Here is a 72,089-nt window from a genome sequence, read left to right on the forward strand (position 1 = left end):
TGACGGCTGAGAGTGGAGAACACCATTGGAGGATCCATTCTTGAGTTTTCATCATCTATCTTTAATTTCTTCATGTTTGTAATTGAATTCTATGATTGCTAGAATGAATATTATGGGCTAATTTCTCCTTTAGGGCTATTATGTGAATCTTTTGGAAACCCTTTTTTTGGATTAATGCAGAATTCATGTTCTTCTTCACCTCTTTCAATTCCGTACAATCTGTGTTACTTGTGCAATTATTGATTAATCACCTCTAATTGTTATTTCATGAATCAAATTGAAATCTGAAAAGTGAAATTTGATATGCTCTGATTGTTTGGATGCAAACTCAATTTAGAACGAAAGTATCTAAATTGTTTGCTTATTTTTTTGAGTTGTGTGTTTAATGCCTTCTTTGTGATTCAAATTTTCCATAGAAATATAGGAAGTTGTCATTTAGATTGAATTTGTAAATCTTAACCAGATTATGAATTGTTTTTGCAACTTGTTCTTGAATAGGGAGAAGGGGATATAATTCTTGCATTAGGAAGTAAAAGGGTGGAAAATAGAGGATCATAATTGTCCTAATTTCTTTCTCTTTGTTATTTTGTTAAAATTTTCATTGTGCTTCGTTAGTTTTCTTCTTTGTTTGAAATCTCTGAAATTGTTTAATCAAATAAAAAAAAAAATTGATTGATTGGTAATTGATAAATCAGTCCTTGAGGACGATACTTGGTTTTTACCATATTATTACAAATTGCGACTGTGTGCACTTGCATAGCTTAAAATTTTGCAACACCAAGAAAGTGCTTGACTTCATAGTCAAGAACATTGTTTGTCGATATGGATTGCCAAGGAAGATCGTCTCGGATAACGACACCCAATTTAACAGTGATCTATTCACAGACTTCTACAAATGGCATGGTATTATCAAAAGCTTTTCTTCAGTCGCTCATCCCCAAGCGATCGGCAGGTCGAAGCAGTTAAAAAAACCTTAAAGGATACCCTGAAGAAAAGACTTGAAGAAGCTAAGGGAGCATGGCCAGAGCAGTTGCTTGAAGTTATTTGGTCGTATAGGACTTCCCACCGAACAGCAACAGGTCATACCCCATTTTCCTTGGCATACGGGTATGAAGCTATGTTGCCTGTCGAGTTGGATACACCTTCGCATCGCAGATTAACATACGACCAAGACTCTAATAGCCAACTATTGATGGAGTCCCTAGACCTAGTTGAAGAAAAGCGTGAACAAGCCCAACTTCAAGTAGCTGCGTACCAGCAGAAGGTTGCCCAGTATTTCAACTCTAAAATGCAAGAAAGAAAATTCAATGTTGGAGATCTTGTACTCCGAAGAGTTTTTCTAAACACCCGCGACCAAGCTGCTGGAGTACTCGGACCTAATTGGGAAGGGCCATACCAGATTGATGAGGTCCTTCACCCAGGCACTTATAAACTTTCACGCTTAAATGGAGATCTCGTTCCTCACTATTGGAATGGAGAACACCTGCGCAAGTATTACCAATAAAAAATTCTTCTTAAAAAATTGGCTTGTATTAATTTTACTTTTTACAAGTTTTGAAAAAGGGTTGGTCATTTTGTGTGACTGATCGCTTATAAGTATAAGATCTTATTGATCACTTGTACAGACATGTTTAGTCCATTTATTACGAGAAATAAAAGGGACTGTGCGCAGCCAGTCATTTCTTGCCAATTATTGTATTTATTACAAGTATTTGCTCATTACGTGTGTTGTTTTGTTGTATTATAATTCTAATCATATTGATACGAGTAGTAATGTTCGAACAGGTTCTGGTCAAGGCAAGTGACCAAGGACCTAAAGCTCCTCAATCACTTGGGGGGCATATAAGGTGCAAGTAAGCAAAGCATATCGTTAAAAGGTATGTAAACATATGAGCAAAATAAATGAAAGCATGCTAGGGTACTTAGAGTATTTTTCAAAATTTTCTTATTTTGTTCAATCAAACCAAAGTGTTATGCTAAGTTCGGTCATGCGAACAGATGTTATAATAAGATGCAAATATATTATAATATCAAAATGTATCCTTTTACATCGCAAGCAGTCGCTACTCGGATGTAATTGTTCAAATAAAAGTAAAGGCTGCCCATGCAGCAATAAAAAATCGATGTCTTTACACTACGACCCGTAGATCGAATACTTGAAATAATAAAAGAAAAAGACTAAGAGACTGGAGGATCTTGGGGAGCATCCTGGTTGACCACTTCTTCAGCATCAGCTTCTCCTTCGTCCATCCCAGTGGCCAGCGAGATCTCAGGGGAAGCAGGAATCCTCGCTCTTTCTACCTCTGCCAGTCGAGCAGCACAGCGAGCGAGCTCAGTGTTTCTTGCATTCTCAGGAAGGTAATTAAAGTTGGCACCCTGGTTATGCTTCCAGAAATCATAGAAGCATCGGAGTATGGCATTCTTGTACCTCTTTCTCAAGCCCCTCGATCCAGCCCTCCAAGGTTGTAGTCTCTTGTCTACTCGCAGCCAAGTCCTCTTCCAGCTTTTTATCTGCGCGGTAATTGACGCGGTTAGACTCCTTGAATTGGTCCCTTTGCTCGATGGCTTTGTCCAGAGAATTTTGCTTCTCCCTCAACTCCTCAGCCAGTTTATTCTTCTCCTCGAGCAGCGCTGCAAGCTGTTCGGCATATTACGCTTCGGCAGCTTTGAGTTCATCAGCGTGCCGTTGCTCCAAAGATTTGGCCTGCTCGGTAACAGCACCCGAGCGAAGACGGCCGGCAGTAAGGGTCAACATTTCCTATGGTCAGAGCAAAGGTTAGACTAACTGTAGAATATTAAAGGGCTGTCTCCACAGAAAAAGATGACTTACACTGGCAAACTCATTCAAGGCGCAGTTTAAGGCCTGGTCAACGTCCATCGCCTCTCGGCAGCGGTCGTGCTTTACAATTTTCGTGACCCTGTCCTTGACTGATCTGAAGGCGCGACTAGTTATGTCACCCCCAGTCGAAGCAGGACCGGCCTGCTGAGTCTGGTCGGTTGGGGCCACTGGAGATGGAGTCGACCCGGCTGGAGCAGGGGGAGTCTGCTGCTCGTGAGGAGAAGGTGGAGTTGCATTGGCTGAGGGCCCGTCCTCTGGGAGGCCTGCATTGCAAGGCTTCTTAGCCTGAGGTGCTTTACTGCTTTCCCCAAGATGCCTCTTCCTTTTTTTCTTTCTGCTCGAGGGAGCCGCATGAGCCTCAGGGGCGCTATAAATGTCGAACATGTTCTCGGAGTCCATATCTAAAATGGAAGCAAACATTCGAGCAGTGAGACAGTATAAACAATTAAATATGTCATGTCAAGAAAAGAAACAGAAAAAATTGTAAGTGAAATACCCGAGCTATTATTACTGGTCGCTATACTATAGACTCTACTAGTCTTATACTCACTCTCTGGCATGAAGAAGGATGAATCTAAATTTGGAGCGTACTTAAAATTTTCGTCCCCGTAAAATAAGTGACAGGGAATTGGCAAGCTATCTAAGAGCGAGAGATCAGTACCGTTCTCGTCTGAAGATTCGTTGAGGGGCTCGAGGGGTTCAGTAGCTTTCTGTTTCCCTTTTCCCTTTGGGACAGGGGGAGCAGCAGCCCGCGGGGTGTTGGAAGGTTCCCTGATTGTCACTCCAGTGGCCCTCCTCGAAGGAGGTTGTTCCACTTCTGGGTGCTGCTCGGGAACTTCTCCGCCAGTAGCACTCGTCGCTGTCGACTCCCTCATATCCTGATGAGGGGCCAAAAGGCCAACCAGCCTAAGGTTAGCCTCTGTGACCAAATGTTTGACGCTTTTTTCTACGTCAGTCATGCTGGCCAAGAGGGCTGATCTCAACTCCATGTCTGGAGTTGGGTTTGGTCGCAGCCATGGGCCTGAAAGGCATTAAAAGTCTAAGAAAAAGTGAAGGAAACACTAAATTAATATTAACAGCCAGGGGTATGAAGGTTTTACCTCCTTGCGTGAATGTCAGATTGTGCACAACCATGTCGATCGTGAGGAAGTACTCTTGGTATTACCTCCCCACATTCGATATATGGGTGGTGTCAGTCAGGAAGGTGCGCCCAGTTTCCTGATGACAAAAATGAAAAGACCCCGTACCTTCTTGGTTGGGATTAGACTTGAGGTCAAATAAGTAGTTAACCTCATGAGGAGTTGGAACGGGCCATTTTTTGTGGTTGTACAGGATATAGAGTGCTGCAAGCATTCTATATCCATTTGGAGTTATTTGAAAAGGGGAAACTCTGAAAAAGTTGGCCACCCCTTGAAAGAATGAATAAAGAGGTAAGGTAGCCCCTGCCTCAATGTGGTACCTCGACCAGGCGCTGAAGGCGCCTCCGGGTAGGTTCGCCCGTTGATCTTGGTTGGGTCAGACTAAGGTCACCCTCGTGAGACCATACTTCCTGATGTAGTTGGCGATCATCATGATCGTCACTCGGCTCTCAGGTACTAAATACCACTCAACATCTGGTTGAATGGCATGTCAGGGATGAGCGTGTGTTTGGATATTAGGGTCAGGAATATTTTCAGCTTGACCACTAGTCGAGGGAGTTTCAGCCCGAGGAGCAAGCCGATGTGAAGGATTGGGGGTTTTCTTTTTCTGGGCTTTGGTTTTAGCTCGGGCCATATTTTGAGTAAGGATAGGTGGAGTGTTTGAAGTGACATGAGAAAATGGAATGTCATGTATTAGTGACGATGGTTGCTCCTCATCCTCAAGCAGTTGAGCCAATAAGTCGTCGTCGATATGTCTTTCTCCTCCCCACAGATCTTGCATGAAAGCTGCGAACAGAGAAAGGATGAGATAAGACGCACAGCTTGAGAGCTTATGTTGAAAGTTGGAATAACGTTGCTCGCGTGTACGACCAGCAACATTCTAACAGAAAAACTAGGTTCTATGCGAGCAGTTTGAAAAACAGATTGAAAAGCGGAAATAAAAATTTTTTTGGAAAAAAAGCTTTTTCGACTCCAAAGGGGCGGGAAAAACCCAGTTTTTCAACTAGCTTAAAAATCGAATTTTTACTTCGATTTTACGCCCTAAACTTACGATCTTGACTATCAAACGGGCTCCTAACTTCTATAGAGCAAAACTACGCTACTCTATCAAGCATCAATCGGTATACACACAATCCTCATGCATTTCTACCCAAGAACGCGAAATTTTTTTGTAATGACCCACTACTCTAGACTTTTGGACCATTAACGAAACTATTCATACAAATTCTTAATAAAGCTTACATTGCGAAAATACCATAATTTTATTAGGTATCTTGTAAAAATAAGAGTTTCTTACAAAAATATCAAGAAGGATATGGGATCCCATTGTCTTAAAAACAAAACATAATTTAAAATAAAGGAGTTACATAGAAGTGCGGAAAAATTACACATAAACCCATAAATAAAAGACTACATCCTCGAAATCGAACTCTCGACTCCTTGAATCCATTCACCATCGATACACAATTTCCAAGCATCCATGAACCTTACCGCCACTAATAGCTATTTTCCTGCACATTTAAACAAAAAGGAATGAGCCTAATGCCCAGCAAGGAAAATCTAACACATACTTCATGTACGTAAATTTCATAATAATCATAAAGACATAACATAACACTTAATACATACACATACTATAATGGCCATTATTACTTGGGGTCCCATAGACTAAACAAGTCATATGCCCATGAGATTAGTGGGGTCCTACTAGCTAAGTAGGTCATATGCCCATAATCTATTTGGGGTCTTGTTAGTCATATGGGTCATATGCCCAAGCCTACAACATACATATCATAACACATATCATAACATAAGAAACATAAGATAACATATAAGACATATAACATATGCATTTCTATCCTATTTTCCTTACCAAAGTTACCGGGATATGTGGATAGCGTTGGGACTTTGGAACACTCCTAATAATCATTATGAAAAAGAGTGAGTCTAATGAAGAAAAAGAGATGAAAAGGAATGGGAAGACTAAACCATTGAGAAACATACTTACCGAAACTTATGTGCTCAAGAACTTAGAGTTCTTAACCAAAATAAGAATGAGGTTAGAAGACTGAGTAGAAGGCTATGAGAAAGAAAATAACATAAAACCAATGAACTAGAGTTTTGGGTTACCTTAAAGACTTGTAAGACCAATCTACACCACAAACCGAAATACTATAGAACCTTACTTCCCAAAGTGTTTGATAAGCTTATGAGGATCAAGCTTATGATTTCCCCAAACCAGGTGTTTACACTCTCACACTCACTTAGCACTTGCAGCCTCTGAACTTAGAGCAAAAGATGAATAATGGCTGGGTACTAGGTCCTATTTATAGAGTTTAGGAATGAAAGGATCTTGATTTTACTTGAATAAAAATAATAGCTTTTTAGGTGAAAATAATTTGAATAATCGTTCAGCAGAGGCTGAAGACTCGTTCAAAAAGATGCTGGACTTATCAAGAGGTTGAATGGCTGAAAGGAAAAAGAATTCAAAAACTTTTGAAATATGCTGAAGGAGGCGATATATCGCCCCCTGTAGGCGATATATCGCCTGGGCCAGTATGCCCGAGGCTGTCGTGCATCATCTCGTGTTTTCCGTATCTACGTGCTGCGATATATCGCCCCCTATAGCTGCGATATATCGGCACACGCTGATTATTTAAACACGAAATTACACATTTTTAGCTAAGTTTGAATGGAGTAAACAGCCTTGACTAAGCCCTCAACGTATTCAAAGCTGCTGACTGACCTTATAGCATTCAAACTTTACTCCTTATTAAATTTAATCCTCAAAATACTTAATCCTTAATCACCCATTCATAACATGTGCTTAAAATCCTATTGGTCCTTATCTAAACCTTATAGTATAATAAATATTATCCTTAATATCAGTCATATAATCAAACCTTAGGTTAACATTAATATTCTTAAACTATAGGTTAAACTTAGAAAATCTACAAGTACTACTATGAGTGTCCAAATAATTCCCGGTCTGAACCAAAAATCCACAGTCATAAAGATAATACTATTACTACTATAATACTACTATCTAACTTAGCTAAGTAAAGTTCTTGGACTCTACAATTTTAGAACTCAAAACAGGCATATAACAACATGCATGGCATGTCAGAGAGCATGAAAGTTGAAGAAATTTACCTAGATGAAGATTGGAGATTTTGAAATGAAGCAACTTTGAGCGTGCGAACAGAGGATCTTTAGAACAAGCGATGGATGATCTTCAAAGTTTCTGAGCTCTGGGTTGAAGTTCTTGAGGGTTCTTGGCAAGAAAATGGCAAGTAAAAAGTGAAAAGGTAAATTTGGGGATTATTTATAATGGCTGAAATATGATAAAAATGGGTAATCATGAGTTACCTTTTTCAAGGCATGGGGGAGTGTAATAGCCGTCAGAAGGGTTACTTGGAAATCGAAAAGGCATGATTGGACGTGATTAGGTCACCTTTTTTGAGGAAGCACGAGTAGTTTCCTAAGTTTACTTATTGCTGGTCACAATAAATAAAATTGGGAGGCAAATGTTTATCCAAAAAACAGTTGTGGATGACGTGGCAAGAATTTTCAACACGTGGTCGACACGTGGCAGAGATGCTGCTCGCCTATCGACCAGAGATACTTCCATATGCGAGGTTCAAGTTTTATATACGACCAGCCTAGTCGTATACTCCGTTTATTTATGTATAAATTTGTATAGTTGTAATGATAGCCGAGAATATCTCTTCATTATAACCTGAATATCCGTTTATTAAGGAAAGATATGATTAATTGACTCATGTAACCCTCCTTGAGCCTATAAATATACAAGAAATATCTCAAGGGGGGATATTCTTTTTGAATCCTCTTTTGTGATCTGAGAAAAAGAGAATTGTATTGCTATTATCCATCGTCTGTATTGTTTCTTCTTCTAAGGTTTGTGAAACTCAAGAACCCTAGTTCTTTGATCACACCTTTGAAGCTCAACATTAATAATAACATCAAGTGGACGTAGGTCATTACCAATCTTTGGGGCCGAACCACTATAATTCTTGGCGTTCTTTACTTTCCATTAGATTGTCTTTTCAAGCGTCGTGTTATTTTCCTGTCGTATATTTGACTATGCGTCGTTGGCTAATTTGAGGGTCAACAAGCTTTAATCAAAACTTCCTTACCAGCAGACGAAAATAATGGAGCTCTCCACTCTTGCATCTTCTTCCAACCCTAGATTTAATATATTCAAATAAGTCTTTCTTTCTCCTCCCAACATTAGAAGGAAGCCCTAAATATTTACCATAGTTTGCCACCAACTTCACCCCTAACAAATCAGCCAGTTTCTCTTTAATATCTCTCGGAACCAACTTCCCAAAACACACCTCTGACTTATGGAAGTTAACTACCTGCCCGGAAGCACTCCCATACTTAGCTAATACATCCTTAAAATGAGTACATTCATTCTCTGTAGCCTCCAAAAATACCAAACTGTCTTCAGTAAAGAACTAGTGGGAAACATATACTTGGTTTCGTCCAAAATGAAGCCCTCTCCCCATTCTCCTCTGCCCTCGGTATAAGACAATATAGAGCCTCTCCACAAAAAAGAAACAAAAAAGGTGATAAGGGATCACCCTGTCGAAGGCCCCGCTGAGGAATGACCTACCCTCTCACATCGCCATTGAGGAGGAAAGAAAATCGTACTAAAGTAATACAATTCATAATTTTTTTCCACCCATTGGCTACAATACCCAAGCTTTAGCATAATCAATTTAATATAAAACCATTCCACTCGATCATATGCTTTAGCCATATCCAGCTTCAGTGCCAACTTTGACCCATTGCGGAACTCATTCTTCTTCATACAATGGAGTCCTTGAAAACCCACCACAACTTATCATGAATTAATATGCCACGTACAAAAGCACTCTAAGATTCTGATATGGTATCGTCTAAAAATAATCTAAGTCTATTGGCCAGGTACTTAGAAATTATCTTATAGGCAACACTACATAAACTGATAGGGCAAAATTTCTCAATCTTTGAAGGTTTATCAACCTTAGGGATAAGAGTGATTAAAGTGTCATTCATTCACGCAACAGATACCCCAACATTTAGAACCTGTAAGCAAGCATTGATCACCTCATCACTCATAATAGCCCAAAATTTTCGATAAAAAATGGCAAGCAAACCGTCCATCCCCGATGCCTTAGACAGATTCATTTCTTTGACTGCCTTACACACATCATTAGCAGTAATGGTGCCATTAAAATCACATTCATTTCCTCTATAACCTTGGGGACTATAGCAGTAGTCACAACAGTGATAGTAGCAGTAGACTGTTGGGAAAACTTATACAGGATCTTTATTTATTTTCATGTATATCTAATATTAAACAAATTAATACGAGATAGCCTAAAACATGTTTCTAAAATTGAATTCAAAGAGAAACAATGAATAGAATACTTACAGTATACACAGCGGAATTAAAGAGTCATTCCTTCAGTTTCTCTAACTCTTGTATCCTCTCTGTCGCAGAGTATTATCAAGAAACTGAACCGATCTTCTATTTTCTTCACAGCCTTCCAATGTATCCTTAGAATCACCTAGACTAGTGTGGGCAATTCTCAACACATGAGATAGATACAGAAAAGAAGAAGAGAAAATAATCAAAGAGGCTTAGAAAAAGACTTGTGTTTAGAGAGAATATAAAACTATCAGAAAACCAGGGATCAAACTTATGTTTTGACTTCTCTCTAAGCACTCCTTTTATAGACTCAATTAGGCCATTTAATTTAATTAAAAAATCAATAAAATAATAGCCATTTTAAATCCCAGGTCGAAATATTATGGGCTTTAGGCCCGTGAAATTTCTCATTTGATTATAAGCCCATTGGACTTAAAAACAAGGCCTGTATTATTTTCTATTGATTTAATTAATTAAATAATTATTTAAATCCTTTATCAAATTAATTATTTATAATTTGATCTTTGATTTAAACCTATTTATTAATTTAGATACCAATTTATCTTAATTAATAAACCTGCTATAATTTCTCTTTTCTTCTCAAAATTACATAACTCTATGAAACTATCCAAAATTGACCTGGTCAACTTTGATCATTCTAATTGATAATTAAATTAATTAATTGAGACTATCTAGATGATTTTATCCAAGGTACAATAGGGACCATGGGCCTATGAAATCAAGATCCAATAAGTTATCATAAATCTAACAAATAAATTTACTAACTTATTAATTCCTTGTGACTCCACTATAGACTCGGAATTGCACTCTTGAATTCATAGAACGCTCTATAAAAAATATAGATACGCTATTAATTATCCATTGTTACAACCATAATTGTCACTCAATCCTCTATAGACGGTCTACAATGAGATAGGACTAAAATACCGTTTTACCCATCATTGTATTTTATCCTTAAAACACTTAGTTCCTTGTAAATGATATTTCATTAAACTAATTTAATTACAGAAATGAGATCTATATCATTTAACACCTTGAACCAAACTAAAAGGAAACCATCGTTTCACTTCTTCATCAGAAGCTATAGATGTTCATATCTATGATTAACACCCCCACTCAATTATACTACCGAGTTCCCAAGATGTAAGTATGGGCTAGTCCGTAGAGTAAGCTGGTAACGAACAAGTCAAAGAACTCAAATAATACAATCAGTTAGAATACTAACCACTCAGAATTGAGATTGAATTGACCTATGGTCAACTATATGATATGACTAGAATAGATAATAATGGTATGTTTACTTATCTTATCAACTGTCAATATCGGTCATATTCGATGTAACAAATACATCCGATCTTATCTACTTTGCTAATGTTCTGGAAATAACATAACACTGTAATGTGTAAGTAGATCATATCGTGATTGGCAAGTCAGTGTAAATCTGGTGCACTGACTAATCTTAGGACTAACTTATTTTGAACATATAATCATATTTATATTCCACTGTGATTACGTCACTATAAATAAGATTAGCTATATGATCGGGATTTAATAGAAGTTTATATTAAACAAATAATCATGAAAATAAAACATGTGAGCAAAGTGATTAACCAAGTCAAAAAATGATTTCTATTATTTTAATGATAATAAAATGAGATTACAAAGAATTTGGGTTTTAATTAGAGCATAAAACCCCCAACAAACTCCCACTTGCACTAATTGAAACTAATGCCTTAATTCTACTAATCTCATTTCCTTGATATGCTTATCAAATGTAGCTTCTGGTAGTGTCTTTGTAAACGGATCCGCAAGATTGTCTTCAGTTGCAATCTTCATAACCTTCACATCTCCCCTGGCCACATATTCTCGATTAATGTGATACTTCATTTCTATATGCTTACTCCTCTTGTGACTTCGAGGTTCTTTCAAGTTGGCTATCGCTCCTGTATTGTCACAAAACAACACAAGTGGTTTAACCATTTCTGGAACAACACCAAGATCCGAATAGAACTTATTTAGCCAGACTATTTCCTTAGCTGCTTCTGATGCGGCTATGTACTCAGCCTCCATGGTGGAATCTGAGATTGCAGACTGCTTTATGCTTCTCCAAATCACAACTTCACCCCCAAGAGTAAACACCATTCTAGAAGTAGACTTCCTGTCATTGACATCAGTCTGAAAATATGAATCGGTGTAGCCTACAGGGTTCAGAACACCACCCTTGTAGACTAACATATAATTCCTAGTCCGTCTCAAATACTTCAGGATATGCTTAACTCCTATCCAATGTTCCAGTCCTGGGTTTGACCGATACATGCTCACTACTCCCACTGCATAGCAGATGTCTGGTCTAGTACACAACATGGCATACATCATACTTCCAACTACAGATGCGTAAGGAATTTTTCTCATTGCATCTTCCTCTTCAGGAGTCTGGGGAGACTGCTTCTTTGAAAGATGAATTCCATGGCAAGACGGTAGACGTCCTTTCTTGGAATTTTTCATTGAGACACGTTCAAACATTTTATCTATGTAAGCTGCTTGAGATAGAGCTAAGAGTCTGTTCTTTCTATCCTTGATGATCTGGATACCTAGAACATAACTTGCTTCACCCAAATCCTTCATCTGGAATTGAGTGCTCAGCCAATTCTTCACATCTGATAATTTCTTAACATTGTTTCCAATGAGTAAGATATCATCTACATAAAGAACCAGGAATACCACTATTTGATTTGCCTTCAGTTGGTAAACATAGGGCTCATCAATATTTTGTTCAAACCATAGGTTTTGATTATTTCATCAAACCTAAGATTCCAGGAACGAGAAGCTTGCTTAAGTCCATAGATGGACCTATTCAACTTGCAAACTTTTCCTTCTTGTCCAGATACTTTAAATCCTTCTGGCTGATCCATATAAATGACTTCGTCAAGCTTTCCATTAAGAAAAGTTGTCTTGACGTCCATTTGCCATATCTCATAGTCGAGAGCGGCTGCTATGGATAGGAGGATGCGAATGGATTTGAGCTTGGCTACCGGACTAAAAGTTTCCTCATAGTTCACACATTCTCTTTGGGTATAACCCTTTGCCACTAATCGAGCTTTATAAGTCTCGATATTTCCATCAACACCTCGTTTCTTCCTGTAGATCCACTTGCACCCAATGGCCCTAAATTCACTAGGTGCTTCCATAAGATCCCAGTCGGAATTTGAGTGCATGGACTCCATTTCCTGTTTCATGGCTTCGAGCCATAGTTCCTTTTCAAGGCTAGCCATTTCCTGTTTGAAAGACAATGGATCATCATCACTAGTGTCACCAACAACCATATTGGTTTCACCATCCAAACCATAGCGAATTAGGTTCCTAAAAACCCTCCCACTACGACGAGGCTCCATGACTGTTTGCTCAGGAATAGTAGTACTTTCTTTATTTAAATTGACTTGCGTCGATTGGACGTGAAGAGAGGGAATTTCATCATCAACTCGCATTGATGATGATGGAACATTGGTTGGAGTCAATTCTTTAACCATCTCCTCTAAAACTACTTTGCTGCGAGGTTTGAAGTTCTGGACATAGTCATTTTCCAGAAAAGTAGCATTTGTAGAAGTAAACACTTTCTTTTCTGAATGACTATAGAAAATTCCACCCAATGTACCTTTAGGATAGCCAACAAACATGCAAACTTCAGTTCGCGGTTCTAGCTTTCCCTCCTTTTTCCACAAGACGTGAGCGGGACACCCCCAGATTCTATAATGGCGCAAACTAGGTTCACAACCATTCCAGCGTTCTAAAGGTGTTTTGGGGATTGATTTTGACAGCACGACATTGAGAATGTCGTTCGCGGTTTCAATTGCATGTCTCCAGAACGAAGTTGGTAGAGTTGAGTAACTAATCATGCATCTAACCATTTCCAATAAAGTTCTGTTCCGGCGTTCCGCTACACCATTTTGTTGTGGAGTACCTGGGGTAGTAAGTTGTGATAAAATCCCAAGTTCAGTTAAATGATCTTGGAACTACATAACCAAATATTCTCCACCCCTATCAGATCGCAAGATCTTTAACATTTTACCTAATTGGTTTTGAGCCATTGCTAGGAATTCCTGAAACTTTGAAAATGTTTTTTATTTCCTATGCATTAGGTAAAGACATGAGTATCTAGAGTCATCGTCAATGAAAGTGACAAAATACTCAAAACCACCCCTGGCTTGTACATTCAAAGGTCCACAAACATCTGAATGCACAAGACCAAGTGGTTCTTTGGCCCTATCACCCTTTGCAGAGAATGGACGCTTGGTCAGTTTGCCTTCTAGACAAGATTCACAGACAGGTAATTCACCTAAGGTGAGTTCCCTCAAAGGTCCGTCCTTTGTAAGTCTTTGAATCTTATCATAGTCAATGTGACCTAGTCTCAAGTGCCATAAATACGTCATATTATTGTTATTGGTCTTTTGACTTTTATTGGTCCTAGGTTTAGCTACTTTGAATAAATCATTATTAAGAGCGAGGGGTTTGTTAGGTCGCAGAAGATAAAGCTCGTTTTCCAAACATGCAATACACAATTGTGATCCATTGAAAGAAATTAATATATTAAAACTTCTGAAAGTCATAACAAATCGTTCTAATTGCAACATGGAAACTGAAATTAAATTTCTACTAAAATTCGGAATAAAAAATACATCTTTGAAAATTAAAAATTTTATTTCCGAACTTCAAACGAGCTCTTCCTCTAGCTTAGACCGCAACGAACGCTCTGTTCCCAACTCTAAGCTTTAAGCCACCTTCGTTCACTTCCTCTCACGATTCAAGAAGCTGTAAAGAGTTACAAACATGGTTAGTAGATCTAGAATGAATAATCCAAACAGAGTTATCATTCTCTAAAACACATGTTTCCAAGATAAATGAACTATAACCATTACCTTTGTTTTTATCTGCTAGAAACTTGGGGCAATCCTCTTTCCAATGCCCCTTTTTTATTGTTGTGAAAACATTTACCTTTACCTTTCTTGTTTTTCTTGTTTGTCCCCTTAGGCGTCTGTGCACTTGGTTGTGCACTCGCCTTTGCAGGCTTGGGGTTGTTGTTTTGCCACCTTTCCTCTTGTTTCCAGCTTTTGAAGATAAAGCTTGGTTAGCTTCAGCCTTAGCTAGATCAGCAACAGTAGTAGTAGTTGTCTTCTTTTCTCCTCCTTTACTAGGTCCACCCATGATAGACTCAAAATTCTGAAGCTCATTCATGAGCTGTGTCAGACCATAGTTGAGTTTATTCAACACATAGTTGGTAGTGAATGGAAGGAAAGCTGGAGAAAGACTGTTGAGGATTAAGCCAACTTGAGTTTCCTCATCTATTATGGCTATGTGCAGTTCAACTTCTTGAAAGTATTTTGTCATCTTGATCAGGTGATCACGAACATGTTGAGAAGGTGCCATTCGAGCATTGGCATATTTCTTGGTGGCCTCAAAATGAGTCTACGCTGAATTGGCACCAAACATGTCTTGGAGTTGATCCATGATTTCGTAGGCTGTCTTGACATTCTCCATCTTTGTCTTGAGAGTGTCGACCATACTAGTCAACATGTAGTATCGCGCCTTGTTGATAGCTGCCTGCCAACGCTAATACTTGTCCCTCACAGACTTGGTAGCTCCTTCAGCTAGAACTTCCGGGGATTCCTCAGTCATGACGAACTTGGAGTTGTCACCAATCAACACAATGTTGATGTTTTGCTTCCATTTAAGGAAGTTTTCTCTAGTGAGTTTCTACATCGAAAGTTGAGAAAGGATGGGAGTAGACACAGCCATAACTCAAAACTACAAATTACCAATAAAATAGAAATCAATCACATTTGCTCAATAAAACTTCTAGTCACACGTGTTTCAAGAAATAACACAACATATACAAAAAATATGTAAGATATGAGAAAAAATACCAAAAGCAATCATATCTCTATTTCTTTAGGTTTTTAACTAATCTATGATATCCTTGTCCCGGTTGGCTAGAGTAAAAAATATCACTAGTTAAATAGAGTTGTAAACTCATTTAATAATGGACACCACTATTAACAACCTACTATTCGATCAAAATAAGAAAACAAAATCTCTTATTTTATGAGCTAGACCCACAGTTTCAATAATTATAGATTTAGTCCTAGTAGTCACTGTAGGGGTCACTCTAGTAGAATTTGACCTATAATTATTTATCTTTCGAAATCTAACATTGTCAAAATAACTAATGAACACCTTCCGTAGGGGGACGAATCAAAGCGCCTCGAGGCCCCATTAAGCTATTGACTATGTTAAACCAACGGTGGAGATCGAATATAATTCTTAAAATAAGCTCATTATAAAATTTTAAAAGAAAATTGTATTTTTAGAAAATTAATGATTATGGTTTTCCAAAAAAAAATATTAAACAGATTAAAAAATATAATTAAAACCAAAGTCCTATAATTTCTTATTAATTATAAAGTGTCACATTGAAACAAATTCAATTAATTTAGAATTAATTTGTTGCTAATCAATATTTAGGTTTAACTAATATAATGAACCTATACAATTAAGTCCAACTCAGGTAAATGGCCCTTAACAATTGGACTTGTATGGAGGAGGACTGGGTCCAGTATGTCGTTCCCACTACAAAGGTCCCATATCTTCCAAAAGACAGGAATTTAAATATTCGTTTTATTAATTGTTATTATTTTATTAGACCTATAGTCATGCAAAGCAAATGGGCCTTCACAAGTCGAATTACTCACAAGAGAGGAATTTAAACTTTACATTTTCTAATGGGCCCAAATAAAACCTATCATTTTATGAATATTTTATTTGGCAAAATCCATATATCTAACAAACATATGGGGCACTATATATGCATCTAAGCCCAATTGCAAAAATATCACATATAGTGCAAACAGACATGTTATAATTGGATGGGCCTAATCATGTTACTATATGAGCAATTCTATTAATTTATGCAAAAATACCACAATTTATTTCATTTGCAAAAATATCACAATTAATTATCTAGAATTTATCAAAATTTCAAATTAACTAAATTTTTACAAAAAAAAATTAATTTAAATGAAATTTATCAACAATTAACAATAGTTAATTTAAATTTCATTTATCAACAATCAACTTTGTTTAGGTTAATTTGAAAAAAAAATATTAATTTAATTTAAATAAGATTTATCAACAATTAACCAAAGTTAATTTAAATCTCATTTATTAAAAAAATATTTAATTAATTGGCTGAAAAAATGATATTTTTCAAAATTTAACCAATTTTAAAATTTAAAATCAATATCTTAACTATATTCCATAAATATCTTGTGTTGTTACAACTATTAGCTAATATTTTAACCATTTAAATAATAAAATATAAATAGTTATAACAACCCTAAAATATCTCAAAATAGTTAAACAAATTCAAATATCTAACTAACAATATTCAAATTTCAAATAATTTAAATACTAAAAACTATAGAATAAAAATATATTTATATTTTCAAATAAAGATTTAATAAAAAAAGATCAAGAATTTAAACAAAAATATCTTAAATATCTGATATCATAATTCTAATATTTTAATATATTAAAATATTTAAAATTAAGTTGTTAGTTTGTTTTTAAATTTGAATTTGAATCTTTATAGAAAATATCTAATTATTTAAATCTCAACTAACAAAAATATCTTATTTTTAAAAAATAATTTTAAATACAAAACAAATCTGATATTTTTAGTTTTGATTATAAATAATAAATATCCACAATTTTAATTTTCTTTAATTCAAAAAAAAAATTTTGGATGAATAATACCTGTGGGTACTATTCACCGTGCTGGTGCGCGCGGGCATGAGCGCACGCATGGAGAGCCAGGCCAAATTTTTCCAAAAAAAATTTTTGAGCAATTTTTCAAATCAAAACAATTTTCTAATTAATTTTTAACATGTTTTACACAAAATAAAGCATATATAAAATTAATATCATAGAAAACACAACAAAATAGCCTAAAAAATTGCTAAAATTCACGTAAAATCAATATGCTTCATGAAAACCATCCAATTATTCAAACATATCAAATAATCTAATTTTAAACATGTTCATGCATGAAAATAAAGATTACCAAAGTCTCTGAGGCCAGTTGTTGGGAAAACTTATACATGATCTTTATTTATTTTCATGTATATCTAATATTAAACAAATTAATACGAGATAGCCTAAAACATGTTTCTAAAATTGAATTCAAAGAGAAACAATGAATAGAATACTTACAGTATACGCAGCGAAATTAAAGAGTCATTCCTTCAGTTTCTCTAACTCTTGTATCCTCTCTGTCGCAGAGTATTATCAAGAAACTGAACTGATCTTTTATTTTCTGCACAGCCCTCCAATGTATCCTTAGAATCACCTAGACTAGTGTGGGCAATTCTCAACACATGAAATAGATACAGAGAAGAAGAAGAAGAAGAGAAAATAATCAAAGAGGCTTAGAAAAGTACTTGTATTTAGAGAGAATCTAAAACTATCAGAAAATCAGGGATTAAACTTATGTTTTGACTTCTCTCTAAGCACTCATTTTATAGACTCAATTAGGCCATTTAATTTAATTAAAAATCAATAAAATAATAGTCATTTTAAAGCCCTAGGTCAAAATTATCATGGGCTTTAGGCCCGTGAAATTTCTCATTTGATTATAAGCCCATTGGACTTAAAAACAATGTCAGTATTATTTTCTATTGATTTAATTAATTAAATAATTATTTAAATCTTTTATCAAATTAATTATTTATAATTTGAACTTTGATTTAAACTTATTTATTAATTTAGATACCAATTTATCTTAATTAATAAACTTGCCATAATTTCTCTTTTCTTCTCAAAATTACATAACTCTGTGAAACTATCCAAAATTGACATGGTCAACTTTGATAATTCTAATTAATAATTAAATCAACTAATTGAGACTATCTAGATGATTTTATCCAAGGTACAATGGGGACCATGGGCCTATGAAATCAAGCTCCAATAAGTTATCATAAATCTAACAAATAAATTTACTAACTTATTAATTCCTTGTGACTCCACTATAGACTCGTAATTGCACTCTTGAATTCATAGAACACTCTATAACAAATATAGATACGTTATTAATTATTCATTGTTACAACTATAATTGTCACTCAATCCTCTATAGACGGTCTACAATGAGATATGACTAAAATACCGTTTTACCCATCATTGTATTTTATTCTTAAAACACTTAGTTCCTTGTAAATGATATTTCTATAAACCAATTTAATTACTGAAATGAGTTCTCTATCATTTAACACCTTGAACCAAACTAAAAGGAAACCATCGTTTCACTTCTTCATTAGAAGCTATAGATGTTCATATCTATGATTAACACTCTCACTCAATTATACTACCGAGTTCCCAAGATGTAAGTATGAGCTAGTCCGTAGGGTAAGCTGGTAACGAAAAAGTCAAAGAACTCAAATAATACAATCAGTTAGAATACTAACCACTCATAATTGAGATTAAATTGACCTATGGTCAACTATATGATATGACTAGAATAGATAATAACGGTATGTTTACTTATCCTATCAACTGTCAATATCGGTCTTGTCCAATGTAACAAATACATCCGATCTTATCTACTTTGTTAATGTTCTAGAAAGAACATAACACTGTAATGTGTAAGTAGATCATATTGTAGATTGGCAAGTCAGTGTAAATTTGATGCACTGACTAATATCAGGACTAACTTATTTTGAACATATAATCATATTTATATTCCACTGTGATCACGTCACTATAAATAAGATTAGCTATATGCTCAGGATTTAATAGAAGTTTATATTAAACAAATAATCATGAAAATAAAACATGTGAGCAAAGTGATTAACTAAGTCAAAAAATGATTTCTATTATTTTATTGATAATAAAATGAGATTACAAAGAATTTGAGTTTTAATTAGAGCATAAAACCCCAACATAGACGGGTTACAAGAGGTAAACAAATTATGAAAATAACGGTTGATAATATGTTCAACAATCAGGCCTTCATCTTGCCAGCAACCTGAATCATCCATAATACCCAAAATCTCATTTTTCTTTCATCTTCTTGAAGCCTTATGGTGAAAGTACTTGGAGTTTTTACCACCCCACTTTAGCCAAAGTGCCCTACTTCATTGCCTCCAATAAGCCTCTTCTTTCTCTAATAAGCAGCTCAGCTTCCTCTCCTCATTCTTAATTAACAACCATAGATTAGGATCGTTAGCATGAGAAAGTTCAGCCAATCTCTTTTTACAGTTAGACATTGCCTTGTTTAATTCTCTCTTTTTCACTGTATTCCACCTCTTCAGCGAATCCCCACAGGAAAAGAGTTTCCTTTTCAGCTCAAGTGGTTCTCGACATTGACCCATTCCATGCCAACCCTTCTCCACTATATGTGAACATTGTTCATCTTCAATCCATGCTTCTTCAAAGTGAAAACGAGTCTGTCTCCGAACCTTCCCACATTTTTTTTCCGTCTGTAATATTGGTAATCAAGGAGGAGAGATCTATGATCTGAGCCACTCCAATCCAATACCGTGACTCTATTATGAGGAAAAGCAACCAACCAGTCCTCATTAACCAAGCATCAATCTAGCCTTTCCATCACCATATTACTCATGTGACCATTACACCATGTAAATTCACTCTTGACATCTCCAAAACCGATCAATCTACATACATCCAAAGTCTCTCTGAACCTCTCCATAGCTAAAGTTGATCTATCTTGCACACCAATCTTTTCATCACTACTCACAACTTCATTAAAGTCCCCAATACACAACCATGGACCATAAGTCATATTCCCAATCCTTCGCAACAATTCCCATGAATGGATTTGTTGAGATTGATTTAGAAGACCATATAATCCTATTAACGTCCATGGAAGGAATCCACTACCTGACACATTAGCCACAATATGCCCCACAGACCAAGATAACACTGAAACTTGCACCTCCTCTGTCCATAACATAAGCAAACTACCACTCAATCCCCTTCGATCCACTGCCCAAAAGTTTGGAAAATTCAAATGGTGAGCAAGAGCTTTCGCTTGATTCCACAACAACTAAATTTTACCCAAAAACACAATATCAGGTTTAAACTCACTCACATGGGAAGTCAACTTTTTGGAAGTCCAAGAGCTTCCCACCCCTTGGACATTCCAGCTGAAGAGTTTCATTGGTCCCGGCCACCTTGCCGAGCAAAGCTTGTCGATAAGTCGCATCAGTGGGAGTGGCGAAATCACCTTAAAATGAAATACCCATTCCCGAATTCCCAACAGTGCCCATACCAAATTCAAAACTAGACTCCAAGGATATCGTACATTTTTTAGAGGAAGTCGTCCCCAAGCTCGTATTCTATTGTAGTCGAGCATTACCATTTTGACAGGAGGAAATCATAGCTGCCCTTGCCCTATTCTTGAGCGATATTTTCTTCCTCTATTGCAGGGAATTTCCTTCTTTAGCTTTCCCTTGTAATTGACTTTCAGAACTGAAAAATCCCTCTGTCACAGACCCCAAATTTGTCTCACCGCTACCTCAGAGGTCACTCCTTTCACCAAGTTCTCAGGAACCAGCAACTGAGAAGTGGTAGAAACAATCGATGAGCCTTCTCCTCCCCTAACACAGCCTTCTAGACATTTCCTTTTTTTAATTTCAAAATCCTCACTCGAAGCATGTGCCTGCCTAGTTGACGTTTGGGCCGAAACATGTCATTTCTTAAGTCTCAATTGATTCATAACCTCCACTTGTCATCGCATAGTCTGATCCTTGCATACCAGATGTAATCATCTCAATAGAAGAGGAATTAGCCACCTTAGCATGGTTCACCTCACGTCCAGTAACATCCTCTTCATTCTTCTTATTTATATCCTCTAAAGGAATTTGTAACTGCTCACTTTACAACACACGAACATCAAACGTGTCTCCCATATTCAGATATGGAAGCCCCCCCACGTTCAAGGGAAGTTACACGTTCAGTCTCACTGAAGACACACCCTGATCGAAAACTAGCATTTTCCAGCGTTGACTTGGCCGTTGCTGTTTGGCTCGTAACGATTCCACCTGAAAAATCCATTCCAGTCGTTCCACTATTTCAGTCATCTGTCAATGTTGACGTTTCAAAGAAACAGTCACTTAGTGGACTCTCCATTTTTAGCCATTCACCATACAAGGCCACCCTATGTCCATGTAAATCCTCCACCATGACCATAGAGTTTTGGCATTCCTTATAATCATGTCCCCATATTCCACACTTGAAACAGAGGATTGGAAGTTTCTCAAATTTGAATTGAACTCATGATTTCTTGCCACCCACCGGTATATGTTTTCCAACAAAAATACTATTCCCTATCGGAAACGAGATCTTAACCCATACATAATTATGGAGCATCATTTGATGTTGGTTAGTCCATTTCACCTCCAATACTTCGCCTGCCATACTGCCTAACTTTCGAACATTGTTAATGGTGAAAGCTTTGAAAGGAAACCCAGCCATTCATATCCAATTTGAGACCCCATTAAGTTTCGCATCAGTCCATTGTCCCAAAGCTGGCCATTCTTCCACAATCATGAGACCACCACCAAACGTCCATGGTATTTTCTCCAAAATCCATTTAGCAGTCCTCGATTCATCAAAATTCATTCCCACATATGTATCATCTTCATTCTATTTCAGAATTTTGACTTCCCACCCTAATTAATCTTCCAAATTCTGCCAAAAACCATATTCACAAAGGAGTTATTACCCTGCCTTTTTGCTATAATTCTTCCAACAATCGACCTACTCCTAAACAGCAGTGCCTCATCCTCGTTCACTTCCCACTCATCATCTCCCTCGATCCCTAGCTGACTTGTACGAGTAATAATATCATCAACTGCCTCTTCCATTGTGACAGTAGTGACTATCGAAACCAAAGCAGAAAGCACCAAACACAAGAAATCCAGGGTCCCAGCCGACCAACACTCACAGGGGTTACAGAGAACCAAAAAATCAACTCTCCTAAGTATTTTTTAGTTCGAATATATATTTTTATTTCTTTATTCAAAAATTGCTTATAATATATTATTATAAGTAATTTTATTTAGGGTAAGTGTGAGATAGAATAAATCTATTGGATCCTAACCATTCATCAAGGTTGTTCAATTCAATTGGATGAAATGGTCAATATATGTACCTATTAGCGGTAGGTATAACCTATCGTAATTTTTATTATAGGATATACCTTATTAGTAGACATATCCGATCCTAGGGTAAGTCTTATAATATATTATTATAAGTAATTTTATTCAGAGTAAGTCTAAGATAGAGTATATTTATTAGATCTTAACCATTCATCAAGATCGTCTATTTAGATAAATGGTCGATATTTATACCCTATTAGTAGGTATATCCTATCCTAAATTTTCTCTTTCATTTATAACATAAATAAAATTGTTGATATAATACTCTTTATTACTCATAATGTGCACTCAAAAAAATAATTATACGAAAAGGATTAGATTACGATACAACTCTTTTATGTACTAAAAATTATATTATATTTTGTAAAAAAAAAAACTTAAATTATATTTATGTGTCAAAGATTACATTTTATATCTCATCAATAACCATTATTGTATTTGCAAAAGAAAAAAATATATAAAATTAACTTTAAAATTAAATATATAAAATGTAATTTTTAGCACATTAAATGTAGATTTAACAAGAATTGTTACCCTAATGGCAACGAATCCAAACTCTATATCAATGGTCTCTTTGCAAAATAACTTATTTTTTGAAGTCATTTTATACTTTAGTCTAGTTTAGTAATTTTTTGTAAAATTGTCTCTGACATTCTAAACAACTGGTCAAAATTTTAAATAAATGTCATTTTATAAAAAATTATCAAAAATATATCACAATACAAGATGACTTAAAAAAAGAAGATAATTTTCACAAATTACTCTATTAATAATACTTTGCCAAAATAACCCAAATATTGTAGTTCCCTATCTCTAACGAAGCACGTTTTTCTTTTGGAGACTAACTAAAAAAAGAGCACTTTATCACCAACTTAAAACGTAATGATAATTTGATTGTAACTAAGCCAAAAAAAGCACTTACTTCCGTTTGGAACTCTACAACGTATAAAACCTGAGTTGGACACACATGCATCCCCAATTTCGTTATTTTATTTACAATTATAAACCTACCCTTCTTTCTTCCTAAATCCCAAACTAATTTAATTATAAATATATTTTTTTTAAAATCAAACTTTGTTTATTTAAGAGAAAAAGAGAGTTGTTGCTTTTACAATAAGATGGTAAGTAGCTAGGAACGTGTAACAAAATAGTTCACCAAACCCTTGCTTTATTAGTACCCATATATTCCACTTTAGACTCTTCTATTTTCTCAAACTCTATAAATACAAAGATATTCACAGACAAAACACAAATAAACCAAAAAATAAAAAAGAAAGCAAAAATGGATTATGAAAAACATTGTATTTGTGTTCTTGATGCATCAACCTACGTGGGTTTTTGGATCCTCAAGGGATTGTTGGGTAGAGGGTACACAGTTCATGCAGCTATTCAGAGAAATGGTAAGTTTTCTTTTTTTCATAAAATTTCTTGATGACCCTTTGTTTATCTTTTACTAATTAATTTTCTGAACTGGGTTTTGTATTGTAATTTGCAGGACCAGAAAGTGAGATAGAGATAAAAATTAGAGATATGGAGAAAGCTGAAGAAAGGTTATCAGTGTTTACTGTTGACGTTTTGGATTATCATTCTATTCATTTGGCTTTGAAAGGATGCACTGGTTTGTTCTGCTGTTTAGATAGTTCTGATGGTTATGATGTAAGCTTTCTATTTTAATACAAAAATGACCATGTAATTGATCTATTTTTGGGTTTTTTTTAAGTTTTAATTTAATTGTGTACAGGAAAAAATGGTGGATTGGGAGGTAAGAGGAGCAATTAATGTGGTGGAAGCATGTGCTCAAACAGAGAGTATTGAGAAAATTGTGTTCACTTCATCTCTAACTGCAGCAATTTGGAGAGACAATATTTCTTCAGAGAAAGATATAGATGAGAGGTCATGGAGTAACCAAGATTTTTGCAGAAAATTAAAGGTGCTTAATTTCTTCTCTTTTTTTCACTATTTATTAGTATTTCATTTGTCAAAATATTAACACATGGTGTGGTTAATTATATTGGCAACCCCATGATCATGTATATGAATTACCACCAATAAGTTCATCACATCTGAAATTTTTTTTAATTTTTTTTGTAATAGAGACTACCCTATAATTTCTTATCCCTTGTGTGTATGTTTACAATTGAATGAGTTTCTCATTGTGTTTAAGGGAATTTCAATAAGTATATATATTTAATTATTTTTAATTTAAAGTTGTTTAGATAGTTAATTTTCTTGAGGGAATTTTAATGAGAAAATCATGAAACTGTTTTGAGATATAATTTTGGTTTTGAAATAGCCAAGATCTTTTTTTTAAAAAAAACTGTCTTTTAGCCTTTTTTTTAGTAGAAGATGTTACGGTAAGCATTATATGTTGTTAAATTTTCCCTTTTTTTTAAAGAATAATTTTTCCCTTTTTACATGCTATAATAATTAATTAGTACTCCCTTGTATTTTGACTGTTGAGTAGACCAGACCAAAGAATTTAGATATGTATTATACAAAAGTGAATACAGAGTATTCCTACCAAACTTTTTTTATTTTTGTGTCATTCTTGAAATTACAAGTAATCATAGTGGGGAAACTTTAAAATATAGAATATTTGAATTTTGAGAGAACATATTTATTTTTCAGGAAAAAAAAGATACTCTGACATTAGCAAAATCCTCTAATTGAATTTATTTATTTAATTTTGAGTGCTAAAACAAAATTCTATATCAAACTTTATGATGGGATAATTTGAAGGTAGTCAAAGAGCATTATGCCACTAGTTTAGTAGTGCATCACCACATACTTCTGATCCTAATATTCAAATTTTTTTTTAATGGGCATTATATAATTTTGGAGTAAAGCCTGAATTGTACTTGGACTATTCGAACTTTCATTTCCTTGATTAAAAACAGGTTGTTTGATTATTGAGAAAAATGATCACAAAGCAAACACCAAAAATTAATTAAGTAAAAAATGTAGTCATGTAATGTACAAGACTTTCTCTTTTATCAATATTGAAACTGTTATTGTCCTCATCAATTTTTCTTTTATCAATATTGAAACTGTCCTTTTCCCCATATATTTTTCCATGTGGAGATTACTATTCATTTCTCAAATCATGTGATTATGATGGCTATTAAATAATATAGACAGTGTCCCTTCAAGCTGGGTTCATTCATTCTTGCTTAAACTATTTTATCTCTTTATAAAGTGCCTGTCACATGCTCAAATTGGTTTTTTCCCCCATTTAATATCCACGCTAGTTGCACACACAACAAAACCATCACCATCATAATCGATGCAATGAATTTTGATAGAGATAAGTTGAATAAGAAGAGTACCAACACTGATTGATTGATGAAATGGCTTATCTCTGGGAAAGTTTCTTTAAGTACAGATAATGCACCCAAGAGTATCAGATGCAGAGAATGCAACCTTAGTAAATGTATTAACATCAATGAAATAATTCCTCATCTAAAAGTTAATTAAACAGCCATAGTAATTGAGAGTCTCACTACAATTGTTTGACTTTTACTCTACTCTTATCTGTGGAAAAACATTTGATGTAGTTGTGGCAAGCATTAGCAAAGACACTATCAGAACAGGCTGCTTGGGCTTTAGCTATGGACAGAATGGTTAACATGGTTTCCATAAACTCTGGTCTGGTTCTTGGCCCTGCTGTCACCCAACAAAACCCTCTCTCAACAACATCCTATCTCAATGGTACAACTACATACTACAAAATACTTTTTCTCTGTTTCTTTTTCTAACAAACCATAATCTCTTAACTTTACATTATGTGCCTACACTTCAATTTTGTATAGGAGCGGCTCAGATGTATGAAAATGGGGTGCTAGCATTTGTAGATGTGGACTTTCTGGTTGATGTTCATATCAGAGCTTTGGAGGATCCATCTACATGTGGGAGATACTTTTGCTTTAATCAGATAGTCAATACTGAGGAAGAAGCTGTTAAGCTTGCACAAAGGTTGAGCCCTTTAATATCCATACCTCCTAGGTAAGAATATATTACAAAACCTGATATTTGGTTTGGTTTGGTTTGGTTTCAATACCATATGGGTTTAACTTAACATCATGGTTTGATTTTATTGTTTACACAGGTATGTATGTGAAGGGAGTGAGGTCTTTGCTGAGAGGTTGAGAACCAAAAAGCTAAACAAGCTAGTTGAGAGCACTGCTTGTTTCTAGAAAGCTCATTCAGTTTCTATTGATGCACTTCATGAATGAATGTATATTTATAATATTATGTTGGTATAAATAAGATGTGCTTTAATGAAGATGTTACCTTTCTTTTTCTCTTTAATGGGAAGTGTAGTGTCAGAAAGTTCATCTCAGTAAAGATAAAAAGCTTTAGAATCTCTAGGGGAATACCACAACAATCTATGATAGTACAAAATATAGATGAACAGAATTTGATCTTTTCTTTCTCCCTATTATTATTACTACATGAAGGAAGAAAAGGGAAAACACCAAAAGACAAGTAGTCAAAATCCTGAATTTGATTAAAGTTGAGTGAGTGCTTGTTGGTGACATGTGAAGTAATTAGTAGAGAGTAATAGACTCTGCTTGTCTAATCTTTTACCTCAGAGTCCCTGGAGCCACTGGCCAAATGCCATGGTAGGCAACCACAACCTTTAACTTTCCATCATCAGTAGCATCAATTTGTTGGCAATATTCAAAGTCATTTGAAAAATAAAGTAAAAAACTAAACCAAGAAATTATTCTTCCTTTTTTCTTCTTGATGCTATCTCTGAGGCCCAAGCCTTGCCTAATTCTGTCTGGAACTTCCCTGTTCAGAGTTTGAAATGAACTGAGCTTAGCAACAGAATAAGGTTAGAAAAAGTAGATAAACACCAGTAGAGAATTTCTTTCGTACCAACAGTGGACTGAAAAAACTCATCCAAGTCCTTTCCTTGCTCTGCAAAAAGGCAGGAATATGTTTCATTAGTGTGAGGTTTAAAGGAGTTGTGAAAAGAAAAATTATTCATCTAAATAAGTAATCTAAAGTTCAGTGGTATGAAAAAAGAGATACCAAAAAGAGTAAGAATGAAGTTTGTAATGACTCTTATCTAAAGAATAAGGGCCAGACAAGAAAATGTAGAGAATAAAATAATAAGAAAATTATATAAAGAAAAGGCTCACCATTTTCATATTCTAAAGCTTGAAGTATCATCTCTACCTGGATGGAACATAAAATTATTCTATCAGATGATCCAACATTCGCATTAAGCATTAACCGGTAACAAAAAAATGTAAAAAACCCAAGTACGGAAATGATGTGCAGTCACCTAATTAAAGATACCGACAACTCTTTTAAAAACTACTAATATGGTATATTGTTTCCCTTCCACGTAAGGGATAACAATCATAAATCATATATTTACCCCAGTTACAACACTTCTCAAAGTTAACGTGAATAATATAATGGGCATATTAGGAATAGTTTATACATCCCAAACCTAACATGCAGGCCTGTTTGACATGGATTTTTCTGAGCCAAAAAGCAACTTTTGGACTTGTTTGAATGTAATATTAAAAGAGCTCTAAGCCCTTTAGAAGGTTTTCAAATGAAGCAAACCTAACATGGTCTCGACAAAAGCATTAATATAATAAGAGAAGTATTGTTGAGGTTTTAATTGAATATTCTGTTTCTATACTTACACTTACTTGATTGAAAAAAAATATATCATTTCTATCCTAAAAACACTTTAAAGTATAGCATTCAAATAGTGTATTTAAAACCTATGACTTTTACTTATCTTCTTCTAATGTATAACCAAAAGTAAGAGCCTTCCCAATGCCCAAATAGACCCAAGAGAAGTAAAAGAAAGATGTTTCTTTTATTCTGCTTGGATAGTTTACTTTAAAAGAGAAGCTCCATAAGATTAGGGAAAATATGAAAACAAGAAGGTTCCACTTCCATGTGTTTATCAAAGTTCTTCCTTGCCAAGTCATGTGAGCTTTACTTCCTATCAAAATCTGCTTTTGGGCTTATGAAACCAAAAGCTAGCTTCTGAAGCAAAGCCAAGCCAAACAAACTCAATTATCCTCTAGCAGCTTCAGAGTAATACAAAAGAAGCAAACTCAAACGAGTAATATGTCTCCTAATGTATTTGGACACAGTTTTCTATGTTTTATTACTTTCTAATAAATTTGCTAAACCAGTCATTCATAAAATAGGAAGCAGCTAGTCTTCATCACACATAGCATCATTTAAATGGAAAACGTACTTAGCTGAATGTATACTACTTTTAACATGATGAGACCAATACCATATATTTAATAAGTAGTTTAGTTCTTTAGGAGAATTAGACAAGTGAAACAAATTTGCGACGTACTTTATCAAAGTCCTTGACAATTTTAGCTTCTGGTGACGAATTTTGTTCATACTCCATCCATAGTTCACCTATCTCCTCGGCTGGCAATTGCAGTTTAGACAAAGCAATCAGATAGCAAGAAATAATTAATAATTTCAGGTAGAGGAATAAAAATCTGTAAGGACATGTTTGACATGGCTTTAAAAGTTCTTCAATAGACGAAAAGTCGCTCACTTTTGGGAGTGTTTGGATGAATTCTAGGAAGATCTTAAAAAAAAAAGTTATTTTGAGTTTTGATGAAACTTTAATATTTCTTATTTTTATCGACTTTAGATTTTATCATTACCCCAATTTTTTTAAATGTTGATAAGTACTTTTAAAATTGACTATCCAAACATTAATTTAAAAGACAATTTGAAAAAAAAAAAAAAAAAAAACTTCTCTTTATTTACCATCCAAAAGTGAAAGCAGGTCTAAAAACAAAAACAAAGTTATCTAAACGGACCCTTAATTACTTCTGCTCAAGCACGAAATAGTTCTTAGCTAATGAATTACCTCTTGATCCTCCACCAAGTAGTTTGCACATGTGGTCTAGTGCTTCTCTTTCTCTTCTGCTCTTTTCAGTCTTTGGGACCCCATCAGAAGGGGTAATGTCCCCAACAATGGCTATTCCAAGAAAGGAAATATCTATAAGTCCTAAAGAGCTTAAACTTGCAAGAAAAATATCAACAATGCACTATAAATTGAAAGATAACACTTGCCCACTAGCTAATACTAGAACATTCTTATACACAAACCTTTGTTTTATCCATTAAGACAAGTATTCCAATTCATCATGATCATCAATATTCACATTCTCCTTGCTAACAAAAATAATCATACCAACTCTATTTTTCCCAAAATTTCCACTTACATTCTGTTTTCTTTATATTTCAACACATACCCAACAAAAAGAAAGAAACAAAAAATCTACCTTTAGGTCATTTTGGGTGTAATAATAAACGTTTACACATTCAAATTGAAAATGCGTTATCTCACCTTCAGCAATATCATGAACAATAGCCATTTTTATACACCTGAAACAGTGCCAGAATAATAATCTGAGCCTCACAAAAGCACCTCCACTACAAAATCAATTACAGTAAAATTCAAAACATAATGATAATAAATACTAACTTGTCTCGATCGACACCAGGAATATCTTTAGCAATAAGAGCCATCACTCCCATTCGATACATATGATCAGCTACAGATTCTGGATCCTTAACCTCTCTTTTCACCCATCCAGCTCTCTTAGTTGTCTTTACCACACAACATTAATAAAATTAACAAATAATCACTCATTTTCTCGGCATTCAAACACTAATAATTAATTAAACTAATAATACCTTGAGGCGGTGACAAAGAGAGAGGAAATCAATGGCGGAGGAAGCAGAAGTGGAGGAGGTGGCAGGTCCGTCGCCTGGACTGATACCGTCACCGGCGGTGAGGGGTGAGGGTGAGGAAGAAGCTTCGGTGGCCATACGATGATCCTTGGGTGAGGAAGTGTGAGCTGTGACGGAGTTAAACCTGAGCTGTGACTGTGAGGAAGAAAGTGAAGGCCTTAAGAAGAGGAGTGACGACGATTTACAGAACCACACACACACCACTCCTCGGCTAATCGAACTCATTTTTCCTTTCTTTTCTTTTTCAATTTTATTATGTTTTTTCTTTGTTTTGGGTTTTTACTATTTTTTTTATATTATTTTTGGTATATTTGTAAGACATTGGTATATTCTATATTATTTTAGTATGTCCGGAATTATGGGAATTGAATCTGAACCGTCCACGTCAGCGTTGGGCCTCGGAAATGTGGGCTCGGCGTTGTATGGACGGTAATGAGTGATGGTCTATTTTGCCTTTTGATATGTACGACAGTTATATTGGTGTCGTTTTTTTAGCAAAGTTATATTGGTGTCGTTTATCTTAGTCTTGTCGTTAATATTCTTCCGTGCTTCTTTTTTTTTTAAAAAGAAATTCTCCTATGATTGCCAAATATAATCCTCGAGTGAAGTTTGGTTAACAACTTAACATGATTGTAAGATAATAATTAATATTTCCATTCGAATACGAAACAAATAATGAACGTATTACTAATTTAAGCACAAGTTTCATATATTTAATAAACTTACACACAAAATATGTGTAATTCATTTGAAGAATAAGTAGGATAGACTTTTTTTTAAAATGGAAAAACATTCATTCAATGGTTAAATTGGACAATGTCCTACACGTTAGGAGGAAATTGTAAGATAATAAATTAATATTTCCATTCAAATATGCCATAAGTGTCAAATTTGTTTATTTTTAATTCATTATTATTCTTCTATGATTATGCACTTGACTATTTGTTTATATATGTTTAATAAGTTTATTTTATGTTTTTAAGACTTCCAAAACATTTGAGTGAAAAATAATGAATTTTAGATGTTTTACAAGCAATGGTTAAGTTCGAAATTACAAACCTGAAACTTCACATTTGATTTTGATAAATTTTCAATAGTCTTTTGAAAATCTTTCAAGAAATACAAGTTTGAGATCTTATTCTTAGATTTTGAATCGTCCAATTCCGAGTTGTATTGAGGAAGTTATGGTTAAAATATTGTCAGTGGTTGCAGCTGAAGAAAACAGAAAAAATAGAAAAATTGCTACGGCTGTGGCCTGGGGGACAGAACATAGTGGATGCGGCCATAAATGTACCAGGTCGTAGCCGGAGCCCTATTTTATGGAAAATACATGTTCTAGTGGCCACGGCCGCCAAGAAACATTGGTCGCGGCCGGCGATCGATTTTGCCTTATTTTTTAATTTTAAATATATTTTTGAAAGAGCTTAGGGTTAGCTTTTATAATAACTTTGGATTGCGAATTTCAGAAGTTAGAACAGGAGAGGAGGAGAAAAATACATCATCATCATCTTTATTCTTCAATCTAGTTTAGCTTTTCTTTTCAAAACTTCTTTATTGTCATTGAATATTTATGTTTGTGAATATGAATTTGATTATAGAGTAGCTCTCTTTGTAGTTGAGGGTTATTTCAAAACCCTAGATATGAGATCTTCAATGCATTGATAAATTTTATTTCTTATATTCCCTTATATTAAATTGCATCTATTTTTCTATTTGAATGACATGGATCTTGTAAAATCTTGCTTAGACGATCGCTAATTAGAGTTTTACATTATTCTATTATCATCTTAGGATTGATATTCACCTAATAGTTTAGGATTCTAAGTAAAGTGATAAATTGCAATTAGGGTATTGTGACAGATGTCTTGATTATGATGAAAAATAGAACATAGGTTAAATGAATTGCATACTTAATGAATTTGTTGCCTAGATTAACCTGTTTTCATATAGTGTAATGATTTTCCTAGGTTAAATAGACTGCATGCTTAATAGGTTTAGTGCTTGGTAAAAATACTTAATTAAGAGCGTTTAGCTTTAATTAATTATAATAGGGAAACTGAGATAATTGACTGCTTAAGTGAAATCTGTGGGGTTAATAGTTTAATTGAGAATAAGAGAATATTATTTATCTTTGTTGATAGAATGATTGTCGAAGGTAGAGAGTAACTTTTCACAATTTCTTTAAAATCACAGTTTCCTTGGTTCTTGAATCGTTACTCTTTAATCTTTATTTTTTTAATCTACATTTTATTTTATGTTTTAGTCTTTAAAAACTAAATCTCCTAGTTAATTTCTGTTTATTTCTTATTTTGAATAATAATTAGAATCATAGTCCTCGTAGGTTCGACCCTTATTTACTGCTATACTGAAGTAGTTGTTATACGTGACTAAAATTAATAATTAAATTTGATACGGCATACAACACGCATCGATACGAAAAAAAAAATGAATGTGTTACTAATTTAAGCTCAATTTTGTTATATTTAATAAACGTACACACAAGATATGTGTAAATCATTTGAAGAATATGTGGGATAGACTTTATTTTTTAAAGGAAAAACATTCATTTGATGGTTAAATGGGACAATGCCCTCCAGGTTAGGTGGAAACAGAGTTACACAAATCTCACAATGAGATGATTAATCAAATAGTAAACCACGCTGCTTACAAAAGAAGGACAAAACAACCTATAAATAAGATTCTCATGACAAGAAACGACACTTAACACAGATTAGGGTCATGACCCCAGCAACAAACCAAATGAATTAGAAGCTCGCCTTTTAGAAATCTTGCAAATAAGCAATGGCGCTCCAAACTGTCCTGGCGACACTTCACAAGTGGATGCAGAGATAGGAACAGATCATACAAAAGGCACACTCCAAAAGGCAGTGTGATAGACACCATTATTACAAACTATAAAAAAAAAAGTTGACAGAATCAAAAATCCAGAATAAAAACAACATGACCAATAGAAAAGCGTATAAGCATAGGTCTATAGGATCTTGGAATTTAAATTTAGATGCATGCTCCCTATTATTTTTCCAAAAATATAATAGAAATATAGAATAGCAGAACATATATATGAACATCAAATTCATAAATTAAAACAAACACAAAGATGTAGAAACTTACGAATACACAGCGGAACAATAACTCCTTCCTTTAGATTATCTAACCTTTGATTCTTGGTGGTGGCAAGGTATTGCCAAGAATATAAACCGCTTAAATTATTTCAAAGTCTATCTCTAAATCAAGTCTAACAAAGAGTGGGCAAGTTCTTAACACATGAGATAGAATTAGAGAGGGAAGAACAAGAGAATGAGCGGCCAAGAAATGATTAGATTGTCTAGATTTTTACTTACCCAATGAATCAACGAAGACTCATTTACTTACTTATGAAAACCCTAGACATCACATTCCTTATATAGACAACTTAATGGGCTATATTCAAATTCAAATTCAAATTTAAATTTAAATTAATTGAAATAATAAACAAAAAATTAAAGTCTTGGGCTCCCACAAATGGACTTGGATCCAGTCTCTTTATTTTGAATTTAAATCTCAATTGAGCCTAAATTCAAAATCTTTTTATTTATTTATCTTTCAATTAATTAATTAAATAAATAATTAAATCCATATTCAAATTAACTAATTATAATTTAAAACATGATTTAATATTATTTATTTATATTGACACCAATTTATCAATATTAATAAATTTTCCCAAAGATTTTCTTTTCTTCCCAAATTCTTATTACATGTATATATCACTAAATTGACCTAGTCAATTTGATATTTCTAATTGATAATTAAATTAATTGTTTGAGACTAGTAAACTTGATTTGATAAAAAACCACATGGGGACCATAGATCCATAAATACAAGCTACAATAAATTTTTGTGAGTTAATTTATTAAATAAATTATCTCAGACTTTATTAATTCTCATGACTCCACAATAGGTTCAAAATTGAACTCTTGAATTCATAGAACTTATTTTCCAAACCAAAAATACGTTATCCCTTATTATAACCATTACAGTCAGTCAATCCTCTATCGATGACTTACTAATGAGTCGGGTACAAATTACTGTTTTACCCCTCATTTGTATTTTATACTTAACTCCCACTAAGTTCATTGTAAATGATAAATCTGTGAAGTTAATCACAAATATGAGCGCTTAATCATTTACCCTTTTGGACTAAGCCATTAAGGAAGTCATTTTTTCACCTCTCGTATAGAAGCTATAGTTTATATATCTATGAATAATACTCCCACTCTATTACACTACTAAATCTCCAAGATGTAAGTATGGGCTAGACCGTAGGGTAAGCTGGAAACGAACAAGTCAAAAGATTTAAATAATATATTTAGCAGAATATTATCAATCAGAATTAAGATCAAGTTGACCTATGGTGAACTTTGTGACATTGATTAGATTCGATAACAACGATACTTATTTATCTATCAATAATTAATATCGCTCCTAGTCCAATGTACTCATATACATCTAATCTTATGTACTTGGTCAATGCCTTGGATAAGACATCACAACCTGAATGTGTAAGTAGATCATATCGTAGATTACCAAATCAGTGAAAATCCAATGCCCATCTTAGGACTCGTTGTAATGCCCTGGTTAGCCAAGACCGTCACATTGTATACTTTAAATAGTGTTTAACTCGCTAAACGAGTCATTAGGTCATAAACGTGCATCTAAGTGTTATTAATGGGCCAGGGTTAAAATCTCGGTCAAAAAGAATGAATATATTTTATTAAAAACGTTAAAATGTGCATGGGATCCCATAAAAGTATTTACAAAGTTATTTACAATCCAAAATGGTCATTACAATACAAAAGTTACAATTCGCCGACCTAACCAGCAAAAATAGGGTTACTCCCTAGTTCCCTTTAGAAACACCTTGGTCGTGGTGGTCAAGCAGTCGCATATGTACACGTTGCCACCTAAGCTCTCCACTCAAGGTTGGGTAAGCTTTTCTTTCCCTTTTCCTGCACCACATAGCACCCGTGAGCTAAGGCTCAACAAGAAAACTTATTACCGCATGTATACAAATATTAATAAATCATGATATCATTATGGGGCTTGCAGCCCTAATCTGATGATGACTGTTAAGTCATTCTGGGGTCCTGCGCCCTAGATTAATGACTATTAAGTCATTCTAGGGTCTTGCGCTCTGAATAGATGACTAATAAGACATCATGGGGTCATGTGCCTTGAATAGATGACTAATAAGACATCTTGGGGTCCTGCGCCCAAAGCCATGTGACCATCAAGTCACTTGAGCCTTTTAGCCCTGGCTCTAAGTAACTAGCCAAGCGCTTTAGTTTTCTTTGACCATTAGGTCGGACGAGCATATAATGCTTTTGTTGATTAGATCTAATCATATCGACCAGCGTTCAAAATGTTATTGCCGCTCTTGACTCATAAGTCCATTCCATACAACCAGCACTCAGTACTATTGCCGATCCTGACTGATAACTCAGAGCTTTACGACCAGCACTTAGCACCATTGTCGTTTCTAACTAATAAGCCAATGCGTTGCTCAGATAAACAATGCATTCAGGCATTCATAATGCAACAGATATCCAAATATAGAGCAATCAACATGCTTCAATAATAATCATGTATGTCACATAATGGGTGCAGTTTTCTTACCTCAGGCTTGAGCGTAAAATAGATAAAGAACGATCTTGACCTTTGGCCCTTAGTAGTTACCTAATCATAATCAAATATGAAATCCCATCAATAAAATGAGTACTAAAAGGTTCCCGGACCAAGTCCTAGCCTCCGAGACGTCGAATCCTACTAAACTGGGTAGTAGAATCAATCCTGTGCCCTTAGGTTAAGTTCCCATGATTAAAACACAACTTCGGCCAAAACTTCCCTTAAGTGTCGCAGCCCCACACCTCTGAGTCGCAGCCTACCTCCAAACAAAGGCCCTTGCCCCATTTTGCCTGCACCTCGCACCGCAACCCGCCTACCAAGCGCCGCAGCCCTAATTCCCAACAGCCACTCTTCTCCTCTTCGTTAAGCTTGGGCCGCCACCCGACCTGGAACCCATATAAAACCTTCGTTTTCTTCAATCCAAACTCAGCCAAAACTTCTTCTAAACAAACCCAATATCAAAACCAAATCTTAACACAACATAACCACCAATTCAGCAATAAAACCTAAGCTTAGAAACACTCAAAACACCATCAAATACCCAATTTTAAGATCAAAATCTCAAGCTTATGAACAACCTTAAAAACAAAGTAAAACCAGTCACAAAAAAATTGAAAACTCACCTCAGCTATAAACTGAATCCCTTCACTTGCTGAAACTCAAATCTAGACTCCAAGTCTTAATCCTCAAGCTTGAATTCTCTAACTTAGCTTCAACAATCAACTCGAGAAAGAGAGAAGAGAGTAACTCTATTTTTTTCCTTGGTTCCCTGTACATCCAACCTTGGTTAAGTATATCTAATGGCCTAAAATGACCAAAATGTCCCTAGGGCCATCTAAAACCTTCAAAGCCACCCAAGGGAAAATTTGTCATTTCCACCTACCCCGTTAATCACAACTAACATCCCTCAATTCCCGTTACTCCTAATATTCTCAAATAATTATCAAATATCACGGTAATATACTAAGCGCCAAATCACCCCTAGGCTCACCCCGAGCCCGATAATTAACCACGTTATGACCAAACCACTAACTTGCTTCCTAGGATCTTCTCATGCTGAATTGCTTAAACATAATCACATAATAATGTGATCTCACCCATATATCACATACATGCATGTAAATATACAAATACAGCCATATAATAACACAATGCACATAATCATGCATATAATCATATAATAACACATTAAATCAAATATGGCCAGGAAATTTGAGTTTTTATGCTTAATGAAGGGTTATAAGTAAAAAAAATGCTAGGTCTTCTAATCATTTCAAAAAAATGACAAATCTTTTGACAATACCCAAAATACCCCTCACGTAATTTTTCCCATCCACTTTCTCTTCTCTCTTCCCTCTCTCTCCTTCAACCCATTCCTCTCAACTCCCTCTCTAGAAAAAAAATTCATAGGTAAGGTAAAATATAGTAGAACTCAGTGTAATAGCAAGTATTCCTCACTTAGGACACTAAAATACTACATTTCGAACAGATCTGGGCATGATTTTTGATTTTTTTTGTGATTTTTTTTTCAGATCTGAAACTTTAGAATCTGCAGAAAATCGACGTGGTTCGATGGTGCTCGATGCCAGCTCGATGGGGCCTTCAAAATCAAGATTTTCATGAAAAAATCAATGTTTCTCGATGGTGTTCAATGCGATTCTTGAAAGATACGTAATTTTTCACTTAGGTGTCTGTATGGGGTGATTTTTTTTTTTTTGTATTTTTTTAAAGATCTACACGTTTGAGATGTGTATATACACATTTGGAAAATATAAATCTTGAAAAAATGCAAAATGCAAAATGCAAAACATACCTCATGTTCAAGATATGTTTTGGTATGTGTTTCAAGTTCTAAACTTTGAAAATGTGTATGTGAACATCTAAAACGTGTAGATCTCAAAAAAATACCAAAAAAAAAACCACCCAAATGAACACCCGAGTGAAAAATTATCTCTTACAAGAATTTCATCAAACCACCATCATGCAACATTGATTTTTTCACGAAAATTTTGATTTTGAAGGCCCCATCGAGCTGGTATCGAGCACCATCGAGCAACAATCAAGCAAAGTCAATTTTCTACAGATTTCAAAGTTTTAGATTTGAAAAATAACTCAAAAATCATGCCCAACTTGATGGTTTCTCGATGGTGTTCGATGCCACCTCGATGGGGCCTTTAAAATCAAGATTTTCATGAAAAAATCGACGTTGCTCGATGGTGGTTCGATGGTAGTTCGATACAATTCTTGTAAGAGACATAATTTTTCACTCGGGTGTCCGTTTGGGGTAATTTGTTTTTTCATTTTGGGTATTTTTTTGAGATCTACACGTTTTAGATGTTCACATACACATTTTCAAAGTTTATAACTTGAAAACATACCAAAACATATATTGAACATGAGGTATGTTTTGCCTTTTGCATTTTTTCAAGATTTAAAATTTCCAAATATGTATATACACATCTCAAGCGTGTAGATCTTGAAAAAATACCTAAAATAAAAAAAAAATCACCTCAAACGGACACTTGAGTGAAAAATTACGTATCTTGCAAGAATCGCATCAAACACCATCGAACCTCCATTGAACCACCATCGAGAAACATCGATTTTTTCATGAAAATCTTGATTTTGAAGGCCCCATTGAGCTGGCATCAAGCACCATCAAACCATCATCGAACCACGTCAATTTTCTGCAGATTTCAAAGTTTTAGATCTGAAAAAAAAAATCACAAAAAAAACTAAAAATCATGCCCAGATCTGTTCGAAATGTAGTATTTTAGTGTCCTAAGTGAGGAATACTTGTCTTTACATTGAGTTCTATTATATTTTACCTTACCCATGGATTTTTTTTTCTAGAGAGGGAGTTGAGAGGAATGAGTTGAGGGAGAGAGGGGGAAGAGAGAAGAGGAAGTGGATGGGAAAAATTATGAGAGGGGTATTTTGGGTGTGTTCAAAAGAATTGGCATTTTTTTTAAATGATTTAAATGCATAGAATTTTTTTGACTTAGAACCCCTCATCAAGCATGAAAACTCAAATTTCCCTTATGACCCTCCTAGCCCCCCTAATCCAGGCATTAAACCACATTAGGGAATTTGGGACGTTACACTCATTCTTTTGAACTTATAATTACAATTATAACCCACTGTGACCTAGTCACTATAATTGTAATTATTTATATGTTTGAGATTTTATAAATGCTTACATTATTCCAATAATCATGTAATAAAACAAGCAAGCAATACGATTGTCAAACTAAATAATTTTTACTTCTCTTATTGACAATATATATCGTGTTACATGTCAGTCATAGATTTTAGATAATAGTCTCACAACTGTTGTAACGTCCCAAATTTGCTAATAAGACTTAGTGCCTTGATTAATGTCCCAGGAGGGCATAATTGGATATATATATATGTGGAATTAATTGATTAAATGTGTGACTACATGGCATACATGATTTATATGGTAATATGAATATATGTGCATGTTTATGTGTATTAAATATGCATGTGAGTCCATTCTTGTTAATAATGTCATATTTAGAATTTTGACTCGCTGAGGGTATAAATGTGATTATATGTGTTAAATGATTGAGACCACATTATTATGTGGATAAATTTGCGATATTCGGTTTGAGGCGATTCTAGTGAGCGGATTAGCGGAAAAGGCACAACGGGGTCAAGTACATGACTCGGGGTGAGCCTAGGGGTATTCTGGCAAACTTAGTGCGTATTCAGGGTTTATCGGGTAATGGGTAGTTATTAATCGATTATTTGGGTATGTCGGGATTAAGTGGGAATTTATAGGACCACTTGAGGATTAGCGCGAAATGTGGTAAATGACGCTTTTGCCCTTGAAAGCATTAAGAGGCTAAGGATAAGTCTAGGGGCATTTTGGTCATTCTCTAAGCTTAGGATGGACTTAGGTAACCCTGAGAAACAACCAGAAACCAAAGACAATCTCTCAGCTCTCTCTCTCTCTCTCGTTTCTCTCTTCTCTTCTTGGTGCATTGGTGGGTTTTGATCTTTGGGAAGGAAGTAGTTTGGGAATTTGTGGATTGAAGCTGAGATTGGAGTAGGGAACAGTTCAGGGTTGCAATCCATAGCTGGGGTAAGCTCTAAACCTTGTTCTGATTAAGTTTTTGGTCTGGTTTCTTGAGTGTTTTGGGTTTTGAACTCAAGGAGTTAAGTATGAATTGTGATGAGGTTTTTGGTTAGGTTTTCGGGTTTATGTACTGCTTTGAGTGTAGTGAAGATGTTTTGAGACTCAATTATGGGTTTAGTTGTTATTTACCATAGATTTTGGTGAAATTGGCTTAGTAAAAATGCTGAAAAAGGTTGGAGTTTCTGAGTTCGTGGGGTCGCACCACGATGCTGTTCTTGAGCATTGCGGCCCGCATGAACTCGAAGGCCTAAGGGGATTTGCTGAATCACCTTAGCGCCGCGGCTCGTGTCCAGGGAATAGCCTTAGAATGCTCTCTAACTTGTAGAGGGCCACGATGCCTCTGAGGAGCGCCACGACTCAAATAGAAAATGTTGGCCAAACAAGGTTTTTAAGCTCAGTAACTCAAACCTAAGTGCTCAGGAAGGATTCTACTTCCCGATTTAGTATAATTCGAGGTCCCGGAGGCTAGTATATTATTCTGAAACTTCTAATTGGTTTAGGTTTTGATGGTTTTTTATTATGTCATTGTGACTAGGTTATACCACTAAGACTCGAGAGTAGGGATCATGCTCGGGACCACCTTATACTTTCAGCTCGGGACTCGAGGTAAGAAAATTGCACCCGGGTTGTGATTGGGGCTTGGACCCCTGTAAATGAATATGGTTATGGCTATGATTATATGTGAGTGTATGATTATACCTGTATTTGAGAATGTTTTGTTAGGCATGTTGATTGTGATGCAACTGATTGCGTGTTATGCAATCTATTCATTTGTTTATGTTTGATCTGAATGTCCGGCCTAAGGGAGTTGAGGCTGATAATAAGCGTGAAGAATGCCTTGGCCTAAGCGTGCCAGGGTCAGCTATATGACCAGAGGACTCGGCCCAAGGACACCGGGCCTAAACGTCACGAAAATATACATAAGTTTTGTTTGCACTTAACTAACTATATTGAATGCTGAGATTGAATTATGTATTGGATTGAGCAGATTTTTATTGCCTAGCTCATTGCTTGTGTTCGATTATTATTTGACTGATCCGAGTCTACTGTTTATATATTACTGTTGATTTGTGTTTGTGATTTAAATTTTCTTGCTAAGCCTTGGCTCATAGGTGCTATGTGGTGCAGGTAAGAGAAATGGAAAGCTAGACCAGCCATGAGTTGGAGAGCTTTAAGGGTGACGTGTACATTTGCAGCTGCTCGACCGCCATGGGTGAGGGATCAATAGGGACTTGAGCCAACTTAACTGTGTCGCTTGAGCCAACTTAACTGTGTCGCTTAAGCCAGCTTACCTTGTAATTACTTTGAAGTTATATATGTCTTGTAAACACTTTTTTTTTTGGATCTCATGTACATACTCAAACTTTTGATGAAAACAACTATTTCCACGATCAAAATCTTTCAACCATAATCCGTTAATTATCCTTTGTAACACATTTATGTCCAAATAAGTTGATTAGCAAGTCCAGCACTATTCAAAATACACAGTGTAATAGTCTTGGCTATCCAGGGCATCATAGTCGTCCCTGGCCGGGAGGAGAAGATAAAAATTTCTAAAACTCTATAAATGATAACTCTACAAAATAGAGTTATTTTACTACCTTTTATGTGCTGATTGTTGCTTAGTTCTTGAGTTTTTAATTGATTTATTAAGTTTTTAAGTAATTTTGAATCTATTAGGTTTATTTTAATTTTATAGATTTTTGTGTATTTTTAAAGTTATTATTTTGTAAAATGTTGTAGTTAATTATTTGAATTATTGTTGTTTAGTTTGAGGTAAAAAAATGTTGTATTATTGAACTTAAATGTTAAATATAAGTTAAGTTATAATTAATATTTTAAAAGAATTAAAGTAATTTATTTTATAATTGAAAATATATTATTATGATTTATTATTTATTTTGTAAGGAATTTATGACATTTTTATCTTTGGAAAAAAAGATAAAAAGCTTAAAAAGATAGGAAAATGTGGCATTTTTCCAAGTGCAAAACGGCCTCAGCCAGGCCCAAAACAGCCTCTCTAGTCGGCCTAGTTGCACTCCACCTCACCAGCAGCCCTCCCTTCGGCCCAAGCCCTGAGGCCCAACGCCAGCAAGCTGAAGCCCATGTAGCCCACCTGCAGCCCCATGGCCCAGACTGAGCCCGCGCCTCCCTCTAGCCCACCAACACACCCAGCATTCCTATAGCCGTTTGGGCGGCCTACCTCATGCCCGTTTCTCCCCAGCCATCACTCAGCCACTTCCCAGCTACGGGCCCATGCCCCTGTCTGCCTACCAGAAGTTAGGCCCAACACACCCAGCTTTCCACTCCTTCCAGCCAGCCGTACACCACACGGGTCCAAGCCTAAAGCAGGCCTGCCACCCAACCAACTGTTTTTTTCCTTCTTGAGCCCATCAAAGGCACAAATTGTCCCACAATGCCTAAAAATACCATATTTTTTACCCAAATTTTTCTACATATTTTACCCAAAATCATCATTACACCCTATAATTTACTTATATTTTCCATATTATTATTAATTTAATTAATTTAAATGAATTATTTTAATACTCTCATTTTGGCTATAAATAGGGAATTTTCAAGACCATTTGGAGGTGCTTGATTTTTTTTTTTTGGGGGTTGGGGGGGTTATACCACAACGTTTCTACACTTTCAAACCTCTCTATTCTCTTCATCTCCTTCTTCTTTTTGGTTAATTTTCTATGTATTTTTAGAGGAACAATTTGAGGGTTTTCCTCCAAATTTTCCTAAGTTGTGTTTGTAATTTTTTTGTTTGTATTTTCTATTCTAGTTATGAGTTTCTAATCTTTTTAAGATTATTAAGGTGAAGATGAAACAATATGCAACTAAATAGTATTTATTTTGTATGTTCATTTCCTATTTGTGCAACAAAGTTTATGGATTTTTCTTTTTCAAATATCTTCTTTCATCTTAAATATCATGTATTTTTTATTGTTAGCACATATTTACACTTTGTTATTCATTAGTGCAAAATCATAATAATCTTTGATTAATGTGTGCCATTAAATTGTGCACATCAAATGCTTATAACAAAAATATTATGTTTTGCCTTATAAATAATATTCATTGATTTATTTGTTATTTCATTAGATTGATTTACATTAAATACTTTGAAATTATAATTTTAAAAGTGAAGATAAATCCTATATTTTTATGAAAATTTGTGCTTAAATAGAATATCTAATTTGAATAAGTGATGGTTTCATTAAATTCTACTATTACTAAAACTTGGAAATCAATGTACTTATAAATATTATTGAACTTATATTTTGTGGATTCTATTATCTTAATAATCTTTCTTCTACTATTATTAATTTAAGTATATATTGTCTTTAATAAAATTATCTTTTATTTTATTTTCATTATACAAAAATCTCATCAATCATTGGAGTTAGGTTAGAATTTATTAATTTTGGTTTAAAATAATTTTCTTTTTTATTTTAGACAACTCTTTTGGGTTTGACATCCTTGCTTACACAATCACTATTCTATATGAACGATTCGTGCGCTTGTGATGTATAAATATTTAAAACATACTTGTTTTTGATCCATCAAGAAACTATTAGATAAAAAGAGAGAGTTGAAAAGTTTTTTCATGATAGTTCATTTCCATTGCATGTGGGTTATGCTTGATTATGATTATTATTACATAATTATTCAAATTTAGCACAATTATGTACGAAATAAAAATAGGCTAATCTCATTTCACAACAAAAAGACCTAAAATAAGTCTAAGATAGTGGCGAAACTTGAAACTATTTTCGGTGCTGCTCCATAATTTTTTTTATTAAATTACTTATTATTAAGATTAATTTCTTAATTTTATTTATATAATTTAGGGAACGACTACAACGCATCATCTTTTTTTCAACACCGGTGCATCCTTTTTATATTTTCAGCACCTAGATAGATATAATCCCAAATTTTTTTATATGACAGTGTATATTGTAGGTATTTAGAATATCCTGAAAATTTTCAAGAAATTCTGAATAGTTTACGAAGTCGAGCAGGGTTCAAACTGTGAAATTTTACATTCATACACAAAAAAACAGACACGCGTGCAACAGACAGTTTATACCATATTTTCGGTACCATAATTTATTCGAAATTTCTTAAAAATTTGTAGGATGTTCTAGATAGCTATAATGTACATCATCATATAAGATTTTTTGAGATTATATCTATCCAGGTGCCAAAAATAAAAAAAAGATACACCGATATTACAAAAAAAAAAGAAGCATTGTAGGCATTCCCTATGTATTTATAGGGAAAATGTTTAGTGGATAAAATCATCTCTTATCATGCACTTGCACACACCGCATAAATCTATTTTTTAAAAATATCCAATTACTAATGTTTACCAAAACAACACCTATAGAATTCATTGTTAAAAAAATATCTAAACTTATTTAATATATATATATTTTTGCAATAAAACTTATTTAATATATTATATTCACCAAGTTTTCTTCAACCAATCCTATTTATTTATGATAGAATCTATTATATTAAAAAAAACCACTTAGAGTACTTCTAATGGATACTCAACTCCATTTTTTAAAATACTTCTCTAAAACACACACTTTTTTATTTTACTTTTAAGTTTTATATTATACTATACATACTTCTCTATATATTTATCTACATCATTTAAATATTATATTTTAAAATATATTTTATTAATTAAAGTAAAATAAAATAATTGAAAAAAAAAGAAATAATAAATATATATACTAAATATGAGAGAGAAAGCTTATAAAGAAAAATAATAATATTAAAATATTATATAAAAGATATGTAAATGTTATGTAAATGTGGATATTGATTAATTGGAGTTTGTGTATAGTTATTATAAATATATGTATAAAAGAGCTGATAGAAGATATTTTTGTAAGTTTTAGCTAAATATTATAGAAAAAGTGTACTACAAAATACACCATCAAAACATATTTTTTTTATAATTTATCTCAAACTTTTACATTATACCATACATCAACTTCTCTATTTTTTCTCTACATAATTTAAATATTATAGTTTTTAAAAATATTTTATTCATTTTAAGAAATAAAATAATTAAATATAATAGTATCACACTCATACATATACAAAAGTTTATAAAAATATAATAAAATATTTATAACTTGATGAATAGTATTTCACTACATATAGAGAAATACTATTTATTTAAGTAAAAAAATATAACTTTACATCACTTATTGAAAAATTATTTAATAATTTTTTCTCTATATTATAAAGAATTAAACATTTTTTTCTCTTTAATTGGGAGTGCTTTTATATGTGATATTTTACTGCAGATTTTTGTTAGCACATTTGGTTAATCATATTTTTTATTACAGTTCTCTGCTACAATTGGATGGGATTAATCAATATATTATTGTCGTTTAGTTATACAACATGTAGAACATTTTTATCTGGTTACCTCTGGTTTAAAAGCAATCAGACATTTTTTAAATTTATTTTAATTTTATTATTAGTCCTTGATAATGATCTAAATTCCATTTTGGCCTTTTATATGGACTCTATTTAGTCACTGAACTTTCGATTGGCACATTTTGTTTTCCCAAATTAATAAAACCCCACTGATCTTTATTAGGCAATACATCCGCACTTCGCCCGGTTATTTAAAAAAAAAAAATATATTTTTTCAAAATATATTTTTTCAAAATATCTTTCTAATATAACTAAAAAAATTATTAATACAATAAATATAACAACTGAAAAATAACTTTAAGATACAAAAATATCTAAGTTATATTATATAATTGCATATAAGCATTTACTTATACCTAGTATATATATAAAATTCTTATATTATATCATATATATATATACATTCTTGTTACATTATATATTTATCATTTTTTAACATATAATATATAATTTACAAATTTAAATGATATAAATTTATATATATATACTAAAAAACTAAATATATAAATAATATATTAAATATTAATATAAATTTAATGAACTAAAAAAAATATAATTAACATATAAGAAAAAAAATACTAATATTTAGACAAATTACGAATCAAAGTAAATGAAGTTTACTTTATGTATAGCTTAAAAGTACAACATTTATAATTGTTTGTAAACCATGTGAGACTAAATTTTTTTTTTTAAATTGTTAGTTAATTCTTTTGTTAAATAATTTTTTTAACAAAAAATCACAAATTATAAGAAAATATATAGATGATTCTAGGAAGTCATATCAGCTCCATTTAATATAAATATATAGATAAATTTAAATGATACAAAAATATATATTACAAAATTAAATATATAAATAATATGTTTGTACGTCTTGGTTTTCCCACGGGCTGATTAGCAGGTCGAGCCTCGGACTAATCATGGTTAGTCCGTAAATTTCCCCGGGCCGGAGCTCCTGTTTTCGAGGTCGCACTCTATTAGCTCGAGGTATCCTCAAGGACTCGCCAAGGTTGCCCAAGACTGGGGGAAGGAGTCTGAAGGCCGAAGGTCGGGTCAAGGGAGCAGCTCGTGGTACGAGCTGCTCATGGATCTTTGACCCTTTGTAAAGTCAACACACGCAAGATAAACGTGCCTATATCTGACATCACGTGTCCGATATCTCCCTGACTTCTCGGACACGCAGCAGGAACATGCGTATTCAGACACCCACGGCTGGGTTGGGCCGTGCGGCCCATTATCTCCTTACCTATCGATTTGACCATACTTATGTGACAGGTTTAGGAATTAATCATGAATGTCACAGAGTTGATATGACAAATAAGAAGGTCACGAGATGACCTCCTTACCAACTTCCAGGTGCCTTCTCCTATAAATATGGAGACCTTGGGAATTGATAAGGGTTGGAAAAAATAGTCTCTGGAGAGATATATACTCTGTAACCAAATACCCAGAATAGATCAATAATATTGACTAGTGGAGTAGAATGATTTTAACCTTTGAACCACTTAAAAACGTGTCTTGAGTCACCAAGTTCATCCTCTAAGATTTCATATCTGTGACGGTTCTACTTTTAGCACTAATCCCTTTCTCTTATTCTCTTAATTACCTGTTGGCGAAGAACCGCGTCAACAATGTTAATTATTAATATAAATTTGATGAACTGAAAAAAAGATAATTATTGAGCAAGATCGAGTTGAATCAATCAACCATATAAGGAAAAAAATAATAATATTTGGACAAGTTACAAATCAAAGTCAATGAAGTTTACTTTATTTATAGTTTAAAAGTATAACACCCACAATTATTTGTAAACCATGTGAGACTAAATAGATTTTTTTTAAATGATTAATTAATTCGCTTGTTAAATAGTTTTTTTGAAAAATCCACAAATTATAAGAAAACAGATAAATCATATATAAATGTTCTAGAAAGCCACATCACCTCCCTATAGAAATGTAACTAAAGGAAAAAAAATTGACTAATACAATAAATATAATAATTGAAAAATAATGTCAATATAAAAAAATATCTAAATTGTTATTAATTGCATCTAAATAAAACTAAATAAACGTGTATTGTCCGTTCCTTATACCTAATATATATAAATTTTTCTTATATTATGTCATATATCTCTTCTATATAAAAAGTGTGTAGATAACGTAAATTATTGGTTTTAACAATTTTTTATTTTTTTCCGTTAATTTTAACAGAATATTCTTATATTTAAGGATAGATTGTAAACATGACTTAAACTTAAACAAAATTTAATAAATAAATTAAAATATGATATTTTTGAGATATTGACTTAAACTTAAATAAAAACAAATAAATAAATAATTAAACAAATTAAATATGATATTTTTGAGATATTTTACAATGATAACTATTTAAAAATAATAAAGCCATACTTTTTATAACTTAAATAAAATTTAATTAAACTTAAATATAAACTTCACATATTAGAATAATATCATATTAAACATATAATATAATATTATCTACTATCAAGTAGCAACAAACTTAATTTGAAATTAATTAATTAATCAAAATAGTTGATGCATGTATACTACTCTACACTATAACTTTTTCTATTATTAATTTTTTTTAAATATTATTATAATTTATATACATATGTCATGTAACCATGTAAATAGATGTGAACGAATTTGTATTAAAATATAGACAATATTTTTCCCTACTTTTTTTAATACAATTTTATCATACATTATAGTAAACATCTTTAATTTATTTTATGATATTTTTTATTTATTTAAAATTTATATGATAATAAAAATAAATATATGTTTAAATAAACATATTTATAATTTTCAAAATTAAAGCAAACATGCATTCCTTGTTGCTTCTACTAGTGTATATATATACATTCTTGGAATATTATATATTTATCATTTTTTCAAAATCTAATGTATAATTTACAAATTTAATGATATAAATATATGTACTACAAAATTAAATATATAAATAATATGTTAAATATTAATATAAATTTAATGAACTCAAAAAAAATATAATTAACATATAAGAAAAAAATACTAATATTTAGATAAATTACAAATCAAAGTAAATGAAATTTATTTTATATATAGTTTAAAAGTACATTACTCACAATTGTTTGTAAATTATGTGGGACTATTAGGATTTATTTGAATTGTTAATTAATTCTTTTATTAAATAATTTTTTTTTAAAATTACAAATTATAAAAAAAAAATAGATAAATTATACATAGATTATTCTAGGAAGCCACATTACATCCCTATAATTTTCATTTATATAAGTATATAGATATATAGATATTCTAGGAAGCTACATTACATATCTATAACTTTCATTTGCATATAGATAAATAGATAGATAGGTTGATTATGGATAATTTGGAACAAAAGAAAATGTGAATTTAAATGTTCAAAGTACAAAAAAGTGAGACAAAAACATAATTAAGGACAGTTTGAGAAATTAATAAAATTGAAAACCGAATTGAGATTTACGCTATGCTGAAGGACTTAATTTAAGGTTAACAATTTTCGTCATTTAGAAAACTATATATCGTTTTGAAGCCTACATATTGTTGTCGTTTTATACAAAAGGTGACATGTCGTTCGTATTTTCATGCAAAAAGAATTGTTCAAGTAAATTCTAAATGTCGTTTTAATACAACCTTCAGCAAAGTACTATGTACTAAACAGTGACACATTTTTTTAGACAAAATATATGTTGTATAATTTTAAATGTTTTATTATATATTGTAGACGACACGTTCACTCATAAAATACAGTTTTAAATTATTTTTCATAGAGTTCGATGTCCTTAATAAATTTAAAAACACAAATGCGATTACTTTGAATTTTCAAATCAGTGAGTTGAAAATATGACACGCATTCTGCTTAATATTGTGTACGTAATGAAACGATTAGTCGTTTCCATTTTGTTATTATTATTTTTTTTTTGACAAAATCCATTTTGTTATTTGATAGTTTATTTCGTTAACCTATTAAACGACAGGACGTTTATGACATGTATCATATTTAGGCATGGCAGAATGAGGTAGTGATGCAGGGCGGGGCCCCAACCTGACGGGGCATCTTAGCCCCGGTAAAAATGGGCGGGGCCGCCTCGCCTCGAATTTTTTTTTTTTTTTTTTATACTTTAATCTAATTCTTTCATGCTACTTATATACATAGTACATAAAATTGACATTTTATATGTGGTTTAGAATATCCTTAATTCTATATAGACTAGAAAAAATTATAAATATTAAAAAATATGTTTTATATAATTCATTATTATTCTTGTATTTATTTTGTGAATTTAAAATAAAAAAACAAAATATAATATTTGATAGTGTAGTTGATACGAAGTATAAAATATAAAGATTACAATAAAAAAATAATATTAGACTTAGGGAAAATTCTAAAATTATAATTTAATATTTCTAAAAAAAAGTTAAATGGGGCATATGGGGTGGGACAGACCTGCCCTGATTAAGCTAGGGCGGGGCGACCCACCCCGCTTCGAGAAACTAATCGGGGCGGGGCGGAAGCGGAGTGGGCAGACTCGCCCCATTTAAACGCCTAACCATATCTATATGTACCATTGAGTGAGTAAACGATGTGTCTTTTTCCGTTTAGATTTGATGTCGTTTCATCAAATGCCACATCATTAATTTGTCGTTTAATAATCATGCTGTCGTTTTGGCATTTATTTTTCATTTTGGCAGTAGGGGTGAGCATCTAAACCGGCAAACCGCGGCGACCGACCGCACCGCACCATACTACATCGCAAACCGCAGTGTCAAAAGTGTAATGACTCGGTATGGTTTGTATCTTAGCTAAATCGCGCGGTGCGGTGTGTGGTTTGGCGGTGTGAAATTTTGGTTTGTACCACACCGCACAACATACTTACAAATATGTTAAAAAAATTTAAACTTTACATATATACCATTTTTTAGTAACCCAATATGAAACTAGGAGCCCACTTAAATTATGGTATAACTTTATTCTCTAACACATCATACACGACAACAACTCTTTCCTCTCTCATCTCATTTTGCGCCTCCTCCCTATCACCATCTCTATTTCACATATATTTTTTAACACACTTACACCGCAAACCACACCGCAAAAAATGGTCTGGTTTGGTCGGTTTGGTGCAATCAAATCACACCGCACGGTGCGTTCTAGCTACTACACCGCACTTGTGGCGTGGTGTATTAAAAAGTGTTCAAACTGCCAAAACCACACCGTGCACACCCCTGTTTGGCAGGCCCAAGAACGACACTTCTCACCCTGCTATATATATATAATATATATTTTATACAATATAAAAATAATTTGTGTTATAAATCTCTTCTTATCTATCTCTCTTTTTTTCTTTCCTATACTCTCAAAATATTTGTCCTTAGCAATGGCAAGAGGAGACCAGCGAGAGTTTTTATTCTTTTTAAAATACCAAATCCCTATTGGGGTTCCCAACTACAATGGGGATTCCCTACCTAGTCTTCGCTAATTAAGCGAGGATAAAGTAGGGACGAGACCCATAACAAGGAGTTAGGGACCGGATCAGGGAAGACGTTCCCCGAGTATTGCTACCAAATCCCTATTGTGTGCATTTCTAGCTCCAATGAAAGATTAGTTTAAATTTGAAAGACTTAACTAGACATAAGGAGTTTCCCTAACATACCATAAAAAATTACCAATTTAGTATTTGCAATAACCGAGTCAACCATACCAAACACCTCCTTCTCTTCTTCCATTATGAACAATCAACTCTATTTCCAAGATAAACTCTCCATGAACGTGAAACTTATTAATAAAACCTCACCACCTCATCATCCTCCCCACTTTTGCAATTCTTCTGTCTATTTCTCATATTGTAAAGATTGAATCTTATTAATAAAACCTCCAACTTTTCCTTCAAAAATCAAGAACTATACACTGTTAGATATATTTTTTTAGTTTTAAAAGATTATAATTTGGTGAGCATAACCAATCTCCTAAAGTTATATTATAAATCACACATCTCTATTTTATGAACAATAACAATAAGACTTGCTTATGCATCACATAGCTTAATATATATATATATATATACACTCATCCAAAAATATATCCAAATGGTGGATAACGCTAAGGATAAAAGTTTTTGATTATTCTCTTGTTGTGATCACTCTCATTCTTCTTTATTCCCATATAAAAGAGGGAGTAGTATAGTATTGATTCTTCCCTTTAGTTTTCTTCCCTCCCAAACATGTACTAATGAAACAAAATATTGAACAGTATCCTGCAAGCAAGTTCTCCTACAAATAATCCTTAACCCATTTAAGAAGCAAAGAATTTTTATAAAAGAAAACTAAAATTATTATAAAAAAAGACGAATATTTTAGATTATAAAGTGAACTAAATTACAAGCTAAGCTAAATAAGCTGAGTGACCATAACTTTTGCAAATAAATAGTCCAATTTTATAGAATATATATAGCTTTCTGTTCCACATGTACTTATTATATAAGTACTTAAATCAAAATACATTCTTACAAAGTTTGCTATAATACTAAATACATGTCGGGCTCTTTTATTTTGAAAAATATTTTTTTTGATCTTATATTTTGTAAATTAATTCAAAATAATCTACTCAATCTAATTCCGGTTAAAATATTTTGTTTAATATAATCCAAAAATCGATACTCACTGGAGATCAATGTATTTCCCAAATCAATAACTCTGAAAATCCCTATTAATAAACTACTTTGAACCAATTTACAAAATTTGGAGTCTAACAAAACTAATAATAATCAAAACTAAGAATTTAAACAGCTATTAAGCAACATCCAAAATGATTTATCTCATAGTATTATACCCATTATTATTTAGAGCAGGTTAACTAAACTTACAATACAAGGTTTAAAACTGAAATCACTTAAGCCCTCTTTTTGCACTATACACCCAATAATTCATTGTAGAAAACAAATTTTGGCATTTTGCATTCAAAGAAAGCATAATAATATTCTAGAAAGAAGCTACTATTCTATTTGTATATTGCATTGCATGTCTTAGTCCAAATTATTTGTTGTTTTGCCTTGTATGGACAAAAACCAGAGCCAAATTAAATAATTTTGTCCTTGTGGTGCTGCACAAGTCTAATCAAATGGCTAACAATAATTACTACTGCTCAAAGATAATATATATCCAAACATAAGGAGCTTTATACAAGTGGACTACAATACATTACAATAACATCCATAGAAGAGTCTTCTAGCATAATGTTATTATAAAATATATATATAAGCTTTAAATAATAATGCAAATTATTTTTTTCTACTATATATAGTTTGACACGTATATATGTCATCATATAATTGTTTCCCTATATAATCATGCCACATGCAGGCCATAGACTGCATAATATGTATAGTTTACTTCTTGTCTTAGTTTTGAAAATTAAATTAATTATTTAATAAATAAAAACAGCTGACTCACTATTCCAAACAATTAAACAACAGTAGAGTAGAAGAATTAGTATATAGTTGACTTTATTATAAATTAATTCAGACGCAGAAACTATTTTTAACAAATTAGAAGAAGAAAAAGAAAATACAAGAAAAGGCAAGACCTACGTTTGATCCACTACTAACTTTGAACTTCTGAGTCACTATTAATGACAAATATCCAAATGTAATTAGCAAAAGGAATTATAGAAAGAGTTATTTAATTATCTAAAAACATTTCAAAAACTGTGTTATTATTATTTAATTACAAGATTGAGTGGTTTAATTAAATATCCAGTTCTGTCTATTTCCAACCATTGATTAATATTATAAAATTATTATACATACACTCTTCCTATTGGGTTTTTTGGTAATAAATACCTCTAAAAATTGACTAACATATAACTATTAATATGATTAAAAGTCTATCATTTTCATAAATAAAAATCCTTGGTCTATCATTTTCATAAATAAAAATCCTTGGTCTATTCCTGTCGGTGACAAAACATTTTCCACCTTAATCTAATCTAAATCATCATTACAGATATATATAACTAATTAAAAAAATTATATTAATTTAATGAGCAATTACTATTACTAGTCAACTAAAAAAGAAAACAGTAATACATTTCTTAACCCAAAACCTAAAAAGAGGCCCACAAAATTGTCGGTGGAGGTAACGGCTAAAATAAATATATATATATATATAAATAATAATTATTTTTATATATAGATTTTTATTTTATTTTTTCACTTTATGATATATAAAATCTAAGTAAGTAGCCAAATTAAAACATGGTTGGCCTAGAATAACTTTGGGGATTAATTATTGCAGATAAAGATACCAAAAAGCGAAGACAATCAAACGTGGAAATCAATCTTTAAAAAAGATTCCAATTGACAGGGACAGTGAAATTGGGGGCCCACACCTACATAAAGCCCAGGCCCATTTATACCCGAACCTAATGTTAGCCCACTTACAAAACTAGCCTTTACACCCTAGTGTCGGCATGCGCCTAAAGCCGAAGCCGAGAGCGAGTGAAGCCGTTAAGCCGGCGAGTCGAGTCGAGTCGACGTGTGAGGTGTTTTTGACAGCTGGAAAATAATATCCAATGCTCTGCAAGATCCGTTCTGATAAGATCAGGTTTTAGACCAATCCAACGGCTGTCGTACGATCCCACATTAAGTAGATAAAAGAAGAAAGTGGGCCCCATCTCAACCATATGTCACGGCTGTACCTAAGCTGTCCCAGTCTCTCTTAGCTGTTTTCTTCTCTTACCATAAATTTTTTGTTTTTAGCACAACAATGTCTCGTGCTGTTTTTTAGGGTATATATTACTTTACACAGCTCTAAAATTTGCTAAATTTGTAACATTTTCCGGGATTATTTTCCTTTTTTCTTACACTTTCTCGGAAAAATAAAATGAAAACTACTATATTACTGTTCGCCATGTTCATTTTCAAATCCCAAGATTATAAGATTAAAATTAAATGGGACCAACTAAACAAACTTTCGAGCATATTTCTTTACACAAAATTAAGAAAACAACACTAAGAAAAAAAAGAATGTATCTCTCTTTTTTTTTTAATAAACTTCTTAAAAGGTTTTTCTTTTCCCATTTTCTTTCTTTTGTTCTGGTAAAATGGGAAAGAAACTCCTACAGATTAAAAAAAAAAAGGAAAGGAAAGTAAATAAAAATTAAAAAAATATTAATTTAATTTACAGTTTTGCTGACGCGATTATTATATCCATAATAAGAAAGGTACCACCTCACAAACTTCCTCAACCCGGTTTGCAAATCGGTTGTGGGTTTGTACCCGAGTTCTCTTCGGGCCAAGCTAATATTCGCATGCGTGAACGGAACGTCGCCGTTTCCAGGCATATCCACAACATTCCTCTTCGCCTTCACCTTCAAATGTCTTTCGAGTATGTCCACTAGCGTCGGTACAGTCACCGGTGACGTGTTCCCCAGGTTAAAGATCCGATACGGTGCGGGTCGTTTCTTCTTCCCACCCGACCCGGTACTCTTTCCGGCCGTATCCAAAGACCCGAGACAACCCTTGACAATATCATCGATGTAAGTGAAATCTCTGGCCAAGTCGACCCGGTTCTTGCCCCGATAAACCGTAATGGGCTTGCCCTGAAGGATATTCCGGGTGAAAGAGAAGTAAGCCATGTCGGGTCTACCCCAGGGCCCGTAAACAGTGAAGAATCTCAACCCGGTAATGGACAACCCGTAAATGTGGTTGTAAGTATGAGTGATTTCCTCACCGGCTTTCTTCGTCGCCGCGTAGAGACTCGCCGGAGAATCAGTCCGATCCAATTCGGAAAATGGAACCTTGTCGTTTAGTCCGTACACGGAGCTGGACGAAGCCCAAACAATCGCCGGTTGAGGATTGGCCATTTTGCAAGCCTCGAGAAGGGTGACGAGCCCAGCTATGTTGCTGTGGACGTAAGACTGGGGATTCTCCATGGCGTAGCGGACCCCAGCCTGGGCAGCCAGGTGCATCACGTGGGTAAAGGCAACCACATCGAAAAGCTTATCGAGAAGCCTTGCGTCGTTTATGTCTCCCTCGACGATGAAGACTCCATGGTCGTTGAGCATAGACTTTCTGGCTTTTTTCAACGATGGGTCGTAGTAGTTATTGAAGTTATCGAGACCGACGACGCCATCGCCGCGCTTTTTCAAGGCAAGCGACACATGGGTCCCGACGAAACCGGCGGCGCCGGTCACAAGCACAGACATACCACCAGAACGATGGATCCGGGCCGAGTTACGTACCTGCTTCTCCCATTGAATACCACCCCACGAGGCGGAGAAGTACCGACTACCTGAATCGACGAAGCTCTGAAAGCTCAAATACGAAGCCGTCAAGGCTATCAAGAACAAAGCCCAGAGAAACATGGTGCTCGTCGAGGCGAAACACCGGTGGAACTGGCGGTTCATGGTGTGGCCGCGGTCGATCTTGAACTTCCCCGGCGTCGATGGAAATAGCTCCTCTTGTAAAGACGGCATTTTGTACATATATTACAGTTGTTTCTGGGGGCTATTTTATAAATTACAAAAAGATGGAGCACCGTTTTGATGTGTTGTAAAATATTTGCAAAGAAGAAAATAAAAGGGTACAGATGCAGAGAAAACAATTTTGGAGGTGTGATTAAAAATTTTCTGCACCTGCCATTAGAGAGAAGATGAGAGAGGGTATATATAGTGGTCACCCACATGGAAGCGACAAATTATGCGCGTGAACGCGTTTAAGGACGGCCTGTTTAATGGAGGGCAAAAGCGTCATTTCACTGAAAGTCTCTTCCTTTGGAAATAAATGGGACCCAATTTTTTTTTTTGACATAATAAATGGGACCAAAATTAACACGTTGGGATAGTTAAAAAGTGAAGAGTGGATATTTCTTTAATTTTCAATGGAAAAATCAAAGTTCAAAAAATAAGGACGCGCTTTAGTTGGTATTTTTCTAAATTGGGAGTTGGTTTTTAGGAAAGTTATTTTTTTATTTATTAATTAAATGAATGTTCTATTTGTTTTTGTTTATGAATGATTTTTTTTTTAACGTTAGTTATTATGATTTGAATATTATTTAGAGAGAGATTTTTATAATTTACATTTGATAATGACACAAACAAACATGTGGCGCCGAATACCAATACCCATTGGTTGTTTTGGAAAATACCAAAATCTGGGTTTGATTTACCCAAATATTATTATCATTAAAAACTCACCATATCCACTACTACCGTAGTACTTTCTTCCTCTTCTCTAATCTTCTAATTTATTTCATTTTGTGTTTCTAGAAAAAGGGGATAAGTTTGAGAAGAGAAGTACCATCTTCAACCGGAAGAATCGGTCGCGACTTAGTAAAGAAGTTAGAAACAAAACTATATTTGGAGAAACGGATAAAACCAGCGTAACCGGTGGACACGCCTGTTGGTCTTCCTTTAGTTTTTTTTTTAATTTAAAAATAAAAATAAATTTATTAATATTTCACTTCCAAGTGTTTTTTTAAAAAGGGATTGGACGGTATTTTTTTTTTTAAATTGCTATCGTTTATTTTGCTAATAATCAGTGTGCCAGCTAAGCAAAAATGACGGTGGTGGGGCCCATAATATATAATTAAATTAATAATAATATAATAAAAATGAAGAAGCTATATATGGTTAGATTGGCTGGCAACTCTCATGCGAGCATGATCCATCCATTCCTCTCTCTCTATCTCACTCTATTTCGGTACACTAAAATAGTAAAATGCCCATTCCTTCTTCGTAGAACTTTCTTCTATTTTTTATTTATTTAAATATTTATGTATTTTTTTAATCAAAATTCTCATGTTTACTATTTGTTTTAATATGTTAGCCTATGCTTATACATTTGTCTCTAATAATGAAATTAAGCATGTGCGGATGCATATAAGTTAAGTTAGTGGGTGTTTAATATTTATATATAAAAAATATTTGTGCAATGCTTAGTGTATTAGAAGATATAGGGAGATTTTTAGATATTATAATAATAAAAAAGAGCATATTTGACAAGATGGTTTTGTTGATTATGATTTTGCACCCCTTTTTTTATTATTTTGCATAACATGTTCTTAAACTAACTCAAACCTTAGTTGAATGAACATGTATTTATTTTCAAATGCTCAAAATCTAATGATCAAAATTTCTTATACTATTGTATATATAGTGGTCAAAATTCTCAATTCTTAATGGTGTTTGAAATTTGATACATTAGATATGCATCTTGTTTTGACCAATGACATTATATGGTTGGTGTTTGAATATGAATATTAATCAATAGAAATTATTATGTTATTGAATTAGAGAAATTAAGTGTTGAAAAAAAATATAATATTTTCTCACATATGAATCATTGCTTATAATTAGGGAAACCTTTTGCTCAAAAAGTTCTCTCTTTCACCCAATAAAATTATAAATGGAAAGCCAAGTGCAAGTAGTTATTAGTTGTAAGATTCAAGATACTATTTAATGAGTATGTTATGACTTAAAATGAATGCTTCTACTAATAAGTAGGTAAGGCTCATTTTTTTGGGATAAAAAATGGAAACTTTCATTGTTTTCTTAAGTTATGTTCTTTTTTTTTTAATTAAAAATATTTAAGTTTGTATATTTTTGTGTATTTACATTTTATTGTATTGTTAAAGTATAGTTGCAGTAGTAATGTCGCTTAAATAATAATAAAAATAACTTAGATTTGACTCCAATGAATTTACTAAATTAATAATCATATAATATTTTTTAAAAATTATATATATATATACACGAATAATCTTTTTTCAAATTATTATATTTTTTCTTTCAATTCAATTATTTTCCAAAATATATTAATTTTTTTTGTTTGTTTATATAAATATTGAGAGAGAAAACATGTAAAAGTAATTAAAATATATTTTTTTAAAATTTATTAAATATCAATTACTATTAGTGTATAGAGATTTTGGCCTAATAAATACGACTCTCTTTTTTAGTGTAACAAATATGTAAAATTTTCAAGTTTAAAAAAGAATGGTAAATTTGGATGGGAAATTTGAATTTTTATGCTTAATGGGGGATTGTAATTAAAAATAATGCTAGGCATTTTGATCATATGAAAATGATGTCAGTTATGGATACTATACCCAAAATACCCATCTCATTTTGAACCTCCCAATTCTCTCTTCTTTTTCCCCTTTCTCTCTTTTTCTCGGTTCACAGTCGCTCACAACCTCCCGTCGATCCAGCCAGACCCTGCCCCCCACCGACAACCTCCTCATCGATTCCCTGAGACCCCGTACGACGACCGCCCTCGTCGATTCCCTGAGACCCCGCACCGAGACCTTGAAGCATCGAGACCTCCCTCGTCGATTCCCCGAGACCCCGCATGACCACCGCCCAAACTCTCGTCTCTTCTCAAACTTTGAAGCACCTAACCACCTTCTCCTCCGCCTCTGATAAACGGTCCCCGACCCACGGAATTAACAAAGCCAAAGGTTAAGGTCAATTTACCTTGATTTTTAAATTTTTTTTTGTTTGAATGTTATGACATTCTTCGTTTATTGCATACTTTAGGCATTTTATTGAGCATATTTATCTGCTTTGTTTGAGTATTTTGGGATGGGTATGTTGAAAGACGAGTGTGAGTTTTTGCTTGGTATTTTTTAATGTTTCTCGATGGTTCAATGGGGGGTTCGAAGGGCATCGATGGGTAGGCATTTAAGGGGTTTGATGCATACTCGATGGGTGTTAGAAGGGGCTCGATGCATGCTCGATTAGGTTCGACCAGTTAGGTCATTTGGAGTTATAGGTTTATGCTTCTGTGATTTGATGCATGCTCGATTATGGTTTGATGCATGCTTGATTGTGGTTCGATGCATGCTCGATTGGGTTCGATTGAGTAGGCCCATTATGGGTTCCAGGTTTAAACCTAAGAAATTAGATGCATGCTTGATGGGGGTTCGATGCATACTCGAAGGATTGGGTTATATGTTGGGTTCGATGATGGTTCAATGCATGCTCTAGGGTTGTTCGATAGGGTGGGTCTTAGGGGTTCCAGGAGCGGGTTCGATGATGATTCGATGCATGCTCGAGGGATGTTTGATGGGGTAGTTTTTTTATGGAAATTTCCAATTTGATAGGGATTCGATTGTTACATGTATGTTTATTGATAGATTTTTCATGCGACTTTGTTTAACTGTATTATTTTTTTTCTTGCAGATGCCGAAGTTTCTTTTTCCCTTGATAGATCACTTTCTTGGTCGAGTCACATATAGGGGTAATGGTTACTTTAAAACAATCAAGGACAAGTTTGAGGAGCTCGGGTTGATAGAAATGGTGAAGGAATCTCCTTTCAAACAATTTTTCGTGGCTGAGAAGTTATACTTCTCTGGATCTCTCATACATCAATTAATGTTGCGCAAGATACAATGCAACAAAGAGGATGAGTTGCCTTTCCATTTGGGATCTAGACCCTATAGATTTGGTAGAGGCGAGTTTGCTTTGGTTACGGGGTTGAACTTCAGTGTCGGGCCATCTGAGACTGATTTGAAGAAACACTTGACTAGTGACCGCTTAATCAAGGAGTACTTTAATGATGAAGAAACGGTGAAGATAATGCATTTGGAGGCTGCTTTAAAAAACTACCTTGAAGATGCCTACAAGTTGGGCCTATGTTTATTTGTTGAGGGGATTTTACTTGCACGAGAGGGTAAGTTAAATGTCTGGATAGATTCGCTGAAAATGGTGGAGGACACTGAGTACTTCTTTACTTACCCATGGGGGAAGGTGTCTTTTAACAAGCTTATGGATGCATGTCAAAAAGACATGCATCATCAGAAAAGGAACTATGAGAAGAAGAAGGAAGTTAAGGGGAAACATAAAGAAGAAAAATATAGTTTGTATGGTTATGTCCCTGCATTGCAGTATTGGGCATACGAGGCCATCTAGCAGTTTTCATGTGAGTATGGTATTAACCATGGAAACTGGTTTCCGAGGATGCTCAGTTGGTCGAGAAATAATGAGCGCCCTATTTCGAAGGCCGACCTTGCACCGATGTTCAAGAAGACGAGTGCAAGTTCTTCTATATTATGTCAAAATACATTATTCTTTGGTTGTTTCAAACTAACTTAATGCTCTGTGTTTGATGCAGTTGGTTATGTTGTCCATGTTGAATCCCCGGCCTTCGGAGATAGATTATTATAGCGCTCTGACTAAGGGTGATGCTCCCTTGTATCTTGGGTTGGGCCAAGAAGAAGAGGATGCAACTCCCATTGATTTTGAGAAGGTGGCAGAGATAGCTGCTGAGGTTACGAAGGCAGCCAATATTTTTGTTGATGTTGGCCCTGATGATGAGGATATCCTAGTCTCCATCGACCCCGCACCCTCGGCCCCAGCCCCATCGGTAGCCGCGACCCTAGCTCCTGATCAACCTGATTTACGAGAGGTGTTGGAGAGGTTGGAGCGAGTCAAGAGTCATCAGGATAACGTCCTACAGAACCAAGCGGTCATCATGGAGGTTGTCAATAAGATCTTGACATTTGTACAAGATCTTCGGAGAGATACGACGGAGAATGATTATGATTCTGACTCACTTGACCTACCAAATGATTATGTTGTACATGACATAGGCACTCCTCCGCCGATAGTACTCACAACAGATCCTGAGACCCCAGGTGTTGCTATTATAGAACCTGGGGATGTTGCTAGGGTAGAGTATGAATTGGCCAAGAGGAAAAGACGCAAACCTAAGAAATTTGAAGACTACACCGACCCAACCAGGAAGAAACCTCGTGTGGATGCGATCGATGACGTGCCATTAGTCTTCGACCCTCTGAAGAAGCCACTTGCTAGACAGTACAGGACGGTCGGCAAGTGGTTGCTTGGTAATATTTCAAACAAGACAAAGAGGGATGTCCAAACTAGGATGTATGGTCTGAGTTGGTTTCTGACGCTGAAGACACCACAGTTTTGGATCGATGATGGGGTAAGTAATTTTTTTAATATCTTTATATTGTTTGTATTTCCAAAATTTGCATGTGGGTTGAATAGGGTTTGATAGGGCTCGATATTGGTTCGATGGGTACTTGGCAGGGGTTGAAATGGGTCTGTTGTCGAGTTTGATGTGGGTTCGATAGTCGTTCGATAGGGTTCGATGGTGTGTTCGATGGGTAGAGGCAGATGCTTGGTTGTAGGGGTTCGATAGGGTTCAATGTTGTGTTAGATGGGTAGAGGCATATGTTGTGGTTGTAGGTGTTCGATATGGGTTTGATAGGGTTCGATGGTGTGTTCAATGGGTAGAGGCAGATGTTGTGGTTGTAGGTGTTCGATATGGGTTCAATAGGGGTTCGATAGGGTTCGATGGTGTCTTCGATGGGTAGAGGCTGATGCTGTGGTTGTAGGTGCTCGATATGGGTTCGATAAGGGTTCGATGGGTAGAGGCATATGCTGTGGCTGTAGGGGTTCGATAGGGTTCGATGGGTAGAGGCAGATGTTGTGGTTGTAGGGGTTCGATAGGGGTTCAATACGGGTTTGATTTGGGTTCGATGGGGGGTTTGATTGGGATGGTTTTAACAATTTCTTTCCCATTGTTTTTGCAGCATATTGATGTGTAAGAGAATATATTTTTATACTCAATGGAAATATGGAAAAACCAAAATACAACTCTATGCAAAAATACAATAGACAAGATACTATTGATTAAAGAAATATTACAACTCAATTGCTCAAAATACAAGTAAATAGAAAGATGTAGAAGAAGAAGATTACAAACTCAAAACAATAATAATACAAGTAAATAAGATCAACAAGATCAAAATAATGAAAACAAAACCAATAAAAAGAACAAACTCTCACATAACCAAAGTGTAGAGTAGTGGGGATCACCAACTTGAACAAGGTTCAAAACCTTTGTCCGAAAGCTTATTTCCCCCTATTCTCTAAGCACTAAGGGATCTCTTTAGGAAATAGCTCTATGGAATTATCAAGCCTCTATGGTGTATTTTCCAGCCAAGTACTTTGTGGATGGAAAAGGTGTGTCTTACAAGTGAGCATTAGGCTCCTATTTATAGAAATTTGAGACACCCTTTGAATTTCAAATTCCACCAACCTCCATGGCTGTTACCAATGATTAATTGGATGTTTATGGAATTAAAATAGAGATTTGAGAGTTACTTGGCTGTTGAAAACATTCAAAATTGGATAAAATCGAAGTTTGGAAAATGCTGTCAGCCACCCAGGCCGCGGCCTGAAAAACATGGGCCGCAACCCACGATGTTTTCTACCTCTTAAGCCGCGGCCTGAAAAACTCAGGCCACGGCCCAAGAAGTTTTTTCAGCAACCAATTTTCCAAATTTGCCAAAACGTTCCAAATTCATTCCCCCTTGATTTTGTAACTTCAATACACATTATGGGAGTTAAAATCACATCTCTAACAACCATATCTCTTATGGCTTTGAGAAATTCAAATCAAAATGTGTAATATCAAATCTACACATTATTGGGTAATATTTGGAAGTTACAAATTTTAGATTGAATTTGTAACACCAAATATGTTACATATTTGGATATTTCACATATATCTAAATAATGTAACTCTCTATTTTATATTACAATATGTGACACTCTTTGTCACATTTATTTAATCTAAAACATTATATTATAAAATAATATAATATTACATTATATTATTAATAATATAACATTCCCCCACTAGGTTAAATAGTTTATCTATTGTAACACTTATTTAATCAATCAAACATTATATAAAATATAATATGATGTGGCCGAGCATATGCTACGTAGGCGTCGCCAATTCTATCCCGGGGTGTATCGGCAAGATGTCGTTGTGATGAATATTATGTTCTCACAAGTGGTATCGGCCCGTTATGATGCATATCAGAATGCCAAGGAAGGGGATAAGAAAAGGTTTTTGTGGGATTCAGATGTGTTGTCAATGATTACGGGCATTGACAATCAATTTCTGGCATCGTGAAAGGGAATAGACACTGTATATTGGTGCCAGAACTACCTTCAAGCACATTGGTTTGCATTTGAAGCATCCATTTCTACTTGGACTCTGAATGTTTATGATTCAGACGTGACAGTGACAAGTGACAAAAAACTGCAATCCTTTATGAAGTCATGGTCTACTTTGTTCCCATCGCTGTTATTACAGTCACATCTTTTCAAGGATGACCCTCGGTTGATGATTCCACCGGGAGCTAAAAGATGCAAAGAGTTCAAGGTGAACTGCATGCTAGTTGATTCAGTACCCTAAACCAAAGTAAGGTAATCAAAATTATTGGTATAAGTTATGTTAATTTGGGTTCGATGTGGGTTCGATAGAAGGTTAGATGTCTGTTCGATAGGGGTACGATGTAGGTTCGATGGGTAGAGGCATATTACCTGGTTTTAGTTATCTTAATTTGGGTTCGATAAAGTTTGATGGGGGATCGATGGGGGGTTAGATGTATGTTCGTTAGGGTTCGATAGGGGTACGAGGTAGGTTCGATGGATAGAGGCATATTACCTGGTTCTATTAATCTTAATTTGGGTTCGATAGAGTTCGATAGGGGTTCGATGGGGTGGGGGGGGGGGGGGGTTCGATGTATGTTCGATAGGGTTCGATAGGGGTTTAATGGGTTGATTTGCACCTTCAAGTTTTTTAAATTAAATTTTATGTTGATTTTGTTACTAATGCAGTTTATGTTTCATTCACAGTGGAGATTGTGGTGTGTACGCCATCAAGCACATCGATCACTTATTGGGTAGACTACCACTTCACACGATCTGCGATGACAACATGGAGTTATTCAGAAACAAATGGACAGTTGACTTATTGTATCAGAATGTTAGGCATTGAACATTTTATTCTTGTTATATTTCTTTGCTTATAATTTAAGTTATTAAAAAAATTGTGTATCGAGCATGCATTGGCTGCCATCGAGCATGCAAATCATTAACGAAAATTAGCAGTAACAATCCAAACGTCGAGTAGCCGTCAAGCATGCATCGAGTTTTATTCACTAATGACAATTAACACTAAAAATTCAAGTGAAAAAAATTAACGACAATAAAGTACAGAAAAAATAACTTGACCAATCTAGTTTAAATAAAATACAACAAAAATTATACTCAGAGTCGAGCTTTGCATGAGGACTTGTTGTGGCCACGACCACCGCATCAACTGCACTTACACATTTTCACATCTTTTTCCCTGCTGGATGGCCAACGGTTTGTCCTTGGTCTTCCTAGCTTTGGCTTCTTTGGAAGATCAACTTGTTGTTTCTCTACGGGTACACCAACTACCATAATCTTAATGTCATCTGGAAGTATCCAATCATCCTTGTTCTAAGTTGGGTAAATAGTTTCTTTGTACAAATTCCTCCATGACTCAATGGTGTAAAACAGTGAACACAAAGAGTAAAGGTTCACCCCACACTCTATAGTTGTTGCAGCTGCATGGGGACAAGGTATGCCTATGAGCTGGAATACCCCACATGAGCATGATTTCGTCATCAAATTCACATCAACATCACCATTTGCACCAATTACATGAAACTCGAATTGCCCAAGGGATTCATGAACCTTCCTTTGTCAGCATTGTTTGATACATCTACCTCCATCAGGGTGGATAATTTGGTGGTAGTCTTCTTTGTCACACTACGTCGTCCAGAAAACCAAGATTGTAGTGTGAACCAAATGAATTCCAAAAAAATTGTAACTGGAAAGGTTCTTGCATCCTTGGTCTTGTTGTTGAAGCTTTCAGCGTAGTTGCTTGTCATTATATTGTATTGTTTCCCAGGAAAGAAAGGACGAGACTACTTATCGAAACCAATTCCCTCCAGATAGACAGTTATCGGAGGATCCATTCGCTTAATATTTTACATTCGGTCTTCTTCCATGCATAGGCTGCTGCCCACATCTCATTGTGACAGCGATCAGTCTTGAACTTAACTTTCACATTCATACTAATGTGATGGTAGCATGCGCCGTGGTAGGCATCAAGAAAGACAGCCTCCAGAACATGAATAATGCTAGCGTGCCTATTTGACACGAAATCCAGGTCATCAACGTCCTCAATGGCTTCCTTCAACTTTGTCATGAAATATTTCCACGAGTTGTGGTTCTCACTATCCACCAACCCGAACGCAATTGGATATAAATGACTATTCGCATCCAAATCTACACATAACATATGGCAACCATACTTGTTCTTCAAGAACGTGCCATCCACACATATCACAAGACGACAAAATTTGAATCCCCCCTCCTACAAACTCCAAGGGAAAGAAGTAATATAGGAAACAATCATCTTTAGTGACAAAATTAGTAATTGTACTTGGATTCTTTTGTTGCAACATGTGCAAGTAGGATGGCAACTTACAATACGAATCTTCATATGTCCCCCTAACATACGTAAGTGCCTTCTCTCTACATCTCCATGCCTTTTCAAATCAAAATGAAGGGTTTTCCCCAAAAAAGTTTCTCAGGAGTTGTTCTTGGTGTTTCATCAAGAACACCAAACGTAAATCAACAAAATTGGGACGTTAAAGCTCAGTTTTTAAAAAATTAGAGGTTCAAATAGGTTACCTAGGCTAAGGGCCACTCAAAATAGTCATCTATTTATAGATTCAAGAAACATGCATTCAATAAATCTAGGGATTTATCAAGAATATTACCCACGACCACAATGAAAAAACGCAAAGAAAAGGGAAAGCATTTTGCATGAGTTACAGAAATAACAAAGGGAAAAATAGAGGACTTACTAGTAGCAAGCGGTTAGAGCGAGAGCGGTGCGAAGAACTTCTGTAAAGCACGACTGAGCACTGGTCAGTGTGGGAGTTTGAAGTTCGAAGAACTGCGAGTATTTGTAATGTCGGAAAAAGGGAGAGTGTAAAGTGGTAACAGAGAAGGAGGAGGCTATTAATAAGCCAAGCGCAACACCTTCTCTCATCACACAACATTGATGAGCCGTCTCTTCAATTGATGTAGGCACGCCTCCCCAGACACGTCAGCACGTCTTTCCAATCACTTCGCCTCAACCGCCGAATATTTCAGCCACTTTTTGGTAACTGCACGGTACAATTAGTGGAAGACCATTATGGCACTTTATGGTTTCAAAAAGATGCGGGAAAAATTGAAAGGTTATTTCTTGGAAATACTAAGGCTATTAACCACACCAGGTGTTATGCCACGTAGCAAGAGGTGTGTACCCCTAACCAGGCTGTACGATATGGTCCCCAGAAGAAAAGTTTCCATGCTGCCTTTACACCATTGTAAACTTGGGGGGAAAATGTTATCCCGAAAATTGACATGTCTTACGTGGCACCAAAATTGGACACGTGGAGTAGGCTGGGCAGATCCCCCGGCATGTTGGTCGGTGTATACTTGCGGGGTATATGATGAGTTATTACTCGGTGGGGTAAGCAATTTACAGACAGTAAATATTTACACCTTTCCCAGGTTGAGGGGACGTCTTTCTAACACTGCTCGACAGGACTACCAGCATGCTTGCTGGTCAGTATGATAGACAGATATACTTGTGAGCTGAAAGTAGTTACACTCACTGTTAGCTCTCCGCATGAATCACCCAACCATATGCAAAGAGTGCCTAACAACCCTGAAAAATCGGTCAAGGCTTCTGAAGAATAGGACAACAACCACTTGCAAGAATGTAAGGATTCTTCCCCATCAGTTAAGCTTCCCCATTGAGCACAACTCAAACCCAGAAAAATTCCAGAAAACGCAGATCGACAAAAAACCCAAAAAAAGAAACTAAAAATATGTGCAAAAATTGCTCAGATCTATTCGAAATGCCCAAAAATTTTAAATGAAACATCACTAATCCAAGTATTTAAGAAAAAATTGCTTACCCATAAGTTTTTACTCCAAGATTCCTCAAAATTTACTTAGGTCTTGATCTCTACAAATGCTTCCTCTTAGGGAGGAGCTCGACTGTTGGTAGTGCTCGGATCTCTACCCGTGGTGCTCTTAGTGGTGTTGTGAGGTGAGGTGAGTGAGAGAGAGTGAACCAAGAGAGAAAGAGAGAGAGAGAGAGAGAGAGAGAGAGAGAGAGAGAGAGAGGAGGAAATGAGAAAAGGGAAGAGAAGAAGGGAGAGAAGAGGGTAGGGGAAATGTGGCAGAGGCATTTTGGATACTGTCAAAACTTTTAGCATTATTTTGAAATGATCAACGAGCGTAGTATATTTTTGACTTAATACCCCACATTAAGCATAAAAGTTCAAATTTCCGATTTGGATATACTTTCGACCTGTTGTATTACAATTATGATTTTTTATTTGTTGAAATTGATTTTCAAAATCAGAAGAAAATAGATACGCAAAACAAGAATTTAAATTTTTATTTTGTTAGAATAATATTTAGGAACTATGAATTCAACAAAATAAAAGGAAAATGTAAAAAGGGCTTCATCTTCTCTTCAAGAAATCATCATGTACGCCCTGATATTCAGGCCAGGTTTTTTAGGCAGCTCAAGTACAGCTGGCTAGCTAAGAACAATACTAAAGGTTCTACAAGTTGACATCTCCTTTGCAAAGACAGTGCAGGCTCCCTAGGTAATAACACGAGCTGAGGAATGCGAAGCATTGAGACACGAGCTGGAGATGCATGTGAAGCACGACGTCCTTGATACGAGCTGGTGTTATGTTCAGGTCGGGGTACTTGGCAGATCTGCCATATCCAAGAACCTTTATATACCTGAATATGTTATATATAAACGTGTGTGATCAGACATCACATGTCCGTTTACCCCTAAATTCTCAGACACGTAATATAAATGTGCGTGATCAGACATCACATGTCCGATTATGCCAGACGACCCATGATCAATTTTACCTAATGATTAAACCATACCTTAATATATATTGTAATATTCATTATTTGTGTAAGACATGTCGCAAATAATGATGAATATTCACGTGATGACCCCTACACCTATCCTGGGATGGTTCTTTTATAAATACCAAGACCTGGGATAGAAAAGGGGTAGGGTTTTTTCTGTATAATGCAAATACTCTGTCAAAATATAGAGAGATATACAGTAATAATATCGACTCGTGGACTAGGAGGATTTTTGGCCTCCGAACCACGTAAAAAGGAACAAGTGTACTTAATATTTCCTTATTAACATCCCTAAGTGTTATCATCCTTATTACGGTTTATCCTTAAGCACTAGTTTATTCCAGCTAATTACGTAATACACTGTTGGCGAAAAATCGCGTCAACAGTTTGGTGCTCTCGTTGAGAGCTGCAAATTAGTGCTATTGAGAAAGATTAAGGAAAAAGTTCATCATGGTGGTCACTCGTTCAAGGCATGGTAACGAAACAAATCAGCATGGTAGGCAGGAGGCTCACCATACCGCTGTTTCCGATGAGCAAAACCTGGAGATTCAGCAGCAGTCGGGAAAGCAATCGATGGGCCACGACGACACTGGAAGTCCAGTGCCTCTACCGCCGAACTCGAACTCGGGGTACTTGACGGCGGTGGAGTTGGAGAACATGCAGTTGAGGAGTCATCTAGCCAAAGCAAACAAGCAAATCAAGGAGGTCATGGCTTGGCTACCCCCTCTTGCAACCGACGTTAACGTCGGAAAGAGGCAAGGCGGGACTCGTAAGTCTTGTCGAGATAGTCGACCAAGGCCAAGCTGATCGGTTAGAACCTCAACTCCAAGTTCTACTCCCGTGTCGCGCAATCGCCAATAAACCCCGTTTAGTGGATTTCCCAGCGATAATCACCGAGTCAGTCGGTCGGTCAGAACCTCGACTCTGAGTTCAGTGCCACCGTCAAATGCCCATGGCAACCCACGCAGACAGTCAAGGACGAACGACATGTCCCAACCAACTTCCCTGTACTGCGATTAGATCGCCAGGCACAGGGAACCAGAGATGGTGGAGCGGAGCGACTGCAAGCTAACTTAATCCGACCTGATGGGACGAGAATCGCCTCACTAATCAAACATCCTCCGTCGCCGATAAGGCATCTGCCCCCACCTCGTTTTGCTCGAGACGTTCCTGCCTATGGAAATAGTAGGAGGAATCCTCCTCCCACTGCCCTTACTCATGTCCCGCGAGCACGCGGGAATGCCCCAGATCCTCATCCTCGACCGCAAGCTCTGAGTTTCTCTAATGGAAGCTATTGGACAGAGGACCGTCGAAGTGGTAGGACCGACGCAGATTTGAGGAATCAGCTGAGTTCAGCTCAAAACCCTCGAGTTGATCCACATACCGATCTACGAGATCGCCTAAACTCACAAAGAACCAATCTAGCTCACGATGGAGTCAGCGAAACTCACCACGAGGGAAGTCCTTTCGTAGTACGCGATAACGGGAATGTCCCACCAAACCAAGCTCGAACTTGGAGGGACAATAACTCGTCAAACACGTACGGTCGAATGGAAGCTGTTGAACAGCCCCAGGGAACCAAGGACCCAACCCTCGAGAGGTTGGCCCAGATGGAGGAACTGATGAAAAGAATCCTATCAGAGAAGGAAAAAGATGAGTATAACTCAGGGGACGAGCTCGAGGTTTTCGCCCCCAACATCGCAGTAACACCATACCCGCCGGGTTTCAAGATGCCTCATTTATCAAAATTCGATGGAGATGGAGATCCGTCGAACCACTTGGGGATGTTCAATACCCTGATGATGACCCATAACATCGAACCCGAATTAAGGTGCTTAGTATTCCCTTCGAATCTGGTCGGACCGGCTAGGCAATGGTTCAAGCAATACAAAAAGCATTCTATCAGCTCGTGGAAGAGCTTCTCTCCTGACTTCAAGAGGGCGTTCCGAGATTCCCAAGCAGCTCGGATAAAGGCAGACTCCCTTGCAAACGTAAAGCAGCAGCCCGGAGAGCCTCTGAAAGCTTACTTGAGTAGGTTCGCCAAGATCGCTGCGTGAGCTAGAGACGCGGATGAAAGCTCTAGGCTTATGGCGATGAGAACAGGAATCCTTGTCGGAGGCGACCTGTGGAAAGAGATCTAGAGAAAGGGCGTCAACACAGTGGACGAGTTCCTGAACAGGGCTCAAAGGTGGATCAACCTGGAATAGGTGCGAGCTTCATTCGCAGGAACCAGCCAAGTCCCTGCCCAGCCCATTGGAGAGGTAACGGATGTTGCAGCTACGATTCAAACCGTTACCTATAATAACCAAGGGGGAGGAAGCAAGAGGAAGGGAAGTGGTGAGGGCGACCAGAATGGTTCAAAGAAAAATAAGCCCGTGGAGAAGTTCAAACCAATCTATGCAACTTACGCCGACCTCATGGATACCAGAGAGTGCATCTTCTTGGCAAATTTTACCCGCCTTCCGTGGAAGAAGCCGGAGCCTCTAAAAAATCAAAGGGCGAAGAGAGACCCTTCAAAATTTTGTTGATTCCATAATGACATTGGTCACAACACCGATGACTGCAGGCATTTGAAGGATGAGATCGAGACGCTCATCAGGGCCGGGCCCCTGGCTCAGTATGCTTGGAATCGAATCTCTCCTAATCAGCTCACTGGGCAAAACATTCAATCAGCTCCGGAAGCCCCCACACATCAGGATACCCCTTCTCCGATAACAGAGGGAGAGAAAACTACCATCTCCAGAGGCCCTCATCTGGCGGGCATGAGCAGAGGTGCCCAGAAGAGATATATCAATGAGCTAAGGTCTCACCACAGAGTTGAGTTCATCCCGGAGCAGCGCTTATCTAAGCAACAACGATTGGAGAAACAACCAATCATTTTTACTGAAGAAGATGCCAGTCACGTCCAGTTCCCGCATAATGATCCTCTTGTCATAACTGTACAGCTCTCCAATCAAAGAGTTAGGAGGACACTAGTGGATAACGGGAGTTTTGTGAACCTACTATTCATATCCACACTAGAGAAAATGGGATTGTCTGTGATCGAGCTGAAGGCGACCTCCATGATGCTGTATGGATTTTCCGGTGAAGGATCCGCAACTATCGAGACGATCGAGTTAATGATAACCTTGGGTGAGGGACCATGAACTATTTCCAAGCTGCTCGAGTTTGTGGTCGTCGATTGTCCAACCACATACAATGCAATCTTGGGAAGACCTACGCTGATGGCATTTGAAGCCATAACCTCTGTTCGCCACCTCGCGATCAAATTCCCCTCATCTACAGGAATGTACTGTTCGAGGTGATCAACTTGTTGCTAGGGAATGCTACAACATTTTCATGAAGGGAAAATCCTAACCCGGGCAGCAGACGATGGCCGTGCAGGATGGGGGCAAGGAATCCCAGGAAGTGAGAACTGATCCTGGGATGGAAGAACCTCAGCAAGTCAGTGGCAGGGGTACCACCC

General features: G+C 35.1%; 3 protein-coding genes across 3 annotated transcripts; 1 reads left to right on the forward strand and 2 right to left on the reverse strand.

Moving 5' to 3' along the window:
• The first annotated feature begins 23,878 nt into the window (after positions 1-23,878).
• LOC133783016 (cinnamoyl-CoA reductase-like SNL6) lies at positions 23,879-26,976 on the forward strand. The gene is made up of 6 exons (XM_062222532.1): positions 23,879-24,068; positions 24,164-24,324; positions 24,410-24,598; positions 26,223-26,376; positions 26,478-26,670; positions 26,774-26,976. Exons 1-6 carry the CDS (start codon positions 23,951-23,953, stop codon positions 26,859-26,861), a joined length of 903 nt encoding a protein of 300 aa, XP_062078516.1. The 5' UTR covers positions 23,879-23,950; the 3' UTR covers positions 26,862-26,976.
• Positions 26,977-26,988: 12 nt separating this feature from the next.
• LOC133783017 (uncharacterized) lies at positions 26,989-30,714 on the reverse strand. Its single transcript, XM_062222533.1, has 8 exons — positions 30,379-30,714; positions 30,167-30,291; positions 30,029-30,066; positions 29,546-29,656; positions 29,012-29,091; positions 27,816-27,852; positions 27,550-27,591; positions 26,989-27,462 (listed from the first exon to the last, which is right to left on the reverse strand). The coding sequence occupies exons 1-8, from the start codon at positions 30,658-30,660 to the stop codon at positions 27,392-27,394; spliced, it is 786 nt and encodes a 261-aa protein (XP_062078517.1). The 5' UTR covers positions 30,661-30,714; the 3' UTR covers positions 26,989-27,391.
• A 24,043-nt stretch (positions 30,715-54,757) lies between these two features.
• Positions 54,758-56,430, reverse strand: LOC133783018 (UDP-glucuronate 4-epimerase 1). Its single transcript, XM_062222534.1, has one exon. The coding sequence runs from the start codon at positions 56,279-56,281 to the stop codon at positions 54,971-54,973; it is 1,311 nt and encodes a 436-aa protein (XP_062078518.1). The 5' UTR covers positions 56,282-56,430; the 3' UTR covers positions 54,758-54,970.
• Between the last annotated feature and the right edge of the window lie 15,659 nt (positions 56,431-72,089).

This window comes from Humulus lupulus, chromosome 6, assembly GCF_963169125.1.
Source record: "Humulus lupulus chromosome 6, drHumLupu1.1, whole genome shotgun sequence".
In the NCBI taxonomy this organism is placed as follows: domain Eukaryota; kingdom Viridiplantae; phylum Streptophyta; class Magnoliopsida; order Rosales; family Cannabaceae; genus Humulus; species Humulus lupulus.

Bases quoted from the DNA above. Each gene is read 5' to 3' on its own strand.
- LOC133783018 (XM_062222534.1), bottom strand. From the start codon at position 56,281: ATGTACAAAATGCCGTCTTTACAAGAGGAGCTATTTCCATCGACGCCG.
- LOC133783016 (XM_062222532.1), top strand. From the start codon at position 23,951: ATGGATTATGAAAAACATTGTATTTGTGTTCTTGATGCATCAACCTAC. The intron at 24,599-26,222 runs GTGCTTAATTTC...CATTTGATGTAG, and splicing joins ATTTTTGCAGAAAATTAAAG to TTGTGGCAAGCATTAGCAAA. The intron at 26,671-26,773 runs GTAAGAATATAT...TTGTTTACACAG, and splicing joins TTAATATCCATACCTCCTAG to GTATGTATGTGAAGGGAGTG.
- LOC133783017 (XM_062222533.1), bottom strand. From the start codon at position 30,660: ATGAGTTCGATTAGCCGAGGAGTGGTGTGTGTGTGGTTCTGTAAATCG. The intron at 29,657-30,028 runs GTGAGATAACGC...TTCTTGGAATAG, and splicing joins TGTTCATGATATTGCTGAAG to CCATTGTTGGGGACATTACC. The intron at 27,853-29,011 runs GTACGTCGCAAA...TGTTCCATCCAG, and splicing joins TTGTCAAGGACTTTGATAAA to GTAGAGATGATACTTCAAGC.